The sequence below is a fragment of the Paramormyrops kingsleyae genome, chromosome 7 (assembly GCF_048594095.1).
Source record: "Paramormyrops kingsleyae isolate MSU_618 chromosome 7, PKINGS_0.4, whole genome shotgun sequence".
Lineage (NCBI taxonomy): Eukaryota > Metazoa > Chordata > Actinopteri > Osteoglossiformes > Mormyridae > Paramormyrops > Paramormyrops kingsleyae.
This window is the reverse complement of record NC_132803.1, coordinates 23,707,971-23,767,581: the sequence shown is the minus strand read 5'-3', so window position 1 is coordinate 23,767,581 and position 59,611 is coordinate 23,707,971. Positions and strand designations below refer to the sequence as shown.

The 59,611-nt window shown below is 46.9% G+C and overlaps 1 protein-coding gene and 1 long non-coding RNA gene across 7 annotated transcripts; one reads left to right on the top strand and one right to left on the bottom strand.

Annotated features, from left to right (window-relative positions):
- Window positions 1–411: 411 nt before the first annotated feature.
- sec16a (SEC16 homolog A, endoplasmic reticulum export factor) lies at window positions 412–24,465 on the bottom strand. 5 transcript variants are annotated; one of them, XM_023807898.1, is made up of 32 exons: window positions 24,334–24,465; window positions 20,613–23,052; window positions 19,440–19,949; window positions 19,058–19,206; window positions 16,611–16,693; window positions 16,041–16,182; window positions 15,744–15,942; window positions 14,643–14,817; window positions 13,965–14,107; window positions 13,290–13,351; window positions 12,910–13,048; window positions 12,195–12,437; window positions 10,585–10,682; window positions 10,341–10,422; window positions 10,147–10,264; window positions 9,606–9,717; window positions 9,261–9,366; window positions 8,879–9,019; window positions 8,360–8,473; window positions 7,784–7,988; window positions 7,184–7,539; window positions 7,034–7,081; window positions 6,669–6,836; window positions 5,906–5,986; window positions 5,572–5,628; window positions 5,344–5,464; window positions 5,006–5,146; window positions 4,781–4,872; window positions 4,561–4,632; window positions 3,192–3,251; window positions 2,425–2,502; window positions 412–1,881 (listed from the first exon to the last, which is right to left on the bottom strand). In XM_023807898.1, the coding sequence occupies exons 2-32, from the start codon at window positions 22,980–22,982 to the stop codon at window positions 1,813–1,815; spliced, it is 6,534 nt and encodes a 2,177-aa protein (XP_023663666.1). In that variant the 5' UTR covers window positions 22,983–23,052; window positions 24,334–24,465; the 3' UTR covers window positions 412–1,812. The 5 variants fall into 5 exon arrangements, with proteins under 5 accessions (XP_023663666.1, XP_023663661.1, XP_023663662.1 ...); XM_023807893.1 differs by having other exon boundaries at window positions 19,440–23,052; XM_023807894.1 differs by having other exon boundaries at window positions 5,006–5,110; window positions 19,440–23,052.
- Window positions 24,466–27,123: 2,658 nt separating this feature from the next.
- Window positions 27,124–36,111, top strand: LOC111841864 (uncharacterized). Of its 2 annotated transcripts, XR_002837785.2 has the most exons (4): window positions 27,124–27,332; window positions 34,151–34,258; window positions 34,388–34,558; window positions 35,493–36,111. It is a non-coding gene; the product is annotated as an uncharacterized lncRNA (long non-coding RNA). The 2 variants fall into 2 exon arrangements; XR_002837784.2 differs by lacking the exon at window positions 27,124–27,332 and having other exon boundaries at window positions 33,410–34,258.
- The last annotated feature ends 23,500 nt before the right edge of the window (window positions 36,112–59,611 follow it).

The following is a 59,611-nucleotide window of genomic DNA, read 5'->3' as shown; positions in this document are numbered from 1 at the left end:
AAGTACCCCAACACTTTTAATGTAATTCATCCATCCATCCATCCTATACCGCTTTTCCGGGTCGGGTTGTGAGGACAGCAGTCTCAGCAGGGAAACCCAGACTTCCCTCTCCCCAGCCACTTCATCCAGCTCCTCTGGGGGAATCCCGAGGCGTTCCCAGGCCAGCCAAGAGACATAGTCCCTCCAGCGTGTCCTGGGTCTTCCCTGGGGCCTCCTCCCAGTGGGACATGCTCGGAACACCTCACCAGGGAGGCGTCCAGGAGGCATCTTGACCAGATGCCCAAGCCATCTCATCGTGTGTGAGCGTGAGACTCTGAAATCGGGTCACGCCAGATGCGTAAGCATTTGAGGTCTGGTGTGACAAGGCTGGACCTGACATTCAGAGTCTGACACACAAATCAACCAAAATAATCAAGAGCGCAAAAATATTTTATTCATTTTGTATTCTGCCCAAGAATTTTACAGTGTCAATTTTGAAACACAACAGGGCTCCTTCAAATGAAGGACTTTATGTCAAAAGTATTCAGTGGTCTATGTAGAAAGAGCTTGGGAACTACATTAAAAGGATTCTGCATACATTAAATATGAATTCGGGGAAATAATCACAACAGTTAAAGGAAAAAAAAAAAAAAGGTGGATGACTGTAGTCAGAGCAAGATCTCCATCGCTTATCACTCCAATTGTTTCCATGATTCATACACTGAAGCGCTTACTATAACTGATTAGAATGGCAAATCTACGGCATACAATGGATAAATTAGAAATATTAGTTGCTTTGCACACTTTTGACTAGAGGTCATAAATACAATCTGAACAGATATACAAATTATTTGGATACACGTGACAATTAAAAATGGTGACCAATCCTAAAACTGCTGTAGAAATCATTCACTCAGTTCCTCGAAGACATAAGAGTTGGATTCCAACATGCTATTATTGAGAAATTAAGACCATGGCTACTGATAGCTAGATGTTGGGCTGGCAATCCAATAAATATCTTAAAATAACCTTCCATCACTCCAAGACCACTTAGGTAGACTAGACTAAATTCAGGCTGTTGTCCCATCAAGAAATCTTACTGAAAATAGGTGACAAGAAAAACAAAAGGTTAATATTGCACTTAAAAAAAAAAAAAAGAAAAGAAAAAAGAAAAAAAAAAAATCACACAGTTCAGCTCTGGAAGAGAGTTTGACAGCTCCTTCTCAGCATAGGATCACAAGCTCAACACAAGTACCAGGGGGTTTTGGACAAACTGATTTGGTCTGAGATCTTTTAAATGAGACACAGAAATATGACGCATGAGCTCAGTGACATTAATGTAGGAAACAACAGAAATAGGAGGCGTGAATGACAGAGGTTCCACTCTTCCTGAATTTCTACTCGTCATAGTCAGGGCACTACATTTTGATTATTGTCTTTTTCAACTTCATTAGACAGCCAAGGCCAGATGCATCTGTAGTAGCGATTTGCTACCCTAAAATCAAGGCAGTTTTCGATAATTTGTCTCCAAGATCACTGTGCCACTCCTAGTTCCAGTTGGATATAAGATAATCTTTTGAGCTGGACCTCAAGCTACATACTTCACATAGCAAATGAGTCGAGGTTAAATCCAGCAATAATGATTTAGGGCTGAGGGAGAATAGAGGCGCTGTGGATTTGGTGGTAGCCGTTCTGCATCAGCATTGCTCACTGGTTGTGACAGCAGATGAACTTAATGCATCTTCTTGTCCTAATTCTGGAAAAACTGACCATCTCAGCAGGAGAGATCCTGCCACAGATCTAGACGGGTCCTTCTTCTGAAGTTGTCGACCTCTACTTCATCGCTAGATATTTCCTCTGGCCAAAACGACCCTGTTTGGCTGCGCCTGTGGAGGCGCTTGGCTGTGGGTTGGCGAGGGGAGAATACAAATGAGCCAAAGCTTACAAATCTGACACATACGAATATAACACTGACAAGCATTCTATTCATCTGCATCATGGAGTCTATTCCAATAACGTCAAACTGGAAAAATTGATAGTATGACCACATTTAATTTATGCTTCATGCACTGACACAGTGACAGCAACTTTAGTTTTACTTACATCACAGCTTAATATTATTTTCAGTTAATATTTGTACTTGGCTGAAATTTAGGCAACTACTGCTTTTAGTATGCTCGTTTAACGCAATTATTGCCAGAATATTCTACTTAAGAATAAACAGTTGTTAACTGAGTGTAGCTTATATATAGGTCTGGGGGTATATTTCCAGCCCCCAACCCCTTGCCAACATGTCCACTGATCATATCTGCTATGTTGTGATGACAACAAAATGCATCTTCATTTTAGATGACACCATGAAGACTGAGGCGTTCTAAGTTAAAGAACCACAACCCATCAGATTCCCACAAATTTTACAATACAACATCAGACACCAAAACATACCTGTGCAAACTGAGTGGGGTTGTAGAAAGTCACGCCTCCAGACGACGGCCCACCCTGAACTGGTGTTTGGGTGGGAACCTGTTGGAACCAGAAGTTACCACGGTGACCAAGAACCAGAAATCAAATTTCTTGGGAACTTGATTTTTTCCCCCCATAAAATCCAAACCGCGGGTCAGTTTAGCTTCCACCCAAAGAGCTCCTCGTTTTTACTCAGGTCTATGAAGTAAATGAGGAGGGGGGCCGCGGATTGGATGAACCCCTAAGAGCTCAGCAACGTTCCTCCCATCCCAGCACGGTGTGGTAGATGAAAAGGCGGCTCGATGGATGTCATGCCCACTAATGTTAACGGAAGCATGCGGAGCGTTAAGGGGTTAATGCAGACGGGCACACGGCTGTATGAGTAGGGTGACAAGGACAGCGGCTTCGGGGCCTCTGTCTCCAGCAGTGCAATAATGAGACTTTTCAGCCTGCATCCCTATGAACTCATGCCAAGACCGACAGACAAAAGGTCCAATGCAAGAGCACGAAGGGGTTAAGGTGACCCCAGAACCACAGCCTTCCCTACTTAGCATAAATCCATTGCAAATTCAAGCCTGGAGTGATTTTGCCAAGCTAGAAAGTGGACAGTCTGGCCTATTCAGCATGGACAGACCCTTGCTGGAGACAGAGGATGCAGACATGTAAGGACTGCAGACTTAGCATGACACATGTAGGAATTTGGGGGCGGGAGCAGGGGTGGGCGGCAGAGGACGTCCTGCTGGATGTACCTGGTTCAAATGCTGACTCACTTCACGTGATAAAGAACTCATTGAGCTAGAACGCGAGAGCTAAAACGGCAAGGATAAACAAACGAACAGAAACAGACGACAAGCCAAAATTAATACATGCACGTGTCAGCCCATAGGCTCTTCTTTGGGATGGGTTTTTAGGGTTGGGAAGGTGGGCAAGGGTTGGGGGATGGTGTGTCAGGGCCGGGAAGTGCAAGGGGGGTGGGGGGGGGAGAGAGACACAAACCCGACCTTCAGGTAACCAGCAACAAGCACAGGTCATCACTATGAACAGCACATAGCCAATTAAGTGTTCTGTATTAAAATGTATTCTATAGTATTCTGTCTCAGTGTCTAAATTGACAAGTCAGGCTCTATATGTGACATATTTACAATATTCAATATTTTCATATCCAGAGCAGACTGATTCCAAAGTGCCAATTTGGCTCTAGTTTTCATCCTGTGATGAACACGACAATATGGAGAAACCCAACGGACATCAAGACATGCAATCTAGCAAATCACGCCCACAAGGCAGGGCCTCCAAAGGCAAGGGCGCGCAATTCCTAGGACATCCTGCCAAGCACATGGCCGCTATACATGTCACACTAATCTAACAGCACTGCCTAGAGTTAAGGCTTCTTGGATAGCTACTTTAGTTTGGAGCTTGCAAGAAGCAGGTCTGCAGGTGTTGATTAGACACGGGCTAGTAGTTGTTGTCCAACTGATGAAACTCCACTTCAGAAAGATAACATCTGAAGAACAACAGACCAATTTTCCTCTTGGAATCAATAGATTATATCCCTCCTTTATCTCTCTCTCTACCTGCCTGCTCTTGGGAAAGACAGCCTTTGCCGTCTAAAGCCAGGAAGGTTTCCCTGACCACTACAATTCTCAAATGACATCTTTCTGCTAAAGAACACACCAGTACAATGATCCTTACTGCAGACATACAAGAAGCAGGAAATCAATGCAGAAAGTCAGGATTAGCAGAGAAGCCTAACTGAGGCAAGCCAGCTAGCATGGCACTTTGGAATCAATCCAAAACGTCCAGAATAACATCTGGGTAAACATCAATCAATAAACAGATTTTGAATGTAGATGTTTAACAGGTATCTAAGATTCCATTAAAACATTTGATGAGGTCAAGCTGAAACACACAGAAACATGATTAAGTAATGTATCATTAAGTAACAGTCAACATTTTACATGCAAGTGTTAATGGTCTGTTCCAGCTATGAAAATGATGCAGCCTAGATGAGTGGATGCCCTAACAGTGAATCGGTCTACTGTATATTTCAGTGGTAGATGTGAGCAGGATGGCCAGATGAGTAAAGCGGCTCCAAGAAATGTCTGGGTGGCACGTTACCTCCCCGGATTGAGTCCCTTCAATGACAGGTGCCCCCTCCTGGCCAGGAGGGTAAAGTGTCTGCTTAGTCATCTGGGAACCAAGTCAAATATGTGTTATTTACGGACCAGAGAAGATACACATTTCTAAAATGAGGTAAAAATGGGATCTGTGTCATGCAGCGGTGGTGCTCCGCCTACACAGTGACCCAGATCTGCCTCTATGATGATGGTGACCTCACCTGTGGTGCTGCACTAGAACTGGGAAGGCTTTGACCTGGAGGCTGACTCGCCTCTGGCACACTGCCCTCTAAAGGCTGCTGCTCATCGGGGGCTGCATGGGGGGAGGGGTGGGACACGTCATATAATTTCACTTTCAGTTTCAATTGCAGATATCAGTCTCTCTTCTGGCGCAATTCTTGGTCTATCCTCAAACCATCTCCTACGTCAATTAAGCACCAACTGACCTGCACCAGGTACAAAGACGTTGGCGGGCATGGGCATGGGGGCCAGGGGTGCGAAGAGGTCTGCTGGAACGGGAACAGAACTTGCAGGCTTGCTGCTGGTACCCCCTGGGTTCAGGAAATCCACATACCTACTCTTGGTGCCTGCGACAGTTAATAGGTCAGTGGAAAGAAGCAGCGAAGGGTTCTCAGGTTACAGGACCCCACCCACCCCCCACCCTGACTGAGCAGGCTTAGAGCCCAGAGAAACAGCAGAGGGGAAATTAATGGAAGAATCTAGCACTCCTCTTCCTAGAGAGAGACCCTCCCCTGTCTTCCCACACCAAAATTAAGACACTCACCTGCTTTTCTGGAAAACATGTTGACTTGTGGTCCACCACTTGGCGGCCCAGCTGCACCCCCAGGCGCTGCCAGGGGGGCCATTTTGGGGAAGCTGGATGGGGGGGGCGGCAGTGGTTTGTTCTGCGGAAAGGGGAAAAAAAAAATGTCAACACCAACACGTCAAAATTCTAGAAGGAAGTGAACAGCCTTTAATCACAACATGCATCCAACATCGATATATTAAATACCTCCTCCTCAGGTTCGTCCATGTTCACCCATCGCTTCTTCTGAGGATCCCAGACTATCTGTTAAAAATATTAGATTTCTAAGTTAAACTGAACGTGAAAGGATATCAATTTCTTAATGATACACAGATATGGAAAGGCTGCATTAAGAATGATAATAGAAATTCAATGTCGCTGACTCAAACGCTTGTGTACTGTCTCCTTAAACCTGACTGTGACACAATTCATACGTAGGTTCTGAGCAAACAAATACGCTACTTTCCAAAGCTTTCTCCTTATATTTTACGACTACAGCACTTGTGAAGCATCCACAGCGGCTGTAAGACCGACTTCTCACCGATTTGTTTTTGTCATCCGGCAGATGGGCCTCATTCCTTCTATTCCGATAGAACCAGCCCAGCCACCCACTGCCGCTTCCCTGGAAAGACCCAGGAACCCCGATCAATACTGGCCCGTACATCCCGGCATCCCCACCGGCCTGGACGTCCCCACCGGCCCGGACGCCCGACGTCCCCACCGGCCCGGACGCCCGACGCCCCCACCGGCCCGGACGCCCCCACCGGCCCGGACGCCCCCACCGGCCCGGACGCCCGACGTCCACTCTTCATAGGTTCGTTTACTCCCACTGTACTGTACAGTAAACTACACTACACAAAAAACTACATACCATCAACCCGGTGCTTGGGGACCCCCAGACAGCCCATATTTTTGCTTCCTCCCAGCTCCCAGCCAATCATGAACACGAAATACTTGGTTTCGGTGTGCTGGGAGATGGGCAAGAGCAAAAATGTGGCCTGTCTGGTGGTCCCCAAGCACTAGGTTGGGAAAAACTAATATATACTATTAAATACACATTTTTCGTATACAGTGTTCAAACTAATGTTCCCGATTAAGAGTTAACATTTGATTCACAAATACTGGTCTTGTGCCAGATATCTAATACATTTTTGAGAACTTACGTCAGACTTCCTAACATTTGTGTAGACAAAGAAAGTCCTGTTATTTTTAGCATATTATGCTAATCAGCTCTGTGAGTAATCATGCGTCAGTGTCTGTCAGACAGAGGGCTTCATCTTCACCGCATGGCCGGCTTCCGGCACCTTTTTAGGAGACTCCTTTTTTTGCTTCTTAGGTGCATCCTGGTGGGGGGGCTGTTCCGGAATGGGCTCAGGGGTGGGCAGGGACGGCTTGGCCATGGAGTTGCTCCTCTCCCGTCCCGTAGAATGGGTGGACGACTCGGAGGTGGTGCGTGAGCGCCGCCCCTGACCCTGTGTGATAACAGAGCACGCATGTTTCAGAGAGGGGGGGTCTGAAAGGTACAGCAAGTGCGGGAAAGACATTTGGCAGGGAGTGTGGATCCGAGGACGGGCTAGAGGCCAGAGAAAGGTTAAAGATCAACGGGAACATCAGATGGACCTTGTAAGAGAGAAAGTATAGGATGGTCCGTAAATAATGCATACCCTACCGTATGCATTGAGGACTGTGAAGTTGTTCTTGACCTTCTTCCAGGACCCTGGTCAGACACAAAGGCAGACGCGTCGCTCTTTAACACACGCAAGCCCTAAAGCCAAGATGGCCGCCAAGCACCCCGGGATAACAGAAACCTACTGCTCACCATGACTTCCATCTTGTCATAGAAGTCCATCTGGGGGGTGAAGCTGCTCCTGGAGGGGGAGGCTGGCTGTGATGAGGTCTGGGGGGGGACATGCTGCCCCAGGGGCGAAGGGGGTGACTCTACGTGGGAAATCTGCGAGGGTGCTGGAAGAACAGGGTACGTCTGCTCCATTGAGTAGGGCGGGGCATAGACAGGGGTGGGGGGCACAGCTCCAGACATCTGGGTTTGTGGGGGAGGTACAGGGCCAGGAACTGGACAAAGATGGCTGGGCGGAACGGGGTAGAACTGGACCCCATCGCCAACTTGTAGAGCCGGGGGTACGGAAGCCACGCTATCAGCCAGGATGGTGGGGGGCGCTGGGAGAAAGGCCAGGGGTACATGTAGGTTAGGGGCTGGCAAGCCAGACAACATATTACCATACAAGAGAAACACACTGCATCTCCACAGTGGAGACAGACACAGGCAGGCAGACACAGAGAAAGACAGACACAGGCAGGCAGACACAGAGAAAGACAGACACAGGCAGGCAGACACAGAGAAAGACAGACACAGGCAGGCAGACACAGAGAAAGACAGACAAGCTGACAGACACAGACACACCTGGCGGCATGAGCTGCACCCCAGACAGGGGCGGCCCTGGGTTCGGCAGCAGTGACGTCATGAGCGCATTGTCCGGATTGGCCGAGCTGTCCATGGGCATGCCCATAGGGTCGGGGGGGGACGGATGGTCGAACTCCGAGCTGGGTGTGCTGCAGGCATACTGCTGGGGGGTCTCCCTGCCCGAGCTGTAAGAAATCATCCCGTCCTGCAGGGAGCAGAGTGGGCAAACACATTCACTGGACAGAATGACGAGCACATACATGTGTGCGGTATTACGGGTCTGAACTCGTGATTAAGACGCCAGTGGAGCAACACTCAGGAGGAGAGAGAGAGGCTGGCTGTTTTTAAATCTTATCTGGCTTATCTACTAAACAACCTCAGAACCCAGATACAAGGCTAACCTCGTTTAATTAGCGTGATAATTAAAAACACGAGGCGGAATGAAAACATGTGCGCACGGCAGCCAGAAAGGATCAGGGCTGATAACACAAGGAGGCCAGAGTCTCTCCCACAGTGGTTATGTATGCAGATGACGGCTAAAGTCCGCAGAGTGCGGATTCTGGCACCGACACCCACCCTGATCTGGCCATCTAGATGCCGCAGCCGGACCAGCCAGCCAGACTCCACGAAGAGCTCCTGCTCCGGCTTCTCCTTCAGCTGCGGGTCGAAGAAGCGCAGCTTGATGGACATCTGTGAGAGCAGGGAGACAGCGGTCAGTGGCAGAACCTCAGCGTTAAACCATTTAACCATCCATCCAAGTCCGAATTGCTTATACTGCTTAGGGTCATAGGAGGCCTACAGGCTATCCCAAGTAGGACAGGACCGTCAGTCCAATGTGTGCGAGTCCAACAGGTACTTCAGCGACACCAACAAGAAAGAAAGAATCATTCCCATTGGACAATCATGACTTCTAGCTCAAGTTAGCCAAGTTAACTGAGAAATCCAGCTTCATGGAACACCGCCCCCAAATCAAGTATTTGTCAAAAAACAAGGGAATGCCAATACCAGTACAAAGTTTACACCTGAAGGTCTTCAGGGTTTGACTGCGACGTCGCAGGCCGGTGTGAGCAGAGCGTCTGTCCGAGGTGTGCCTACCTGAATTAGCTGGCCGATGAACACCGGGGAGTAGTAAGAGGGCATGCTGAGCACGGCCTTGGAGATGACCTCACAGTAATGCAAGGCCTGCGCACAGAGCCCAGCCTCAGCGAGCCTGCAGGCATACAGGAACTTGTAGACCTGCAGGGTGAACAGGAAGAGCAGAGGTCAAAGGTCAGGGGTCATGTCAGACATAAACGGGCAGCAATTTCACTATGAGTAACCCTCAAATCTTTTATGAGGTTTAGTCTTTAAAGTTTAAGTTTGCTGAAGACTGCATTCGTCAAGGAGCAACAGATTTTTGTGCAGGCAGCTGAGTCTGCATTGTAGGAGCCATCCATAGATCCATATGTTGGACGATCGTGAGAAAGGCACCGGGCACCTGGAAGTTGGGCAGCGAGCAAGGCTGAGAGCCAAGGGACTGGGAGTACTCGTAGGCCTCTGTCCGCTGGATTGCTTCATTGGAGGCAAACCTGAAGAACGGCAAGCTGGGGGGGCAAAGAGAAACCAGTGAAGAAGCATGTATGATGAGAGCTGAGGAGAATGAAACTCAGAATTCTGAGACCATGTGCAGCGTCAAAGCTGCTGAGGCGTCAAAGGGTCCGATAGGGACTGATGCTGAGCGACCAAGAGGCATCCAGCTGTATAAATGGACACCATGCACCTCTACAAATCTTTAAGAAACAAAAGTGCTGCCCGTTTAGCAAGGATGCCATGAGGGGCTTACCTGTGGTTGGAGCCAATCAGCACCATCTTCGTGCTCTTCTTGGTGTAAACGCCCAGGCCGACTTGGGCCATCATGTAGCAGAAATGAGCTGCGTCAATCAGCCCTTTGGAAGCTGAAGGTAAAACAGGCCCAGATTTAGCCTGAGACAAAGCAGCCATTTTCCTGTCACACATCACAGTCTAACCCTAACCAGACCCAAAGGGGGAGTCCGTCCTGTAGGGGGCAGCAGAGGAAGCCCTAACCCTAACCAGACCCAAAGGGGGAGCCCGTCCTCCAGGGGGCAGCAGAGGAAGCCCTAACCCTAACCAGACCCAAAGGGGGAGCCCGTCCTACAGGGGGCAGCAGAGGAAGCCCTAACCCTAACCAGACCCAAAGGGGGAGCCCGTCCTCCAGGGGGCAGCAGAGGAAGGCCTAACCCTAACCAGACCCAAAGGGGGAGCCCGTCCTCCAGGGGGCAGCAGAGGAAGCCCTAACCCTAACCAGACCCAAAGGGGGAGTCTGTCCTCCAGGGTCAAATGAACAAGATGGGGAAGGGCCTTACCCAGGGTGTCCCCCATGGTGGCGACGGTGCGCATGTCGAGGTCCAGGGCGTGCGTGAGATTCGAAAGCACCATAGCCAGGTGGGGCCGCCAATCTCCCCATTTCTCATCTCCACAGCACTATGGAGGGGTGGCAGGGGTTAACAGAACAGAGAGTACCCAGCAGACACAGAATTACCGGCGGGACCTAACTCACCGTGGCTGCAGCCGGCATCCTCCCAGACATCAGCTGGTACACCGTCTGCAGCGGGTCGTTGATGGGAAGACTGTTGGCAAACCTGGGAGGCAGGAAGAGACAGGAGAAACGATAACGATCACAGGCAGCGTGAAAGGCAGCAACCGGCCCGTCAGTCCAAGGTGCGATGCATCTGCATTAAAGATGGCCACAAAAAAGCATCTGAAATGCAGGATAAAAACAAAAAACGACCAGGGTGCCCTACCTGGTCATGACACGCGCGTGCGTCCTGTTGTCCATTTTGCTGGCGAGCAGGAGGGCATGTCCCCAGAGGCCGTTCTTCATGGCCGACTCCAGCGCATCCTAAAAGCAAAGCAGTGCGCCTTATTAGCGTGCCGCTAACTGGCACAGGCTCTCTCACAGCAAGACGAGGGCAGCAGGGCCAACAGGGAGCATCCTGCAAGTCACTGGCCGGTTATGTGAAGCAACTGCAACAGAACATCTCTCAGAGGAGCACTAAGAATATTTAACCAAGGACGGTTCTGTCATAAAAGACATCTAGACCCATCCTCAGATTAAGACCAGTGCTGTATTAGAACAGAGAAGCCGTACAGGACAGCGTGGCGAGACACAGTCCCTAAAAGGCTGCATGACGCGCAAATACTTCAAAACTACCAGCAGTTTATACTGGAATTAAACATAAGAACATAAGAAATTTACATATGAGAGGAGGCCATTCGGCCCATCAAGCTCGTTTGGGGAGAACTTAACTAATAGCTCAGAGTTGTTAAAATGTTATCTAGCTCTGATTTAAAGGAACCCAGGGTTTTCGCTTGCACTACACTAGCAGGAAGACTATTCCATACTCTACACAGCGTATAGTTAAAGACGTGCTTTCTCAAATTCATTTTCAAATGTTCTCCTGTCAATTTCCACCAATGGCCACGAGTTCTAGTATTTAAATTAATATTGAAGTATCCATTTGGCTGAACAGCATCCAGACCCTTATATACCTGGATCATGTCCCCCCTTAGTCTCCTTTGCTCAAGGCAGAACAAATTCAGCTCAGCTCAGCTAACCTCTCCTCTTCAGACATTCCTCTAAGACCAGGAATCATTCTTGTAGCCCTACGTTGAACCCTAAAGACTCATGTTGGACTCTAATGGTGCTTTTCCACTACCACCGAGAATTGAGCCGTACCCGAGCTGTACCGCAATCTGGTGGTTTTCCATTGTAAAGAACCCAAGCCATACCCGAGCTGTACCCGCGCTGACAGGACCCTGCTTACTATCAGGGCTGAAAGTGTGACCAAACCGAGCTGGTTGTGTCACCATCTGATGGGTCAAAATGCACAGAGATACCGGTGTTCTGCACATGGATTGTCTGAAGGAAAAAAGGGCATATTCTATATGCTATTCTTATTAGTTGTATCAGTCATCTTGATGTATTGATGCATTCCAAATAACTTGGAACCTGAATATTTCCAGCCTCCTGTTTAAAAAAAGTTTTATGGAACAGCTGAATACAATGGATTTGTAATGCAAATTCACACAAGTGAATACTAATTCCACTAGTGTTTGATGCCGACATAACATAGCGATTCTCACAGATGTGCTAGACAATTAGGAAATTAGCACACAGTAAATCATGATGTGAAAACTGATAAGCAACTCCTCAGTCTTACGGCACTGCTGCCTGTACTGAGCTGACTGCTCTGCAGTGGAAAACCATGCCGGAACTGCGCTGTAACTAGGTTTCTCTTCTGTGCAAGGCTCCATTCCTGTATGTCACTGGAAACGCACCATAAGCCGACCTCCCCCGACACAGAGATAGAGGCAGGTACAGAAAGGGACATGGGAAGGGGGGCGGTCTCACCTTCTTCCTGCCGAAGAGCAGAAGCTCCCGGAAGCGCTCGGTCTCCTTGCCTGGGTTCTCGGGCACTGTCATAAATGTGTCGGAAAGCAGCGAGAGCGGCCCCGAGCCCGGCTCGTCTTCCGCACGCTCCAGCGGCTCGTTGGTGAAGTCGATCAGATTGGCCTCGTTGGGCGACTTCCCCGGCAGCCACACGGACCTGTGCTCCCGCAGCAAGAGGTCTGCGATGTCCGTGCCCACCACCGTCTGCAGGAGAAAACCAGTCACAGAACAAGACATTCACTGAGCGTCACAGAAACACAGTCTCTGCCTATTGCAAACGTCTAACATTCTTCATGTCAAAACTGCAGTGGACTTTAAAAAAAATAAAAAAACAAGCTACTCAAATCATCAGATGACAGGAGATGCCGCTATACAACGACTGAGTGACTCTACCTCTCCATCTAAATTTATTGACTGCAAATTAGCACTGTAACGTCTGCCCTGTCATGAATGCATGGGTAGATGAGGAACATCATTTCCTTCTGCTGTGTACATGTACATGGCTGAGGTGACAGTTTGACCTGACCTAAGCGAAGCTTTGAATAAACAATAATGGGGCAATGAAATCACTAGCGCACTCTACTTGGCTTAGGCTAACGGACACGACGCGTCGCGGGAGCGAGTACAGGTTGAAGCCCCGGCTTCTGTAAACCCCGGAGAGACGCCGGACACAGACCCCGTTCTGCCTGCACAGCAGCATGATGAAATCCCAGATGAGTCTGGCCGAGTCCTTGTCCATGAGGCCGTCGTCCCGCTGGCACTCTAAAGACTTGTTGTGGGCAAACTTGATCACGTCCACCTTGTGCGTCTCATCCCTGGAGGGAGAGACGGAGATGACGCTCTGCCGGGATTGGCCAGGCAGCACTAGGTGTATGCATGCCACCATGACACACACCAGCATCCAGTCAGGATGCCCACAGGCCTCAAGATTAACAGAACTAGCCAGGATCTTCTGGCATATGCTATAGGGCTCAAAGGCTGTGAAACATACTAGGTAGCCTCCCCATGTTAAACCAGGCGGATTGTTCCTGCTGAGAATAGGAAGGCAGGGCTTACTTCACCAGAGGTCCAGGGAAGGAGCGCAGTTCCTCCTGCTCTGGTAAGTCCTGCAGCATGATCTGGGACCAGAAAAGAAGAGGGGGGGGGGGGGGGGGAATTGTGAGGCTGGTACCTAAACAGCCATTAAAGATCTATAGAAACCTACAGCATTATCACTAGGGGACAACTTACACACATTCTTTAGTGAAAACTGGAACTTTATTTACAGGCTGTTTGCTAAAAACACTCCATTAACAAGCAAGATTTAAAAAAAAAAAAAAAAAAAAAAAAAGACAAAAATTGCTTTTAATCAAACATGTCAAGCCACTTCACCACAAAAAAAAATATCACTAAATAAAAAACCCACATCTAACCTGTCACACCAATGTCTCTTTAAAGCCAATTTTTGGCATCTCAACTCCTTTGTTCTTATATATTTTCATTTCACATTTAATTATTCAGCAGACACTTTTATCCCTAGTGATATCTAAAGGAGAAAGCAGTCAGTCAGTTCCTGGAACAACTGGGGCCCAATGGTGACATCACTGAGCCAACCCTGGGATTTGAGCCGGCGACCTTCCGGTGAGCCACAGCACCATAACCTGAGCCACACGCTTCCTGCTTGTATCGCTCCTGCTAATCAGGGGCCCCTGAGTGTCAGAGATCCGGGAAGCCTGAGGCGTACTCCCTCACCTCCATGCTGTGAATCTCCACCAGCGCTGGCTGTCCCGCTGATGGTAGGTTGGGCAGAACCTGCACCATCTGGCCGCTGGGCCCGAACCTGGCACACCGGTGCGGCATCATGAACTTCTCAGGGGTCGCGGGGCGGGGCGGTGCTGAGGGCGGCGGGGGTGGGGGGGCGAGTCAGAAAACACCTGTGCTTCACCAGAGCCTAGTAATCAAATCCTGCACATGCAAACTGTCTGATCCGCACTGCAGCAAAACCACACAAAATTTTGGCTTAACCCTGACTACCACTGAGAGAGCTGGGGAGGCGGCAGGCCGCTATCCGACAGCCCTGAGAGAGCCGGGGAGGAGGCAGGCCGCTAACCGACAGCCCTGAGAGAGCCGGGGAGGAGGCAGGCCGCTAACCGACAGCCCTGAGAGAGCCGGGAGGCGGCAGGCTGCTAACAGACAGCCCTGAGAGAGCCGAGGAGGCGGCAGGCCGCTAACAGACAGCCCTGAGAGAGCCGGGGAGGCGGCAGGCCGCTAACAGACAGCCCTGAGAGAGCCGGGGAGGCGGCAGGCCGCTAACCGACAGCCCTGAGAGAGCCGGGGAGGCGGCAGGCCGCTAACCGACTGCCCTGAGAGAGCCGGGGAGGCGGCAGGCCGCTAACCGACAGCCCTGACAGAGCTGGGAAGCATACTTACGTTGCTCGACAGCCGGCCACCCACCCTCGGCAGTATAGCCTGCAGGGTACTGGTAGCCTGCATCCGTGCTGTCAGGGTACTGGCCGTAGGAGAAGTCCACGGAGAGGTTGGTTGCCTGGCCAGGGGGCTCGTAAGCCGCAGACACAAGGTCCTGTTGGCTCCTGTATAACTGACTCTGCCAGGGGAAGACAGATGATAATAATAATATTAATAATAATCGTATTATTAATAATAATTATATTAATAATAATAATAATAATAATAATTACTATTATTATTATTATTATTATTATTATTGCCACATTCATTGGGGGGGACTGCAGAAAAAACAAGCCTGGACAGCGTTGGCTCTCATTTGGAGTAAAATCGCTTAGAGGCATAATGTGCCAAGAAACGCTGGCTATTTTTAAAACTGGAATCGTCTAGGAAAAACAGTTATTTAATCCTAATGTATCTTGGTATTCAAATATTTGTGTTTCTAGTGGAAAAAAAAAGAAAACACCTGACTGCAGGCCTTAAGACGACATTTAAGACGACACACTGCTGCATTGGAAACACCACGCATGGCTCTACAGCCACGGCCACTGAAGGCAGGGCCTCTGGGCTGCATACTTATCAGGAGGCAGACAGACAACTGGCAGAAGCACAACAAATGTGTGAAATCTGAAAAAACCACCCCTGCAGGTGCAAGCACACACACACACACACACACACACACCACAGTTAATTTCCGTAATACTGTGAAGGCTTCTAATTGAGCCAAATAAAACAAACAAATGGCAGAAATTCAGCATTTTCTGAGAACAATGCCTTTTTGTTCTGATCAACCTTGACACATGACGTGAAAAATCCTGAAATATGCAGACATGTACTGTGACATACACAAGGCTGTTTTCCTGTTCTCATTCATCCTGTTCTCAGTGCGCTCTAATGGAGGCACACATGCACAGACGCACAAAGACACACACATATACACGGTTTATGTATTCCTATCAGTGGAGATTCTCCCTTTATTTCTATGACCAAAACCCAAAACCTAACTAGGATCACCCTAACCCTAACCCTAACCCTAACCCTTAGCACGAACGCAGATGCACGTACCGGCTGTGAGCGCGAGCTGAAGCTGCTCCTGCGGCTGTGCTGGCTGCGCGAGCTGCGCAGGCTGTGGGTGGAGTGCTCACTGTGCACGCTGCGCCGGTCGCACTCGTCACCGTAAGCATCCCGCTGGTGGCCGTAGGCTTCGTCGAAGCTGGAGTCGTAACGTGGGTCGTAGCGCCACTGGTCATCGTAGGTCTCACGCCTGCAGCACAGCGGACAGGGCGTTCTCCCACTGCCAGTGGCTGGCACGATCCCCCCCATACCCCGTGGCCCAGCGCGAATCTGCCACCGGCACACTACCTGTTGGTATAGGGCTGGCTGTAGTACCCTTCCCTGCCCCTGTAGGCCTCAGGGTCGTAGTTATACCAATAGGACTGGTCGTAGTAGCCCCTGTATCGAGGATCAAAGGCCGGCATGGGCTCATAATGCTCCCACCTGCGATCTGAGAAGGGGACAAAATCAGGCCATCTTTAAGTAACCGGGAAGTGGGGAGGCAGAGAGAGGATTACAGTGATGTGCCAAAGTCTTAGACAGCCTAAGGAGACGCTTGAAGCTATTTATCTGGGTGGTAGGTGCATATCTGCTCAGAAAAACACAATTTAACGTGCAAATGAACGGTAACACACAAAAAATAAGCAAGCAATAAGCAATTTTGTTTATTCTGCATAAAGTCACTGATATCATGATATCATGTTGAACAGCGAGAAAAACGTATTTGATATCTTGCTGGATGGCTTGGAATGTTTCGGCTGACACACTTTGACAACCATCATGGTTTTACACCAACATGATTGCATTGTTTTCTTTGGCCGCTCGAGACTTTTGCATAGGACCTTGGGACAAACTCAATCACAAAACATGACTTGATACCTCCATAGTTTTTGTAATAGTCTCCATAATATCCGTCGTAGGCACTGCGGTTCGCCCTCTGGTAATCTTCAGAATAGCCTTGCCTGCCGTGAGGACATGAACACAGAAGAACAGGTCACTGGTTAATGTCAGATGTAAAAAGCATGAAAGCGGATAAGGGAATTGCTTAAAAGAAAAAAAATTATAATATTTGTAATGGTGACATGCCACTGAGACATAGGAGCCCTACACTGAGAAACAGATGCGTTTTGCAGAAGAAGGATTTTAATAACAATAACAAATGTGCACTGTGACAAAGAGCGGTACCACTAGAGTTTTATGCCAATACATTCAAAAAGGACACGGAAATTATCGGCGATCTTCACACTAGAGTTTCACTGACTATGTAAGATCAGTTCGAAATATAGCTAATCCAGTTATACTGAGTTCTGTTTCCAGCCAACCATGATTTCAGCTGAAGGGTGAACAGCCGACGGTGTGAGAGCCAAGCAAACGCACGGCGTGGGAAGTATGGAAGGACGACAAAGGGTTCAGAGGGAGCCTCTATCGTCACTCAGACTAAGTGACAGACTGGTCACTTTAACATCCCCTGGAAGTGGATCCTTATACTAGACCAGCGGTTGTCATACAGTGGCACTGCCAAATAATTGGGGGGTTCTCGAGGCAAAAAGTCAGAGAACCACAGTACTAGACAACATGCAACACCCTGTGCAGTGACGTCACTCTGTTTACCCACCAATATGTATGCCAGCCCTTCCAGACTCCTGATATGCTACATATACCACAACCGTGAATGGAGAGACTATACGATAACCGTGAATGGTGAGACGACACCTGACATGCTACATATACGATAACCGTGAATGGTGGGACGACACCTGACATGCTACATATATAAGATAACCGTGAATGGTGAGACGACGACACCTGACATGCTACATATACGATAACCGTGAATGGTGAGACGACGACACCTGACATGCTACATATACGATAACCGTGAATGGTGAGACGACGACACCTGACATGCTACATATACGATAACCGTGAATGGTGAGACGACACCTGACATGCTACATATACGATAACCGTGAATGGTGAGACGACACCTGACATGCTACATATACGATAACCGTGAATGGTGAGATGACACCTGACATGCTACATATACGATAACCGTGAATGGTGAGACGACACCTGACATGCTACATATACGATAACCGTGAATGGTGAGACGACGACACCTGACATGCTACATATACGATAACCGTTAATGGTGAGACGACGACACCTGACATGCTACATATATACGATAACCATGAATGGTGAGACGACGACACCTGACATGCTACATATATAAGATAACCGTGAATGGTGAGACGACACCTGACATGCTACATATACGATAACCGTGAATGGTGAGACGACGACACCTGACATGCTACATATATACGATAACCATGAATGGTGAGACGACGACACCTGACATGCTACATATATAAGATAACCGTGAATGGTGAGACGACGACACCTGACATGCTACATATATAAGATAACCGTGAATGGTGAGACGACACCTGACATGCTACATATACGATAACCGTGAATGGTGAGACGACGACACCTGACATGCTACATATATACGATAACCGTGAATGGTGAGACGACACCTGACATGCTACATATATACGATAACCGTGAATGGTGAGACGACACCTGACATGCTACATATACGATAACCGTGAATGGTGAGACGACACCTGACATGCTACATATATACGATAACCGTGAATGGTGAGACGACACCTGACATGCTACATATACGATAACCGTGAATGGTGAGACGACGACACCTGACATGCTACATATATACGATAACCGTGAATGGTGAGACGACACCTGACATGCTACATATATACGATAACCGTGAATGGTGAGACGACACCTGACATGCTACATATATACGATAACCGTGAATGGTGAGACGACACCTGACATGCTACATATACGATAACCGTGAATGGTGAGACGACACCTGACATGCTACATATATACGATAACTGTGAATGGTGAGACGACACCTGACATGCTACATATATACGATAACTGTGAATGGTGAGACGACACCTGACATGCTACATATACGATAACCGTGAATGGTGAGACGACACCTGACATGCTACACATACGATAACTATGAATGACGAGACAACACTGAAAATGGCTCATTGTAATTAGTGTTTTATTTAGGTTCACACTAACCTTCCCTAAACAAATTAACAGGCCAGTACAAGTGCTGAGGCAATGAATGGCTTTTTCTGTGATAACTGTAAATGCAAGCATGAGCATTCAGAAAATGTGGCTTTTTGAAAGCAGGTTAGCCAGCAAAGCAGCAAGCGGCTGCGTACACCACTGCCCAGAATAAGAAGTGGTTAAAATGCACTGACCTGGACGAGGGTCTGTCAGAGTACTGGCTGGCTCGAGAGCTGGGCCGCTCCGGCTGCTCCCTGTGCTGGTATCGCTCCGTGTCCCGGTAACCCAAGTTGGGTCCTTCATATCGGCCATAACGCGGATCATACCTTCGGTAGGGATCATCCTGCGTGCGATAGCTCTGCGTCAGAGGTAACTGGCACCCATTAACAAACAAGCAGCCTTTATCTCGCTGTAAACCTTGAACCCAAACTACATCGACGCTGTCGGTTTCCCTTTGCCAACTTGCAAGCTTTAGAGACAAACCAAGTCTGCCTCAGATGCTGTTTGTAAATGCATTCAATGGGAAGTACTTTATTTTACTTCCAAGACTAACAAGTAATACAAGAAGAAAACTACCTGGTAGTATGGTTGTGCTCTGGGGTCAGAGGGAGGGTACTGAGGGGGGTAAGGTGGTCTGCCATCCATGCACTCAGGATAGGCGCCCCCATAGTATCCTCCATACATGGGTCCAGGCATTGGCGGCATGCCCCCATATCCCGGAGGTCCACCCAGCACTGAAGGCGGCCTGGAGGAGTTGCCTGGCTGGGGAGGGTAAGGGGGTTGATGTGGTTCACCAGACCCTGGAGGGACAGTCCCAGGTGGCACAGAAACACCTGGTCCAGGTGGGGCCTGTCCCGGCATTGGGGGATGAGGATACTGGTTGACTGGTGCAGGAGGCTGAGAGGTTGGATTTGGAGGGGCACCACCTGCATTAAGGTTAGGCTGAGACTCGGGCCTGTGGGATGAGTCCAAGGCAGACAGCTGGGTACTAGTGGTGCCCCCCCCTGGCAGGACAGCAGAGTCAGTCAACTGCTGGGGCTGAGGCTCACTCTCCCCACTGCCTCCTTGCTGCGGGTCTTTGGTCACCTGTCGATAAAAACCTGCCGAGTTACTGACTGGCGTGACCGTCTTCAGTCCCGGTGCCGTGGATGGAGCTTGCTGGGAAACACCAGAAGGCACAGTACCTGCAGCGGGAGCCTTGTTTTGGTTGCTCTGAGGGAAAGACATCGCAAAATCGAGCAGCTCATAATTAGTAGGCTGTTTATGATTATCAGCAAGAGGCAGAGCTTGAGAATTAACAGGGGGAGCAGAGTGACTGGGACCCCCGAGAGGATCAGCTTGAGGAAGAGAGGAGTTACTTGGCCTGCCTGTGGATACCGCAGGGGGGTTATCTGGTTTTATGACCTGCCTGCTCTCTGGGGTTAAATTGAGAGGAGATGGATTTGGAGCAGGCCTGCAGTTGAAATTCCCAGAAGAGGTGACTGGTAAAGCAAAGTGCTCCAGATGGTTAGGAACCATCGGAGGACCTGTCGGCATTGTGTTCACACACATGTCTGAAGGCTGCTGTAAAGGCAGGTTTCTGACATCAACCCCGGGATTCGGTGACACTTCATTAGAGATGATTGAATGAGGATTATTTGGTGGAATTAGAGAGTAATTTGTTGAAGGGGGTGCAATCAAAACAGGCTGATTGGGGAATGATTCCGCGGGTGGGGTAGTAACGAGTAGAGAAGCATAGCCAACACTTGCCTGAGGATGCTTTGGATCAGCCTCAGCCAATTTTGGAGGGTTCTCAAGGTTCTCTGACGGGTGGTCGGGTCTTTCAGGGGGACAATGAACATGCTGTGGAACCTGCAGGTCTAGTGGGCCATCCTCAGGGGGCTGAATTACCTCAGCACTGGGCTGCTTTACTAACCCATGCACTGGCGGGGCAGCAGGGGCCAGCACAACGTTGGCATTTGCGATGGCCATCTCATTCTGTGCCCAAAGCGTGGTGGCGGGGCTCTCGCACTTAAGACGAGCTCCGTGTGAACGGGAAGAAGGCCTTTTCTCTGGAACCCCTGCACCCGGGTGCTGTGTGGAAGTCATGAAGATGTTCTCCAGGTTGTCCGGTGGCTGCTCCAGGTTGCCCAGAGAAGCATCTGGGACACCTATCCTTGGATGAGCACCACCTCCCTTCTCGGCTACCACTCGAGCTTGGTCGACCCCAAAGGGCCTGACGCCCACACTATGGGCATGGACAGGCTCAAAGGAACTGTTGGGGCTGGCCTGAAAGATTCCAGTGGGCTTCGGAGGACTTGGGGTCACAGGCTGAGAGAGCTGGCCATGGTTCATTTTAGCTGACGCACGTTGTTGTGCGCCCTCTCCAGCAGGCGAAGTGTCAATCTGCTCAAAGTAGCCAGCTGAAGAGTCCTCCAGGGGTTTGGCTACCTCTTGCTGGATGAAGGTGCCCACTACGCCCTGGGGGCGGCGAGCACCAGACATGCTCCCCTGGCTTACATTGCTGTAGCTGGATGACACACTCTCAGGCCTGACTGGGCCTGGTGCCAAATCCGGGGTCTCCAAATTTGGTCCACCCTCATAGTGCACACCACCATGGACAGCGGTATTTGCCTGCCCAGGAACAGTGTTTCCGCTAACATTCTGGGGCATTTTTTGTGGCTCGCTAGGAAGAACCTCTTGGTTAGGCACACATTCCAGGTTTTCCACGTGATCAAACTGTCTTTCATGTTTCGGAGTGCCGCTCACAAATCCACTGTCATTTGCACACGGAGCGGCAGGCTCAGCTGTAAATGGGCCACTGCGGTCTGCGGGCGTGCTCATACCCCCTCGCTGGGAGACCTCAGATCCAGCCGGGGACTGAACAAGAGGCATTTGAGGACTGGGGGGCAACATGTTCATCCCATAACCTACCCCAAAGGTATCCCCAACTGAAACACCATTGACTGCCTTCCCTTCTCCTGCAAGTGTTTCCTCATTTTCAACATCATTTTCTTTGAAAAAAAGTGAAACAGTGCCAGGATCTGCAACGTACGGCACCGGGCCTGAGGGGCCAGGCGGCGGCCCTGGCTGATCTTTTGTAGAGTTCGGTCGATTATCGCTCGAGCCCCCGCCCATCTGGTGATAAAAATGCTCTCGTGAGGGTTGGGTGAACCAAGGGTCAGGTGCTGTGCAGTTCCGACCAAAATAGTTGTGGGCCTGGAATTGAGAATTCTGGTTCTGGGTGACACCAGCGTTTCCCTCAGGTCTGTGGTACTCAGGCAGACCGGGTCCAGTGGGGATGCCTTGAGGACCACCAAAACCTGGCTGAGCTGAATATGCCTGTTTCTGGGCCAGAGAATAAGGAGAAGGAACAGCCTGAGTTGTATGAGGAGAAGAGGCTTGAGGGGGAGGAGCTATGGAAGGGCCATGGGGTGAAGGGACTGGGGGAGGGGCTTGCTGAGAAGGATCAGGAGGACAAACTGAGAGGGACGAACTGGAAGGCTGAGGTGCATTATCACTGGTGGGCTGGAAGTAGTTCTGGACTGAAGGGGGACGACTCCCGTGGTCAGACATCCACGGTGACGCTGCTGGCGGCATAACCAGGGGCTGGTACAACGCAGGTTCCGAAACCCCGGTGGGATATGGGTTTACACCCTGAGGTGGAGCTCCTGCTGCGACATAGGATCCATGTTCCTTGGTGTTCAAATAGCCTTCCTCTGCACTGGGGGCATTCGAAGTCGCGAGGCCAGGGAACTGCCCGGGCGGTGGGGCCGAGGATGCAACATTTCCTGGGACGAAGCTGTTGATTCCAGCCACCGTGGGCTGATGACCCTGGGCAACTTCCGGCAGATGATGTGCTTGTTGACCTGGGCCACCCGAATAGAATGGAGCAGGCGGTGGGGTTTGCACAGGTAGGTTACTGTTGGAGGTCGGATGGTGATTTCCCACAGGAGGGGGGGCGCCGGATGGGGCCTGTCTGCCAAATGCAAAGGGGTCAGTCATAGGCGGCACGGGCTGAGCCGGCCCCAGCATCCCACTGGGATTTCCTGGCTGCTTATGAGGTCGAGTCCTTCGAAAAGCATTGGGAATGCCCCCAATGGGAGGCGGTGCCCCGGCCCGAGGCGGAGGTTGCATCATAACACTTCACCGAAGTTGCAGTACCCTCACTCCAGAATTTAGCCTTTGGAGGGCTTGATTTTGAACTCAGCTGTGGGAACAGAAGAATGGCTAGTCAGTAATAATTAAGTATCACAGCAAGAGGCATACCAACTGAAAATATGGTTAACATCCTATGATGGGCCTTGCTGTAAAATACCACAGCTGTAGAAATGAGTGAAAATTGCAAGTTAATCAGATAAAAGCTCCCACTAAGCAACCAAATATAATGCTGGGTGACCATAAATGTGCAAACAAGGAGAGGTAATCCATGCCCTTCCTTTAAATAAAGAAGCAACAATACAGCACTTAAACAAGAAATAAGGAGGGACAGGTAAGTAGATTAGGGATTTCTATGCAAAGCACCTGTCAACAACAGGGTGTGAGTCCAACTTGGTTAGAGATTTTGCAAATAAACAAGCACTGACTTTGCAATACTAGACATCACAGTAATACCTAAATGACTGAATGCTCTTTTGCACCATAAGAGACTATCACCATGGGGAAATCACACGCTAAATCCAACAGAAACACCACCAAACAAGTCTACAAGATACGGCAGAACAATCTAAACATCTTATACCGCTAACTGCCTCATCACAGTCCCAAAGAGCTTAACGTCTCAAATAGCTATCCATCCATCCATTTTCTAAACTCGCTTCTTAATTGTAACACACATATCCGTAGTTAATCCTAAAATAAAATGCCACGAAAATCTAAAATTGACAACTTTAAGAAAAGAAGCCCGTTTACAGCGGCTACACGACATTACTGGCGCATACCTAAAATACGTACTTTAATAATAGATAACCAATCTGTGTCGATGCCCGGACAGCGGGCTCGGGTGCGGGGCGGCTGGGGCTTGCCTGCGCCGCGCTGTCAGACACAGAGCCAGCGAAACGACGGCTGCGATTAAGCAGCAAAGCTAAGTGTGTCAGGAGCGCGTCGCCGGAGGAAGCTAACCCGACATTACACCGAACGCCTCAGGGACAGCACACGAAAAAGTAATCGGCGAAGTCCGGACCCAACCGGCGACGCAGCGAGCCGAACCGAGCCGAGCCGAGCCGAGAGGCCGCAGGCACCCGGCTGTCTTTACCGATAAGACGGGAAAGTCCGAAGCGGTCAGAAATCGATGATGTGTCACAGATCCGGTTTCCCAACAGGACGTTAGCGGCTGCATTTCGCTGAACCTCGCAGTCTAGTCTAGCCTAGCCTAGCCTCACCAGCCGCATATGCATATCCGAATAAACAAGCCAAAGAGCCAGCGCCATGCCCTGGCAGGAGCTTCCTGCCGCTAAAGCGTTAACATATTCCCGTGAACGTGAAAGCTTACCTTCAACTGACAAAACCCAACTCGCTACCAAGCGGGATTAAATGTAAGTTCTTACAAAAGAGCAGGACCGTGGAGCGGACACACGGCCGCCATATTCGGAAAGCACATCCTACTGGGCGACGTGTACCTGAGACGTCACCGCCCCAAACACAGGGCTTTTACTGTCATCTGCGTGTTTTTTACAATTTAACCTTTTTTCATTTAATCTCACACACTGGCTATTAAACTACAAAAATATCCGGTTTATATTGATTAAAATTAAATAAATGAATATTCTACAAAGTTCACTTTAAAGTGACCGGAAGTTGACCCACAAAAACGGAACACTGCCCTCTACAGGTTCAGACTGGCAGTGCAGGGTGAAAGAGCGAGTTTGCTCAGCTGCTTCTCTTGTTTCATGTGCGTGGTATTCATTTCAGTTTCCTCCTTGATTCATAACAAATTTTAACAAAGTTGTAGCTACACGTTTAGTTGCATGTCTGTATACTTAGAGTAATACTGCATTATGCAGGCTATTTGGTGAATCTTGACGTTGATGAGCGCAAGCAATGGGTGAATTCTAGGTAAATTATTAATTTAATTCCAGGCACTAGTGGAAATGGTGATGCCCGATCCACGTCCTGACCTCAGGCCCTGTCACAGAAAACGAAGTGCCTTTAAAGGAGTATGCATGTAATAAACAGAAGTTGATATAACTGGCAGTCAAATACTCATTTGCCGTATAAAGCGATACGCCTGGTAATTTCTTGTTGTACCTATTTTATGTGATTTGCACTGTTCTGACAAAAAAACAGCGCATGTTCACCTTTATACGGCGAATGTGCGCATAATGCGCAGCATAAATGTTTCTTGTAACTGCGCATAAAATAAGTACGATGTAGTTTTGTCAGTCCCTGTACATGAAGAGCCACACACAAATTAATTATTCATGAGCCAGAGCGGAATGCTGAAATAATAAAATAAATACACGATCCTGGTTAAGTTGGAAATCTGAAGCCTGAGCTCCTGGTAGGTGCTCTTTTGTCATACAGATCTGCCAGGGGGAGGCCCAGCAAACAGCAGCCCAACAAAGACCCCCCACTGACACTCCAAGGAGAACAATAATAGGAGGGAGGAGGGAGTCAGGCTTGGGGATGGTGTTCAGCAGCAAGCACCTCCTGGCTGGGCTCCCCACGAAACCCAGCTACGTGGAGCCATTTTGTGAACTCAGCACCCGCACGGTGAAAGGGGGCGCTCCAGTACAGTGCCATTTAGATGAGTGGGAAAGATCCAGACTGGTTTGATCTTGGCAGGGGACACTGGTTTTGGGACATGTTACCTCTCTGTCAGGGAACGAAGCCCGTGTCTGTGCTGTAGGTGGCACCCAGAGAGAGTCGCTCGACCTCCATCAGTGTGGACTTTGGTACCAGACTTCGCGATCAGAGTTCTCTCCTACTTGGCAGTCCCCCATAGTGTGAGAGCTCAAGAGCATGTGGTGATGTTCACAGTCCCTGGCTGGGGGCTCTGCAATCACAACTTTCATGCATCCTTGGCACAACAATGAACTTGTGCTGGGGGGGTGTTGCCCCACCAGGATCTCCAGCACGCACTGCACTGATTCAACGCTGTGTCGGGCAGCCAGGTTCAGAACCAGCACCTTGAAATAGAACTCCATGTTTTAGTCTTTATCCATGTCAGCACTCTGTATTTCAGCAAACAACATTTGTGAAGAAACAGTTAAGCTTTTAAACTGTTATTTACATGGTCGGCTCTCAAGGGACCTGGTCCAGGGATGTTGGACTGTGTGGAGGCCCTGGGGCAGCCCCAGGACATGCTGGAGGGATTATATCTGCCTGGGAATGTCCAGAAATCCCCCAAAGGAGCTTGACTCTGTGGCAGTGGAGAAGGATGTCTGGTGTGATCTGCTAGTCTTGCTGCCACAGTGAGCCCCACAGGGAGAAGGTGTATGAATGGTTGTTTGGGTGATACTTTGTTTACATCGTTGCTACTATGAATAATATATAATATTAATATATAATATATGGTGGTTGTTGATATGATAAATGAAAGGCATGATTGGTTTAATTTCTGATTTTGATATATTTGTGTTATTTTTGGAATGTGGCAATTTGGTGCAGTGGTCAGTACTGTTGTCTCACACCTCTAGGACCTGGATTTGAATCTCCACCATGGCTCCATGTGTATGGAGTTTGCATGTTCTCCCCATCGTGGGGTCTTCACTCCACAGTTCCACAAGAGAGAAGTTGGATGGATGCTGTGTTTGAGCACTGCATGGTGCCTCTGTGGATGACTGTTGTTTCACAATTGGGGGTTTGAGTCCCAACTGTATTAGGTGTGTGGCATGTTTGTACCCTATGGGCTTCCTCTGGATGCATAAGTTTCCACCCACAGTCCATAGACATGCACACTGTTAAGCTGTCTGGTATCTAAACTGCCAATAGAGTATGATTGTACATGTTTGTGCCCTGCGATGAACTGGAATCCCATCCAGTGTGTATTCCAGCATTGTGCCCTATGCTGGGATAGGTAGGGGTGTAGGAACTGAGGGGTGTGAACCCCCCTCCCCCATATTTAATTTGGCTTCATTATCCCCCCTAATAAATAGACCTTAAGTTCTGTCCAAATAAGTTATGTGCAGTTAGAACAGAAAGCATCGGATCGTACTGCGACGAGAACTCAACTGTCACGCCAGTTTTTTTTTTTTTTGCCAGCAGAGGGCACTATAGGGTTGAAACGTCCATCTATCCGTCTTCTATACCTGTTTATGCAGTCAGTGGTTGGGGCAGAAGGCAAGTACAGTGGACCCTCGAGTTACTGATATACGAACAACTTGAGTTATGACCAAAATTTTAGTTTTGACTTACGACCAAAGTCTTGAGTTACGACCCGAATGCCAGTCGAGGACAAAACGTGTATCCGCTTGTGCGGCTGTAAACGAAGAGCCGAGATGTCTGAGTGGCTTCTGTAAGCTAGTGTCACTGAAGGTGTTACTCGAACTAGTAAGTCACGATCAACAGAGTTAGACGAGGTAGAAAGGATATTATTAGTGTGGTTAAACGAAATGTATATGGCAGGTGATAGCCTATCTGAGTCTATAATTTGTGAAAAAAGCTAGGCTATAAATGCAGGTCGCATGAAGTATAAGCCATCAACGAGTGATAATGGTGAAATTTCGTGCCAGTAAGGGGTGGTTTTACAATTTTAAATCGACAACTGGAGTTCATAGTGTTGCTAGGCATGGTCAAGCAGCCATGGCTGATAAAAGGGCTGCGAAAATGACACAGAGAAATGGTGAGTACAGTAAGAAATAGTTGTTTCTGGTAGGCTAGGCACATATCTTATAACTTTTTGGTGAGTACACTAGTGGTTTACATCCATGTTTCGGTGCACGTAACCACGGTTATGATTTGTAATTTTAGTCACTGTGGTCTCTGCTTTTAGACCAGCCTTGTGAAAAATAGTGTACTAAAGTATATACTTAAAAATACACTTAGCACAAAAAATATACTTTCAGCAAAGTGTATTAAGTGTATTATATCACTAAAAAAATGTACCTTTTTAAAGTACATGGGGGCAGCCCATGGCTCAGTGGGCTGTGCCTGTGATCAGAAGGTCGCCGGTTCAAACCCGGCCTCAGCACGTCTGCGGGTCCTTGAGCAAAGCCCTTAACCTCCAGCTCCCTGGGCGCCGCTACAGGTGGCTGTCCTTTGCAGCCAGCTTACTCTTCCCTACAAAAGAGCAAATTGGGGCAGGCATAAAGAGAATTTCCTCCCAGGCATCAATAAAAGTATCGATTATTAATACAGATATACGTTTATTCGAGTATGCTTTAGTGTACTGTACTTAATTATGTTTAAATGCAGAGTATATTTTCTAAAAGTACACAAAAGTATAATGTCAGTGTATTTTTTTAAAATATGTGTAAAGCGAATGCATTTTTATTACACTTCTAGTGATCAAAGCACACTGTTAATGCACTAATTTTTCACAAGGGCAAAAATGGACATAAATGCATTATCTGTGTGAGCCTCACAGACATTACAGTTGCAGCCAGTCAATAGCTAGTTCATGCTTTGCAGGTTGTTCCCAAGTTTGATAAGGGAAAACCAGACATGGCTAACGCCCCGCCGTCATATGGGACAGGCATGCGGGAGCATTTTGGTTTCTCGATAATTTATGACAGAGACGGTAAGGGAGTCATCTGCAGACATGGCCTCGTGTGTTTCCTGTGCTGACGGCAGCATAGCGGGTAGGAGCGCCCATCGCAGTGCTGTGGCTGAAAGAGGCGGGTAGATATAACGCTGTAACGAAAGCAGCGGGAAGTTTTATAGCGAAGGGTTTGCAACTGAACCCCCACTGACTATGTCGCTATACATTTGACCTATGGGTCCATCAGCTTACCGCTTGCTTGATTTTTTTCTTGTCAGCATTAATATCTCACTACGGCTGCAGGAGTTTACATTATTTGCAGCTCTATTCATATATTATTAATATTATAGGGTGGCTCTTTTTGTTAAAATTTACATTTTCAACTAGTTCAACCTATTACTTAGAGAAAATGCATTTAGAAAATGTACTTGAAACTGAGTAAATTGAATTTTTTATACATTGAATACAAACCGCACCGAATCAAAACTCTTTATCTGTGATAGAATGCGAACCCAGAGCTGTTTGCACCAATGCATCTCTGGTGTACATATGTTTATATCATCATTTAGGTAAAATACAATGTCATTCTGATACAAACTTTACATTATTGCACTTGTGCCTTAGTGGGAACTACTTTGTGTTGAGTTACCTCTACTGTCCCTACATTATTTTGTGACTGGTATTTTTTAATTCTGTGGTGTCTTTTTAATGTATGAGGATATTTTAAAACAAAGATTCTCCCTCAATTTCTCAACTCCAACCAGTCAAGTTATTGTCATGTAGGCCTGTAATTCCCCTTAAATTTAATTTCTTTGTCAAGAATCGTGCTGCTTTTCTAAATAGAAAATTATGATCTCAGCTCCATATAGCTGAGGGAGTTTGGGCATGCCGGCTGTTTGTCCAAGGCTTGCTGCGCCAAATGTCCCGTGGGGCTTTTTTCAACAGCAAATTTACACCAGCCCCCCCATTATACAACCCTGGCCAATCAAGTTAAATGACATCTTGTGCAGTTTTATTCAGAGACAACTTCTTAGGTGAAATGCTTTTATCTGAGGCAAAATATGTTATATTAGCAGATATCAAAACAGAAATCAAATCAGAATGCTGTTCAAACGTAGGTATCAGTTATGTGCTTCAAAGCTCACTGTCGGAGCCGGTCACTGATTGGCTGAACCGAATATGCTGATGGGGAGGTTGGTGTTGGCGGAATTGGATCCAAGCTAAAGAATTATTACCTAGGAAAGATAAAAGCCTGAACTTCTGGGCCGTTAGACCTGTCAGAAATTAGGAGAAATTCTTCTGCTTTCTTTGAACGAGGGTGCCAGTCTTTATGTGTTGGCCTGGTCCCAGGGCTGGAGAACCCATTTTGTGGCCTGAGCAGAGGTTATGCTAGAGATTTTGTGCCCTCAGCCCAGACCAATCTAATTATGTTACACATTTTTATGGGCCCCTGTCCATGGAATCATCATAACTTTCTCCTGTATCAGAGCCCCTGGCCATGAGTGACTAGAAATTGATTTTCTTCTCCCATATCCTAGTGCTCCTGCCAGCACCCACTGATATGTGCCAACGCAGGGCTCCCAGTATTTACGGAAAAGTACCAGACCCATTTGTGTCTTCCATCCTTACTAATGGCCTGACATTTTCCGTACTGCGGATAGCGTGTGAGTACCCGGGTCGCACGCTGGGGCGTGTCCAGCGTGGTGGGGATTTGAGGAATTGGAGTGCTAACGTCAGTCAATAAAGGCCAGGAGTATATGGAAACGATGCAAAACAAGCAGGGCAAAGTGACATTTCGGCTGCCCACCAGCCAAAACAAACAAAAACATACATTTGAGCACAGATTTCAGACTCCTTTGCCCCCCCTCCCCCATTCGATAGTAGTCATTTTTATGGCCTGTTTGTCTTCTGACTGACTGACCTGAACGTGGCTGACACACAAGTCCCCGCTTAAGTACCTTCTCCTGATATACGCAGATGAGCGCGTCCATGCAGGCCGTCCACCACAGCCATCGACAAGCTTGTATCTGCCTGTCCTCCCCTGAGAGGTTCACTTTCCCATGACGTGTGGGAGTAAATACCAAGCACTGAGATCCCATCTGCGTAGAGAATATAAAGAACAAGCTCTCTGACTTCCTGTATATTGCTGTGATGTGTCATGGGAGGAAGAGAAACCTTTTGTCAAGATTTAATGACAGGTCTGAAGAAAATTATAATGGTATAGAGCTTTGCTGGCCACACCAAACACCGGTGATTCATTTTGGGCTAATTGTGGAAGCCAGTTGGCGACGAAAGGTTTAATCCAGAGCTGGAATTGATATGCCAACCAGCCAGGTCCTGCTTTTTCTGTGTTGCTCTGGACTTTGGTGTTCTCAAGAGCTTGAGGCTGCCCTTAGAGGGAAAACAGGAGGCCTCTCCAGAAGATCACTGCTGCGGGGGCCGACCAGGAAGGATCACATTAGGCAAGTTATAGAATAGTGATACTGGATTAATCCCCATGGGGAAATTCTCTTTACCCCCTCTTGCTGTCCTTAAGACACACATGCAACTGACGTTAAGCATGAAGATCACAGCAAACGGTCAACCACCTTGCAGCACCCTGGGAGCTGGGGCATTAAGGGCCTTGTTCACAGACGTGTGACTGTTCTGCCGAGGCTGTGGCTCACACCAGCGAGCTTCTGATTACAGGCAGAGAGGCTTAGCCCGCTAAGCCTTACACCATGGTGACTGTTGCCATGTTTCAGAAGAGAAGCCATCAGAAACAGATCTGTATTTGTTAAACGATCTGAAATCGGGAAAGACCTCAGCTGTAGTGTGGATTGGATGGGAAAAGTCCTTTTTGCAGGGAAAAACTTGCTGTACTGCAGATTCAAGATTCTTTATTGACCATGTGCAACAGGTGCGTTAGGATGCTTAGCCATTTAGCCAAACAACACAAGACAAATATGGGCAAAACAATATAGGCAGTGCAGAGCAATACAAGGGCAGATACATAACAATGCAAGTGGTGCATAACAACACAAGATAGAACATGACAATGCAGAACTGGATGACATGTGGGCAGTGGATAAAGGGCAGTAACAGATATATAAATTGCATGTGTCGTGGGTATGACATTCTCACCCTTCGACTGACCACCTAGGCCAGCTGTTTTTTGTCATTTTAGCCGCATTTCATGAGTGGCCGGTGACACCTACAAGAACAGAAATAATAGATCTGTCCTCCACTGCCACCTCTGCTGCCTCTCCGCAGTGCAGTCAGCAGTCGATTCCCATTGTCTCATGTCTTGAAGTTCATCTGTCATGAAGGAATCCACCAGCACAACAGAAAGTCTTTCACAGGCCCGCCTTGCTTCGCGTGGCTTTTGGCCACTGCGGATCCCATGCTCTCAGACACGGCCCCAGCCTGACCTGCAGCCTGACCTGCAGCCTGACCTGCAGCCTGACCTGCAGCCTGACCTGCAGCCTGACCTGCAGCCTGACCTGTTTTGTGTAGAAACTTCTGAAACAATGAGATGGAGATAAGGACTGCCTGCCTGGAACAGAGAGAGCGGGTCCTTTTAGCGCAGTGAAAAGTAAAAAAATGGCTGCGAAAAAAAGGAATGGGTGGAGATTCATGTATGACGAATGCACCCAATAAAAGCTCTTCAGTTTTCGGTGCTTTTTTCCAACCAAGGACCCTAGCAGAGAATAGGTCAAAGCTTCAGATTGAACATTAATAATAAAGCTAATAATTTTATCTAATCTGAAGACAAATATACATATATCTAGCATTTTTTTTGGAATTATAATCAAAGGCTCAACTGCCTTTGTGTGACTATCCAATATCATCCAGAAGTTTAATGAGTAAAGAATCTTTGCTCATTTATACAGCCATACGTTTTACTGTTCTGCCGTGCTTCAAGTAAACTCTCCTGTACTATTGTAACCTGGAAGCAGCGTATGACAACGTCTCTGAGGCCGCTGGCTGTAATGAGGGGAAAAGACGCACATCAGACACGACCTTGCTGACTGAGGGTGACAATAAGCAGCAGTGTAGTAACGTGGCCTACAGCATCCAAAATGTCGGCAGTAGGTTGAGCAGGTGCACGGCTGTGGGCCCCGTGGGCGACATTGTTACATATGCACACTCCAGACGCACAAGCTCTTTGCTGACATATGAGCCTCTGCTGTACAGTTGCTCAATGACATTGTGTTCCTTACTTTGTAGCTGGATGCCAAAGAGGACTGTGCTTTGTTCCCTTTAAGATGATGCTGTTCAGGCTTTGGAGAAGAAGACAAAGCTCTTCCCTCCAGGACCATGCAAGCCGCGGCAGGCCGTCTGGGTGCATGTCTCACCCTCATGGGCACTAAGGAGGATCCTGCCCTGGCTTGCCCCACGGGCCCCGGGGGGTGGGAGGGGGGGGGCGAGAAGCGTGAGGTGTTGAGCTGGAAAAACGTGAGTTTCGGTGAGCGTGTCGGTGCAGGCGTCTGATACGGCTGATTGTGGGAACCTGAAAAGTGCACGTGCTGGTAATGGAGGGGGGGGGGGGGGCAGGGACGCGGGGCACACCGCCTCCCATTGGTCAGGTGAGCAGGTGCTGACCACACCCTGCTTCTGCTGGGTGCAAGGAAACCACCATCAATGCCAAGATGAGTGGCGTACAGATCTCTGATTACAGCTATCAGAACGTCACTTGCAGAGTTTACACAACACGAGGCGAGATTGTATCTTAGCTCTTGGTTAGTGGTTTTTGAGAAGTTTTTTTTTTTTGACAGACAGTTCCCACTCACTATCTGTCTAATTGTTTGCATGAATATCCAAGACCATAGATCCTGGGAAGAAGAATTAGTACCAAGTCCCAGGCTGGAAGAGTGGGTCTGTGGGGGGGGGGGGAGAAATGCACTATGTGCTGTTTGTATCCAAAGGTCAACATTTGTGCCCCGTATTCACATTACAGACAATGGTGTCAACCAAATTCAGAGCTTCAGTATGTTTCTGCATAAAAGCAAAGCAGTGGGTCTTTCTTTAGCTGGGATAGATAGAGTGCAAAATGAAATCGAGATTTGGAGTGTTTTTTTTTTACCCTGTTTGGTTATTTATGCAGGGGTGGTATGTTTGTGGCTGGGGATGAGGTTTTGAAAAGTGTGAACAAAAAGATTATTCAACTATATTTCAGCAATACTGTATGTATTTTCTGCATCTATAGATATAATTTAAGATCAGATGGATGCTTTTGGGGAAATCAGCAAGGAGAAGACAAGCCTCCATTTATCTGTTTATATAATGATCCCTCAGCAGGTCGTTTCCAGTTTGAATGCATTGAAAAACTTTCACATTTTAAATGAATAGAGATTTACATTATGGAATATAAGCTTAAAGCAACTAAAGGCTGATAAAAACAATGAAAACCTTTAAAGAAAAGGTTCATTATACAGTGCAGTATTTTCAACTGCCTTTCATTGTGTAGAATTGAATGTATATAATATCAAAATTCAGATAATAAATTCTGTCCGTGTTCAGTTTAAAATTGAAGTGGACTTCTGGCGTGCATATAGACTGCTTTCATTCAGAATGTCTTCTAACTAAGAAAGTGCCAGTTAAACACTCTAAGAAATCACATCACCTGAATAGGCATCATCTTTTTTGGGACATACCTGTTTGCTGTTATGTTCTTGGTGTGTTTCAGGGATATTTTCTGCAAATAGGTTAGAACTCAGTCCCCATGTAACTCAGTGTTGCTGAAAATCACTTCATAGGACCTGGAGCAGGCTTCACAGAGACACCAAATGTTTGGGTAAGAATATTATTTCCTAGAAATTCATTCATTTCCATATTTGTCAAAGAGATGGTATATATTTGACATCATGGATATTATATGGTATTTGATATCGTCTCGCTAATAGGGGGCCTTTGGTTGTTGCAGCCCAGCTGCCTCTCCTGTGATTCTGGCCCCTTCAGAGGTGCTCAGGAATTTAGGTGCTTCGAGCTCAGGCTGCGCTTTCAGCGGCCATCAGCCCCGAGGCAGCGTCTGTTTCTTCACGTCCTCCAGGGTTCTCTGGTGCAAAAGGCGTTCAGTCTCCGGCAAGGCTGTTGGGTGAGAACCTTCATTATCTAGAACCACCAAGCAGATGATGAATAGATTAAAAACCAGTAGAGGACTGACAGCCCACACACAATTATCTTTGCACCACCGTATAAGAACCAGGCAATGATTATCATTCATGAAAATTCACACTATGGGTGGGGATCGTCAAGCAATGAAATTCGTCATGGTACATTTGTTAGCATTTTCCAGCACAGCTGTTTTCTGCAGTTAGCTTTCTTTATCAGTTTCAATATGGCAGATCTAAAAAAGACAGGAAAGAAAGGAGTGTAAATACATGATTCTCAAATATACCATCCATCCATCCATCCATCCGTCCATCCACCCTGTCAACAGGGCACATGGCTGGGCTCTATGCTGGCTGGGATGTGCTTATATGATTTATAAGTAGAGTGACATATTAAAATAAATACATCAAAATGTATTATATAAACATCCATTTATTTCTGGATATAGTCATGAATAAACAATCCATCCATCTTATTCAGTACAGGGTAATGGGAGGGACTAGAACCGCAGCCAGGCGACCAGGCACAAGGCATGGGGATGCATTGGATGGGATGCCAGCTCACCACAGGGTAAACACATTCAAACACAACAATTTAAAGACAGAATTAGATTAAACTCTTTGGACTGCAGGAGAAGTCCGCACAGAGAATGCACACGTATTGCACACACACAGCAGAGCAGGGATTGAAGCCCTCAATGCAGAAAGTACACGCCGAAGGAAATAGGACTGCCAAAATGATATCTGCACTTCTTACATATTTTCATATTTCTCTTGCACTATGGTAAATTTTAGGAAACCAAATTAATTTTGAAATCAAAGCAATCAAAACAGAGACCTGAAATCAGAAAAGTTACACTTTAAGTTATTTAACGCAATCGTGAAGATGAAAAAAAAAAAAGATCTTTTTTTTTCCAGAGGGAAGATGAAATTTGTCAGGGAATGCTGGAAGATGAAAGGTTTTGAAAGACAGCTGTGTCTGTACAACAGGGAGGAATGGATCTTTAACGCGAAGAGCCTGGATTCCACGTGGCGGCCTGTTGTTTGCTAGCTCCGCCTCCGGGCTTTGGGCTGGAGGCGGTCGGTAGGCCCGGGAGGCATACGTGCCTGGGCTGGAAACCATGCAGGTAACGGAAAAACAGCAAAACACAGCAGCTTCTTTTAAAGCAAAACAGCCAGCCGCGCCGACCAATCAGAACACAGTGATTCCTTTACTGCCTGACTGCTATGGAATTCTTGGAATGAAGGTTCCTATAGAGATCCTTATTCTCCATTTGTTATGAAACATCTAAATATTACTTAATCACTAGAGTGTTTCTTTGACGTCTTCCTGTGACATCCGTCTCTGGCTTAGTTGGATAGGACGCTGTGTCTGTAATCAGATGGTTGTCGATTTCAGTCCGATGATCAGCAGAGTGATGTCACCATTGGGCCCTGAGCGTGGCTATTAACCCTAATGTCTCCGGCGACTGTCTCACCCTGCCTTCTCAATTATATATCTCTTTGGATAAAGGCATCTGTTAAATTAACAACAAAATGTATCTCTCTAATCTCTAATTACTGTAATTCTATGTATCTTGGCAGGATAATTTATTAAAACTGAGGAATGCATATATACCCTGGTTACTTTGATATGTTTGAGATTAATACATTTCACACAATTCACATTTCAGGACAATGGTGGTACTTTGCTGGATGCTGTGAGTATCCCACATTTTATTACTTTTTGATTATATGGTAATTCCAACAAAGCCAGCATTTCATTCATCTATCTGTGGGTGAAAATGATTAGTAACTCTATCTTTGAGCTGGAATCCGGGGAATGGAGGCGACCGAAGATCATCCATGCTTAGAAGTAGCTTGTTCATGTCAAAAAGCATCCAGCGCATTATTATTAATACAGCTATGAGTTGCTTTGTTATTTTTTAAAGAGTCAGCTTTTCAAGATGAACATTTCCTGACACGTTGCTGTATTTTCCGTCAAGAAAAAAAACCACCCTGGAACATTGGCGGAGTTGCCAGATCGTGACCTTCTGGACTGCTACAATCTGAGCAATATTGCTGTGGACAAAGCGGGACTAGAAATCTGCTACCAGTAAATGTGCACAAAGGTTGGCGGCTTAGTGGAATTAAATCACTGCATTAATATATATATATATATATATATATATATTGCTAGCAGGTGGACGAGCCAGTGGTGTAGGACAGGACAAAACAGACGGCAGGCAGAAGCAGGTGACACACTAGAGGTCTTCAGGTTACATGGTACCTGAGCAGAGGTTTAGGTATCTGTGGAGTTCTGCAATGCCGCATGTCAGTAAGATATTTACAGGCTGATAGCATCAGCATGTCTGTGTGGAAAGTGATTATCCGTGCCTTGTAGTTCTGGGAAGATGCAGTTGATTTTTATGGCCTTCAATGAATGTTTATTAATATGAAACTCCGTTTGAAGAGATGGGGGAAATGGCCTTTGGGTTTTTCTGACCAGTAACAACAGATGGATTTTTTTGCATCTGCATGGCCCTCCCTTACAGCTTCTGCCAGTCATTCAGATCGAGTGGCTTGTTGTGATCATGTGGGGCATGAGATTCAGAGATAAGTCCCTCCTATCGCTTGTAACTCATCATGTAAACTTGTCAGATGCAACCTATTGTTTTAAAAACCACAGATATAAGACTTTATAATTTTATAAACTATATACAAATTATATTATATATGTCGTAATTTTTAATACGTTTTTGGAACTGATCAAAGATTAACCTTACTCGACTTGCCAGGAGGTTACGGTAATAGATACTTTGGCCAGCTGTGTTTCTATATAAGAAATCTCTGTAGAAATGCTTAAAATTACCCATATTCCTGTAGTGAACAAGCAAAGTAAAGGGATGTAACTTGGCCAGTAAAAGTGCAATGACTGGAATATGTATAGGAGAGCATCTAGAAATAGCTCAACTCACTGTATAAACTAGAGCGCTCACCATTGGTCTGCGTGCCGACATCATGTGCAGCGGCAGCCAGCCATTGGCCTGCGCGCCGACATCGTGTGCAGCGGCAGCCCGCCATTGGCCTGCGCGCCGACATCGTGTGCAGCGGCAACCCGCCAACCAGTGTGCGAAATACCCGTCAATATTCGGGGGGGTCCCCATCTCCCTATTGTTGCGCAATACCGATCTTGAGACCCCCTTAAAATTTTGCTTTTGAGGCTTTCAGGGGGTCTCATGGGTTATTCGGGGGTGTCGGACCCCCCCCGGACCCCTCTGTATTTCGCACACTGCCGCCAACACCTGCTCAGTTCTCTGTCTGTGCAACTCCACTGCCTCTGGTACTGTAAGGGGGAATCTGGCCAGTTAGTATGGTCATGGAATGTCAGGTCGGGGCCTGTCCGCTCTTCCTGGAAGCGCCATTGTTACAGCGGTTTGATAAATGTGATGAGTTTGCTCTATGCAGGTGCGGGGGGCGGAGGCAGGTGGGGGGGGGGGCATGCCCCCACCGGAATGTGGGGTCCTCTCCTTTGTCCAGAGACCTTGAGAAAGAAGCATTTAACTTCATTCCGTGCGCTTGGCGCCAAAATTCCTGGGAAGCAACATGGGGTGTGGAGGATGATGGGGCCGCGTGAAAACACCCTGACCCGAGAGGTTTGTCTCGTGCCAAAGCACCCCTATCGGCCTCACATTCACCAGTGTGGCCCGCGAAAGCCGGGTCTCAGAGTGTGGGAACACTAAGGGACCTCCCTGTACACTGGAGGAAGTCAGCTACAGGAGATGGCAACGCTACACACAATAATGCCAACTGTGTGCGTGTTCAGTGCCATGCAGAATGCGTGAAAACGTGTTTGGAGGATGCAGCTGTTAAGTTTCTGATTAGCAGTGAAGCCTGTTTGGTGCTTTGAGCGGACGGTGAAATGAGTGTTTAATATAAGCTGAAGTGGGTCTCCCCGCCCTGCCTGCCCCCAGGTCAGGAGCATCGTAGCCATTAAACTCTCACTGCTGCAGTACCCAGACACCAATGATGCACGTATAACGTGTCCCGTCTTGTTAACAGTCTGAAGTGGTTTATTATATTCATTTTGAAATGTGTTCATGCTGGTAGCATACATTACCAGTCAAGGTCATTTTAGTTCAATTTTTAAATAAGTTTTGATTTTACTGCATTTTCATCCTGTTTCAGCCAAATTTTGTTTTACACCATTTTTCTTTCAGTTTGTATCTTTACTGAGCTTCAGAATTTAGTTTTGATTTCACTCCCTAAAAAGAATCCCTCAGGAGAATACTCTGACCAGAGGGGTGGTCTGGATGCCAGTTCAGTATAACCATAAAATGTATATATATAACACTTTTCTCATTCACGTTGTTGAAGAGCAGAATGTCCGCCCTAACAGCACCCTGCAGAAGAAAGGCCAGCGTTTTACAGTGCCTGCCTGTCACAGATTCCGTGTTTTACCCTTTACAGGAGCATATTAACTCCTACGGTTGCTGGCAGTGAAACATTCCAAGCAGATTAGCGGAATGACGTTACATCGTTTTTTGTTTTTTTTCCATGGAAAATGGAAGATCGATCTGCAGGCCAGATTTCATAATGAATTTGCAACACGTTGTCGGCTGCCACTTTGTGACCTCTTCTAAGTGGCGAATGAGCCAACAGAATCCCTCATCCTCCACTATGGAAAAAGTCTGATCATCCAATGCCGTCTTCTCTATTGTTGTAGTAGTTGTGTCTTTAGCTCTGGTGCTGCTGACTTTGAATAATGATAAAGTTTAAATATCAGCCAAGATGAACAAATTGGTCTAATGTCAATATCTTCAATTGTAATTAATATGGACCAATACCGATATTTTAAACTCATCTTGAGCATCTCTAAGTTTTTGTCATTTTCACTGGTATTTCCCCATCCCTAACGTAATTTCTTTGCCTGAAACACAGTTTAATCTTGTGAGGGTATACGTAATTTTCCCCATTTGAGATGCTTATCGTGGGCTACGTTCACTGTCGATTACTTAGAGGAGGGATGTTTGGCAGCCAGTGTAGGCTGCTAGCCTAGAGGCAGAAACTCGGAAATCGAAACCAGACATGTTCTACTCATTATTTTATTTCAGTTAATTTTTGGAGTTTGTCATTTTAATTTCAATTTAGTTTTTGTGTCCCACGCTGATAGTTTTGTTTTAAGTTTGATTATGGAAATGCTTTTGTTATCGCTCTCGTTTGAGTATTCATTAATGATAAGAAAACATGGAGACACACGGCGTGGGCTGGTTGTCTTCATGATTGGCTTTCTGTGGTTCGAAGCCGGCACTAACTGAAAGGCATTTTCTAAATCTTGCAGGACGCAGCTCTCGGAGCTGCTGTGTAGAGTTTAAACCATGTTAAGAGAAACATAGGGAAGCAGCCCATTGGCTGGGCCCTACACAATAGGCGTGGCTATTGGATTACTGCTGTGAGGGTTAAACCAGAGCAGATATTTTACCCACACGCCCACACGATGTTTACTCTGGACTGCTCTCCCCACAAGCCAAAGACATCATCATAGCTAACATTTCTTAGGTAATCGGTAAACTGAGAACCACCAGTACGTCAGTAGAGAGGTACTTCAGACTGTCCTCATGAGCCAGAGCTGGTGCTGTTTATATAAGTGTGCGGAGGCGGTCGCTCCAGAGCAGCAGATCAGACATCCAAGTAGAGGACAGTGAGACACGGAAAGCTGGCCGTCTCCAGGTGGGGACACGCTCCCGGTTGTCCTGATGAGCCTCTCAGCAAATCCTTAGGTTAGGTCTCTGGGATGGGTCTTTTTCCATTGTGGCCTTTCTGGGCTCCTGTCCACCCATCTTTGTTTTCACAGCTGAGGACAGTGCTTGGGCCTGGACACTGCGTACACCGGTCACCTTCCAGTGGGAAAAAGTTGCTGGGAAAGATTCACCGTAAAGAAAAAAGGGGAACGCAGAAGCAGAGACATAACACGGGAAATATCTGCTCACGCCGTTAGATTTCTGTGGCAGGCGTCCAGCATGGACAATGACTGTGGAAATGTCAATGCTCCTTTCTGTGTGTGCGTGGCAAAAGATGAAGGGCAGCCCGGCTATTGTCATTCAGTTTCTGCCGTTGCGTTAAATTGAACCACAAGTGCATTTAGGGGAAGTTTCAAGAGGTCAAAAGAAACGCAAAAGAGCTTCGTCAAAGAACGAGGAATGTTTGCCTTCAGCTGGCACGCAGGATGCACGGGGAATTGAAGGTGTTCTGCCCAGAATTCAACAGGGACTTAAATTCTCGCTTTACAGAGAACAGCCACTGGATTTCACACACAATAATGTGTGTAGGGTTGCAGGTGTATGTTCAGAACGGATATAATATACTTATTACACTTAAATATTCTTGCTGTACATCCCAAGGGATGTGTTTGTGTTTGGAGGCCCGACAGACTGTGCCAGTAGGGGACAGCGTTGTCATGATTTAGCAGCGAGTTCTTGAGATTGGATGAAGATGGTTTGGCTCCTGTTTTCTGCCTTGCTGACAAAAATCAGCAAACAGGATGTTCTCCGTACAGTTAGTTATCGCATATATCAGTCATCAAGCCACTGAAAAGAAGTCACGCAGCTTTGTTCTGCAGGTGCACATTTTTATTTCAAATTTTGGTCCCCATTCCTATGATCTGTAACCAAATATCGTTTTGCGAATTATGTCCATAAGCTGTATATATCCTGGCGATTTCTTACCTTCCAGGACAGGGAGACGCTGGTCTTGCTGCTGTATTGATTGTAGGTTTCTCCCAGGGCCCCTGAATGAGGATGACTGCAGGAAGGTGCGGTACGCCCTGCATCCCCATCCTTTTGATGGGTGATCCTTCTCAGATCCCTCTCATCCCTGCCCAGAGAGACTGGATCTTATGTGTGTTTCGTGATGGAGGCCTTTCTTCATAGATATTTCACGCTGACTTGCTGGAAGCCCTCAGTGAATATAAAGCACCACCGTGCCCGTGGATTTCCTCCCATCTCGCATGCCTTAGCTTCAGCCGGCTTCTGGTCAGCATCACATCGTTTTCATGTATCAAACAGGACTTTTTGTTATCTTATTTAATCATTCTTCCATTGGCTCTGAAGGATGACAGTTAGCTGCTTACTTTTTGCCATTGTCCGAAAGCCTCTACCTCATTTAAACTGCTCCTCATTGTACATGCATCTGGGCAAATCAGGGGAGCAGTTTAGCTTATTCTGAGACGTATTTCCGAATGTCCTTAAACTGAAAACTATGGCAAGATTACAAACTGTGCATGTCACTATGTGTGAGACGCATAAAGACGGCAGCTAAAATAAGGATACGATGCAGTTAGCGTGGCTGTTGATGATGCCGGCACTTCATAATGGTGACGCTGCAGGCTTGGTAACTGCTGGCTGGGCTTTATTCCCAGAACGAATTGCATGACTCGGGGATGAGGGTCATGTGTGGGTGGTGCTGGGAACTGGGGGCTTGGGCTTGCTGAAGGTGATAGATTGGAACCCCAACCCCCCCACTCTGACTGCCCGTCCGGGGAGCCCAGACGTCACATCTGGCACTGACGCTCCCCTGAGGCCTGAGGGGGCATGGGAACGTGCCTCCCCCCTCAGACCTGAGTCCCGCCCTTCTCCCTCACCCCCCCCCATCTCTCCCCTTTTCTCCCTCCCACTTTCTCTCTGTATATCCCGGATCTGTCACTCACCCCAAGGAAGGTTTGCTGTGCCGGTGATGCGTCACGGACCCCGAGAAACCCGGCCGCAGCTTGGGTGACCATATGGCTGGTATCTGTCGATAGTCCCACAGTGAATGCGGCTGATGATTGCTGGGCTTGTGGGCGCTGCTCCCTGACCTTGGCCTGATCGCCTTTGCACTCTTCCTCCTTCCCTAATTGCCTGGGAAGAGAAGACACTGACCTTAATGATGTAAACACAAGACTGCCTGCCAGACAACAAATAAAACACATGCAGCTCGCATGGAGAACATCCTGGTTTTTGTTGCCTGCTTAATGAAATTGTCTAATGCCTGGGGAAATCTGTCGATTCCACCTCAGTTACATGTAAACTTGTACGTGTTTCCTCATGCCAAAGCTGAGATAAATGTAAGCTGCTTCGCCTGTCAGCAAACGGATTAATCCTTTGCAGATCTACTTGGCTCATACTACATACAAGTAACCCCCCTAAAGCATTATACACTATTGCAATTTCATATCTGTTCTCTTCTATGATATTTATCTGATGACCCTTTGTTTCCGTGGGTGCGTAATGGGAAATTACAGTCAAAAATTGTAGATACAGTTAAACAAAGGATGTCATATTTAAATCCATCACATGACTTCATGGATAACATTATAGTGTTCCACCTGTGTCTTGTTGCCTGACAGATTTAGGGTTCTGCGTGTTCCACCAATGTCATGTTGCCTGACAGTTTTAGGGTTGTGTGTGTTCCACCTGTGTCATGTCACCTGGTAGTGTTAGGGTTCCGTGTGTTCCACCTGTGTCATGTTGCCTGACAGTTTTATGGTTCCACGTGTCCAGAGTGTCCCCTTTGGGACCTTTTAATCATTCATATTTAAAGTTTCCATATTTAAATGAGAACTGGTAACTGTATTTTTAACAAAAGTTTGTTCGGGATCCATCACGACCCCCAGGGCCTTGAAGTACCAAAAAAAACGCCCTATAATATTCCCAGGGATCCAGTTTGCGCACTGTTTGTGTCAAACAGTATCGGGTTGCTTCTGACTGGCTTGTCCCTTTAGCTGTAGATTTCAAACACACGCTCACAGGTCATTTTGTCGGGTGTCAGTTTGCCTGCCTCCACCCGTCAGCTGGTTGACCCGCTTAACTCCTGCCAGCTGCCGGCATGCGCGGACCGTGGCCGCAGGGTTAAAGTTTCACTCGTGGCAGCTGTCTCCAGCATCGGAGCCTGCCGACTCCCGGCCGCACACACGCCCACAGACGCTCCCTAAACCCCAGCAGACACCAGCCTATTTCACACTTTCGCTGCCAAGAGCTGCTGCAGCCGTCTCTGTCCCAGCATCCTCTGCTCAGGTGAACATCAGCTGCTCTCCTGCCTCTACCAATACTAAGTGAGAATGACTTCGCTGTACTCCATGGGTAAATCTAGGTTGGATAAACTGAACTGGGATCTTCACATCAATGGACGATTCCCCATCATTAAGGTCTGGTCTATGCCCCCCCCCCCCCCACTTTGGAATTGCAGCCGGGCATATAGTCTGTTTCTGAACAGTTGTTCTTAGACTCCAGAGCCACCAGTGATACTGGAAGCAGCTGTAATTAGCTGAAGATAAGTATGTCTTGCAACTTGGGTTTCCAAAAAAGCAGCAGGCAGAGGAGTGCTCCTTGCTGCCCCCCCGGCTGCCCCCCCAGCTGGGGGCTTAGGAGTTTCTCGGACAGGCCAGCTTCGGATTTCATCGCCATTCTGTGACCTTGAGCCATAATGGGTTATAGACTTTGAGGGACCTGCAGTTTCAGTCCAGAAGGGCAACAACAAAGGTGATTGTTCCTAAATTAAGACATTTTTGTCATGATACTTTCCCGTCCTTTGACATACAGTATATACATTTTATATGGATTTATTTATTCTTGTACTTCAGTGGTGGATGATGATTTTTAAAAAGAGGGAAGAACACTGGACAGTTGACAGTATGACCAAAATATGTTTTTTTTTTCTTATTTGAGTAGGTCGGCTACTTAAACTCTACTCTCCTTCATCAAAGGACGTCTTTAGAATGGAGTCAGCATCAGCTGCACTGTCTGCCGTGTTTCTTCAAAGCCTCTAGCTCAGCTTGAACAGACGTAGCTCAGTTAGCAAACTAGTCTACTGAAAGTCACAGAACTTGAAAATCAAATAAATGATCAAACTCAAAACTAACTACTAACCATAACGACTTTATGTACAATATGTACAGAATCCAATGGATAAAGGCAATGCTTCTATGTTCTTTCAAAGAATTGTGAGAAAAAAACAGACTGGATGTTTTCTCCGTGACTTCCGCCTTTGTGGCCCTGACTTGTTTTCTGAGCTGTTTACAATGACATCAGCTTGGACTTCCTGCATTTCGGCCCTCAATAGATGGAAAACATTAATCTTTCCGTTGATTCTGGTGTCAGTAGCAGATACTCACGCCAGTTACTGCTTATCATTGGTAGAACAATGTGTCCATTCAGAAATAACTCCAGGCAAAGTGTGTGTTACCATTGCTTCAATTTGTTGTTGTCAAGAGTATCACTATATACACAATTGGACTGATAGTCGAAGGCCATCGGCCTGTAAATGCTCACAAATGTTACTGGATGAATATTAAGACTCTCTTTTAAAACAAGCTCGCTGACTGACCCGAGTTCTTGGCTTTTACACTCAAAAGCAGACTTTCTGTGACATTTGGGGATTAACAAAGAGTATTAATCTCTTGAGTTGCGCAGTTTCATCCATCTGTCAGTTCATCCACCCTTTCCCCCTCCAGCAGCTGTCCCAGTACAGGGTGACAGCTTTATGAAATTAACTCAAAGTGCCTTTATTTAATAATTACTCATTACATCAGAAGTACATCAGAAGTAGCGGCCGTATGTGAGCATTACAGGAGCCCAACATGGATCCATGGCGTCACCTTTGTCTCACTTCCTGTCCTTCAGAAGCCGCCTTTGGGGATGAGAATAGGCATGACCTCCCCCCCCCCCACACACACACAAAACAGTGCCCATTCTGTGACATATTCCAGGTTTCCTCCGACTGTAAGCTATCAAGTTGGCCTTTGCACACACTTCCTCCGCCTGCAGTCCTTCTGACCCGCACGTCCCCACCAACATTTGTACAAATCCCAGTGAAGATACCGCAGAGATTGCATCCCTCATGGATTATACTGTGGAAATTTCACAGTACATAGTCCAAATACAACAAAATCGTACCTATTTATATGAGCATCAAAGGCAGGACATTTATTTCATTTTACTGTGAAATTGGATTTTGAAAAATAATTTTTCAAGTGGGCTGAGACTAAAAGTAGGATACATTCAAACACACACACACACACACACACACACACACAAAAGTGAATTTATTTTTGGTCTGATACAGGAGACCTAAAATGAGTAATTGGCTCTGACCAAAGCTTTTGTCAGACATTATGTTTCATTGCATCATTGTGATCACCTTGCCATTCTGACAATCACAGACTACCTGAAAGATCATTATTTCATACTATACTTTTTTTAGAGCTGAAAAACCTGAGTGTTACGCCAGATGCGTGAGAGTTTACAACCCTGTCAGCACTCAATATAAATAAACTTACCTGGTTAGATTACGGGCTATAATTCACTTAAATTAGTCTTACACCACCATAAATACCACACAACAACTTTTGGTTCCCAAATCAGAGTTTGCTACCAGTAGTTCAGTTACAGCTGCTCTTAGCTTGATTAACCAAGTGGGCCACTACTGCGGGCAGGTCAGGCAGTGATGTTACACCTTCCCTGTGGGCTGTTACTGCGGGCGGTTCAGACAGTAATGTTACACCTTCCCTGTGGGCCACTACTGCGGGCAGGTCAGGCAGTGATGTTACACCTTCCCTGTGGGCTGTTACTGCGGGCGGTTCAGGCAGTGATGTTACACCTTCCCTGTGGGCCACTACTGCGGGCAGGTCAGGCAGTGATGTTACACCTTCCCTGTGGGCTGTTACTGCGGGCGGTTCAGACAGTGATGTTACACCTTCCCTGTGGGCTGTTACTGCAGGCAGGTCAGGCAGTGATGTTACACCTTCCCTGTGGGCTGTTACTGCGGGCGGTTCAGACAGTGATGTTACACCTTCCCTGTGGGCTGTTACTGCAGGCAGGTCAGGCAGTGATGTTACACCTTCCCTGTGGGCTGTTACTGCGGGCGGTTCAGACAGTGATGTTACACCTTCCCTGTGGGCCACTACTGCGGGCAGGTCAGGCAGTGATGTTATACCTTCCCTGTGGGCTGCTGCTGCGGGCAGGTCAGGCAGTGATGTTACACCTTCCCTGTGGGCTGTTGCTGCGGGCAGTTCAGGCAGTGATGTTACACCTTCCCTGTGGGCTGTTACTGCGGGCAGGTCAGGCAGTGATGTTACACCTTCCCTGTGGGCTGTTACTGCGGGCAGGTCAGGCAGTGATGTTACACCTTCCCTGTGGGCTGTTACTGCGGGCAGGTCAGGCAGTGATGTTACACCTTCCCTGTGGGCTGTTACTGCGGGCAGGTCAGGCAGTGATGTTACACCTTCCCTGTGGGCTGTTACTGCGGGCAGGTCAGGCAGTGATGTTACACCTTCCCTGTGGGCTGCTGCTGCGGGCAGGTCAGGCAGTGATGTTACACCTTCCCTGTGGGCTGTTGCTGCGGGCAGTTCAGGCAGTGATGTTACACCTTCCCTGTGGGCTGTTGCTGCGGGCAGTTCAGGCAGTGATGTTACACCTTCCCTGTGGGCTGTTACTGCGGGCAGGTCAGGCAGTGATGTTACACCTTCCCTGTGGGCTGTTACTACGGGCAGGTCAGGCAGTGATGTTACACCTTCCCTGTGGGCTGTTCCTGCGGGCAGGTCAGGCAGTGATGTTACACCTTCCCTGTGGGCTGTTACTGCGGGCGGTTCAGACAGTGATGTTACACCTTCCCTGTGGGCTGTTACTGCGGGCAGGTCAGGCAGTGATGTTACACCTTCCCTGTGGGCTGTTACTGCGGGCAGGTCAGGCAGTGATGTTACACCTTCCCTGTGGGCTGTTACTGCGGGCAGGTCAGGCAGTGATGTTACACCTTCCCTGTGGGCTGTTACTGCGGGCAGGTCAGGCAGTGATGTTACACCTTCCCTGTGGGCTGTTACTGCGGGCAGGTCAGGCAGTGATGTTACACCTTCCCTGTGGGCTGTTACTGCGGGCAGGTCAGGCAGTGATGTTACACCTTCCCTGTCCACTTCGCACCAACACAGTGCAGGTCGCTTCCACCTTTGTTTGCAAAGTCAGCTTGTTTATTGTTTGGTAATTATCCTTCCACTATATTACTGTTCCTGTTATACTGTATGTTCTGCTCTTATGTTATTATATACCAGTTCAAGAGTTTGACTTCCAAATTAGCCTCTAATATGCCTGTAGATAAGCTTATGTTAAGCGGAGTGCCAGTCTGTCACAGGGCACAAGGCAGGGGACACCCTAAGAGGGGTGCCAGTCCGTCACAGGGCACGAGGCAGGGGACACCCTAAGCGGAGTGCCAGTCTGTCACAGGGCGCAAGGCAGGGGACACCCTAAGCAGAGTGCCAGTCTGTCACAGGGCACAAGGCAGGGGACACCCTAAGAGGGGTGCCAGTCCATCACAGGGCACAAGGCAGGGGACACCCTAAGCGGAGTGCCAGTCTGTCACAGGGCGCAAGGCAGGGGACACCCTAAGAAGAGTGCCAGTCTGTCACAGGGCACAAGGCAGGGGACACCCTAAGAGGGGTGCCAGTCTGTCACAGGGCACAAGGCAGATGATCAGTTTTTGGACTGTGGAAGTAAATCTGTGTACACAGAGGAAACCCTTCTCAAGATGAAAATTCAGAAGCTGAGAGTGAATAAAATAAACAAATGTCTTTGCATCACGAAAGGGTAGATTTTGGCGTTTCTTCCAGCACTGTCAGTACCCATGTGAGAACCAGCCCTGGTAGCGCATACAGCATCATAACATAATAACATGCCAGCAGACTTATGCTGACACCAAACGCAGGTGACTCATCAGATTTGTATACTGACAAACAAAGATAACAGCACTTGGTAATGTTTATGCTGTTGTATATACAGGGATAATTACTGTGCAGTGCATGCACAACACTCTCCCACGGGCTTGGTGTTATGGTAAAGCCGGAATCCCCCATATAATCACATTAAAACAGGGAGGTATACAGGACTAAAAGCCATGACAGAAAAAAAACTTTGTTTAGTAGCTGCTGATGGTGACGGCAGAATCAGAATTGTCTCCCGTGATCTCTTGGTGATGCACGGATCGGCGTCCCAGACCCGGGCCACTTAATGTCCCATTCACGAGAGACTCTGCGGGACTCACTGTGCTGCTGTTTGCCTGTTTAAGTGCGGCGGCCTTGGAGCGATCCACACCTGACCGGGAAGCTGGGAAGCCGTTCCTGCCTATTATGTAATTATAACCGGATAATGCAGTCATTCCCACCAACAGCAGCCCATCTTCGCATAAAGTTATACATTTACAGTGAAGGGCTCATAGGTAGTATTTATAATTTACAAATATGATTCCTCTGTGTGTGTGTGTGTGTGTGTGTGGATTAGGTTTATATTACATTGTAGGGAACATATGTCCCCTACAGTACATATATAATAAAAACCTGTTTTTTCTGTGGAGATCTGTGAATGCATTCAAAAAATTTGTTTGATTACTTATGGTTAAGGTTAAGGCTGGGTAGAGGTTATGGTCGTCATGTTGGGATTAGAGTTTTCCCCATATAAATGAATGGAGAGTCCCCACAAAGATATAATTACAAACCTGTGTGTGTGTATGTGTGTGTGTGTGTGTGTGTGTGTGTGTGTGTGGGCCCTGTGATGGCTCGGCATCTCCTCCTGGGTTACTCCCCTGAGACCCCTGTGACAAGCTGTATAGATGATGAATGGATGAATATGTTCCCATCCATCCATCCATTCAGGGGCGCTATAATGGGGAGGGGGGTAAGTTGATTACAGGGACCCTTGAGTGACAGAGGCCCTACAAAAATTAGAACATAATTTGGATGGGCTGGGGGCCCAATATGATATGCTTTTTTGGAGCCCAAACTCTCTAACAGTACCTTTAGACCCACCCACCCATCCATCCATCCATCCATCATCCACAGAAAACAGTGACTTATCCAATAGAATTAGAATTAGAATACAGGATAAAATACAGGGTCCCGCTTCCTGTTTGTGCAATAAACTGAAAGGCATATGGCTGTAGATGTCTGCCGTTGCAGTGTGACATCAGCACTTCTGCTCTGAGAAGGAGCAGACCAGCTGGATGAGCAGAAAGACGCAGGGGACTGAGCAGCGTGCCGCTCTCTAAGTAAGACAGACGCCATAACGCTTTCGCCAGTGCTTCCTTCTCACGCTTCGCCTGCGTATTTTTAACGCCGTGAAGGCCTCAGTTCTGGTGGCTAACCTTTCTGCTATAAATGATCTTGATGCTCCTGATGACAGGTCCCAGAGCGCAATAGTCCTGTTTATTTATCTTTGGGACTATACGATGCAAACAGTATATTACTGTCGACATACCCAGATGATGGTTTTTCATTGTTTTTGATTGCCCTCAGAAGTGAGGTCTTTTTAAATAACGTGGGAATATGTTTCCATTTGGGAATTAAAACTTTGATCTGGTGTCAGGCTGTCTATGGATATTTATATTTTTCTCTGTGTACTCGGTTGTATTCAAATAATAGTCAGAGTGCTGGTGCAAGTAGTGAAAATGCATCAGTGTGTCTTGTACAGTACTGTGCAAAGGTCTCAGGCCAACAAAACAATGTTTAAAGCCATTTATCTGGGTAGCAAGTCTATATCTTCTCAGACAGACATAATGTAACATTAGAATTTAAGCTAGTCAACAGTAATAGAAAAATAAAAATCTCTTTGTTCCCCAGTAAAGTTACTGATATTTTGTTGGATGGCTGGATGAACATCGCTTCAGTTCCCAAACCTCTCCTCAGGGGCACCCTGGCCATTCCATGTATTAAATTTCACCGCTAGCCCACTTGACTGATTAACTTAATTTGATAGATTGATGAGGTATTGATTAGCCGAACATGCTATGTTAGTGGTTGAGTGAATTATTCCATGGGTACATTGAATGATTCATGCAAATACTGGAGGTTTCGAAACAGCTAAACTTGCACACTTTGGCAGACATAAAACCATTGTTCTCTACAAACTTACATATAGTTAATACACTGTTTCCTTTGGCAGGCTAAGAGATTTGCACAGGACTGTATATGAAGGGGTTGTGTTACGGGGCTTTGCCCTAGCTCTGCCTGAAACGTAGCCATGTGTACGCAGGTGGGTAACATTTGCCCTGAAGGTGCATTTGCATCTCAGGGCCTGGAGGCCGATTCTGGGATTCAGGCTGCTGACACAGACATACTTCAGCAGCTTAACCCATGTAGTCCAGGGTGCAGGATGAAACCTTAGTTTTTGAGAAGCCAATAATGTCTCTGCAGTACCTGTGACTGTTTGAAAAAATGTCTGCAAATGAGCAGCAGGGTCAAATCCCTATTAGTGTCAGATGCTAAGATGTTCATTGATGGCCTAGAGGGGAAGAATGTAGCCAATGGGATGACATGGGGGAGTGGATGAGATAGGGAGGGGATAAGATGGGGAAGGGGATGAGATGGGGGAGGGGATGAGGGGATGACATGGGGGAGTGGATGAGATGGGAAGGGGATTTGAAGGGGAGTGGATGAGATGGGGAGGGGATGAGATGGGGGAGGGGATATGGGGAAGGGGATATGGGGATGAGGTGAGGAAGGGGATGAAATGGGGGAGGGGATGAGGTGAGGAAGGGGATGAGATGGGGAAGGGGACTAACAAATGCAATCTGGTGCAGGACACTTGCTCATTGGTCAGATTACCTTGACTGAAAGCTTAACGATGTGCTGTTCACAGTCAATGTAGGCATATTATTGGTTGACTGAAGAATTATTTTATATGTTGCATTTTTACAAAAAAATGGGTAGGCAGGTGCCTACCTAAATTGATTGGCACAACACCACAGAAACAGTGCAGGGACTCTTACAGAAATACATTTATTCGCCAGCTGATGATAACAGCAATACAGTAAGGATAGCTGTAGCTGGACTTTGGGCCAGTATGAATGCAGGGAGAATTCCAGTCCGTACACATGTCTCTTAATCCCTGTGGCCCGGGGAAGTTTGCACTGCCAACAGGTGTCTCCACGGCAACGCAGACTTTGCATGCTAACTTTGCTGCCTCGGTGCTTTACGGACGAGACCTGAGAGCACTTGAAGATCGGGCGGCAGCTGACCATTGACTTCACTGGTTTTTATGGAGAGTATCATATGATGCGCTGTCGACATCCCCAGTTCCTTTAAACAAACGGAGGGATTTTGTGGATTGCTGCTCAAGTGAATCGCTTGAAGTTCTGTTTGGTGGTCAGTAGAGAACAGTATAGTGATTACCCTGTATTATTCACTGCTGTGAAAGGTTTCACTTTCTTTGCCTGCTGCACCAATTGTTGGTTGAAATGGGTGGGTAACAGTGCTGAGCGCAATTCAGCCCAACGCACACACTTAACCCCCCCCCCCCCGCCCTCTGGCGTGACTTGTCCTCTGCCCAGTGTGTCTTTGATAACTCAGTGATGGGAAGAGAATGACCTCGCATAAAGCCTCGATTCAGCCCTACAGGAAGCTCCGGGACGTGCCGTTTCATTGGCCGCTCTCCAGCCCCTAATGAGAGCTGGTGGATCCCGGAGCGGCTCGTTTAATTAAAGGACACAAATCTACCAGCGCTGGCTCCCAACAATGAGCAAGGAGCCGGATTTAATGGCCTTGATCGGGCAGGAACTGGTTGCACTATAGACTGTGCAGGGGTTCCGGGGGGTGGCGGGGGGGGGGGTGCGGTCTGGGGAAACAAAAAGGGCTTTGTGCCATTGTGGGGCCTCATCTGCCCAATCGGTCGGGGCTGAAAGGGCGTCCCTCCGCTGGCGTTGGGCGCGCGGGAGAGCGGCGTGCCGCCGGTGCAATGCGACGGCCGGCCAGGCCGGGCTTCGGCGTGCTGTGGGTCACGAGCAGGCGGGAAGGCGGGGCCTGCACTGGGATGCTGTGGATCAGGAAACACAGACACCCCGGCCTCCCCCCGGGCGTGTGGCCCCCCCGGCCGGCCTCTACCAGCAGGGCATTATGAGCTGCCTGGATGATTCTCAATGGCCAGGCCTGAGGTCCCAGCTGCCCGTCCGCGCCTCCCGTCACCGAGCCAATGAATTCCTGCCGGAGACTAGCCAAGGCCGTGCTCTTAAACACGCCAACTGAGACCTTGGAATTCTCCATAGCCAGCCATGGACTATGTCATGACTCTAGACAACTTCTTCTCTCGTTACACTCAAGATTGAAAAAAGTGTATACTCAATAGATGGATGTTTATTTGCTTTGTATAACTGTTTAAATTCTTTTTGACATGCATTTGAAAGTCCAGAATCCAGATTGCAAGAGTCATTTTTAATCTGGCTAGATATGTGGCAGACATTGACTGTAAGGCTGTAATACCAATATTAATCACTGTAGGACACAGTAGAAGTGACTGTTACAGTTACAGTAACCCCTTGACATTCACGGTTTCAGTTATTTGTGAGTTGGCCATGGACAATAAAACGAGAATACTTTTGGAGCTTGCTGAAAGATGGCAGAAACTCACAGACGACACGACAAAAACAATACCATACATGATTTGGATCGCACAAAAATCATATATAAATATTACTAATAGGCCTACATAATATTTGTTAGTGTAAATGCATACTATATGTTCACAGGGTTCTCAAGTCTCTCACATTGATCATTAGAGACACGCATTTCAACCAGTTCACACGCTCACACGCCACACCTTGTGTTTCTCACACTGAGAAGTAAGGGATAACGCCCACCAAGGTGTCCCGTTATATAGAGTTAATGGGCGAGGCGCAGGCAAACGGATGGGAGTTTGCCGCCCAGTTCTGAGTTGTCCTGAGTTATACCCAGTTAATAGCCACCAACCAGCTAATCAGCATTTGTTGTTTCCAGGCAAATTCCAAAATAAATTACATGTGATCATGCTTTAAGCATGTTATTACATGTGCACACAGATGGAATGCAGAAAAGGTGTAAGAGCATTATCCGATGAATGTGGCAGGTATGGAACTCAAGTGTCACACATTGATCATGAAACACACCTTTTGCCTCTAATGGAATCTCAACTTTTCATGAAACTTGAGAGGCTTGAAACTATATCTTTCATATTAAAGTCTAGGCTTGGGTACGCCATGCATCTTTAGTCTCTGTTACCAGCCTCACTTACATGTTAAGGCTGATTCATACCTCAGCATCAATTCGACACCGTAAGTACAGGCGTAGCTACCTCTGTAACCATAGAATATTGAGTTTCGCAGTAACCTTTAAACTTTGCGGTGCCGTTAATTTTGCATTTTTAATAATGAGTCCAAAATATTGTTCCCCCAGTGCAAAAAGTAGTAACGTTATACATACAGGGGTCATAACTTAGATAGTTTGTGTTACGGGCGCGGGGCATGGTGTAGGCAGGAAAGAGGGTGACTATCAATGGGCGGCTCCAAGACAAATGGAGTTTATTAACAAAGCAGAATCCCACTAACAAATAAAACCCAAAAATGACTGAGACCAGGCAAGGGAACAGAATTTCCAACACACAGTAACATAGCACAATGACTGACTCAAGAACAGAACAGGGCAGGCACTTAAATACGTATAGAAGACTGGGGTAATCAAGGTACAGGTGTAATCAATAATCAATTAACCAATCAGCACAGTACAGGTAAACAGGCATCAGGTGGAGAAAATTAACTAACAATTAACAAGCACAGAAACTAGGAAAGTTTAACAAATACCAAAACTAGGAAAGATTATCTACATACCAGGAAATAAACACTAGGAATATTGACACACAACTGAGGACTAACACTAGTAGAGACTAGGATCACAAACACAGGCAGAGCAGAATTAAACCCGACACAAATAGGATATACAACTAAAATGCTAAAAAAAAACAATAAACAATAAACAATACACAATAAACAATAAACAAGTGAGACTGGCTGTAAACCCATGGCTGCAGGGTTACTGCCTGGGTGCAACACATTCAACCCACTGAGTTATGCAGCAACCCAGGGAACAAGAGAAACACACTAGGGGCTAGTACAAAGACAGAGGGAACAGGATGGCCAGCGACACCTGCTGGCCAAAGGGAGACCAAACACATAAGACAGGAATGGATGGGCACAGACCCTGAAGGGTCTGTATATTATATAAAAAAGGTCTAGATAAGAAATAACAAAGCAATTTAACAAGCAAAGTGTACAGTACCTTACTGTTTGTTTAATAACTGGTAATGAATAGACTTTATTATGTTCATTTAGACTAACAGACTGTTATGGGTTGAGGTTAGGGGTACTCAAGTATTATTCGCAAATTGAAGGATATAGCCTCTTGCCAGGGGAAACAATGGGATGAAAATGCAAGACATGAATAACTACACCTTCCCCAGCCCATGCATGCACCAGCAGCGCAGAGAGCAGAGTAGCAATAACTACACCTTCCCCAGCCCATGCATGCACCAGCAGCGCAGAGAGCAGAGTAGCAATAACTACACCTTCCCCAGCCCATGCATGCACCAGCAACGCAGAGAGCAGAGTAACAATCACAGAGCTGCTGGTTTCTCTGCCAGAGGCTGATGTTTGTTGACTGTAACTCAGATTGCACCTGCAAACGGCTGCTAACTGATGAATTTTACCACAGAAAATAAGGGACCACTAACATCTGGGGTAAATTAATAATTTTGAAAGACATTTGGCATGGGGTACATCTTCAACAATACTTCAAACAACTGCTGCCTTCCAGCTTATTTCACCATATATATTTTAGCTTTCCAAAAGTAACCAGAAATTCTATAGCAATTACCAAGTGTATGATTAAACTTTTTTTTTTTTTTTTTTTTAATTTTTAGTTTTAGCTTTTAATTTAAATAACAGGGATGTTTGATTATTAGAAGAGTGGTGTGTGTGTTGTGTATGAAGATGTGTTGTTTTAGATTGAAACAATAAATGTAGCCCTCATTTACATTCTAAGGATTTTTTCTGACCAGTAAAGCTATTCAAATCTTTGTTGACACTTCAAACAGCTGCTTTGTCCAATGTAGAGCAACGCATCTGTGACGCGCCAAACTAATGCGAGTCGTTAAAACGGGTGCGTTGGGGAAAGACCCGGTGTTTGGAGGTCACACACATTTGCGTTTTCCGGAAATGTGACTAGAGTGACAGCAACCGTCTGGACTTCCCGGCCACATGCGTCTGTGTGGCTGGTGCGTTACCAAGGCGACCGCGTGCCTGGCCTCAGCGTGGCATCCATGGGAAAAGACCGCATTCACATAACGCCTCTCTGGAAGAAGCTTGCTGGTGTTCCACTGCCTTAAAAACGTCCAACCTCGGAGGACAAAACAGCTAAGCTATGATGTCGCTCCGAAGAATGGAGGGTCAGCATGTGTCAACGCAAGAATAACTTGAGGAGCGTGACTCTGAGGTCTGCGATGGGAACTGAAACTACCAGCTGGAGCTGCGTATCTAACTCAAGGAAGCCTTAATTCAGGCTTTGCAGGAAGAAGAAAACAAAAGGTAGCTGAAGTGCGGCGGGCCCAAGCTATCAGAGCAGCTGATCAGGCCTGCTAACTGCCCCCCGGCCTGTTTTCGCGGTAGCGGCAGGAGAAGGGAAGCCGTTACACTGAAGCAGGCCGACAGGTGCTAGGTGGGTGAAATCTGACACGCATCTCAGGAAAGGTGAAATCAGCGGCTTTTTCTGCAGGGAGAACCTTATTCCCAGGATCAAAGGACGCTTGCTGACCCAGAGGTACTGGGAGGAGATGCAGGGCCACGACAACAACACCCTGTTTGTTCCTGAAAGTCCAGTCAGGCGGCTGGTGCCCTTGTTTCTGTCGCACGATTCAATTTCTGTGGTTTGTTTTGTTTATTTGTATCGTGCTTGTATGTGAAAGAAGCTGGTACGGTGTTCTCAGGCATTACATTAAAAGAGGAAGTGTATAAAAACTATGCAGTTTACTTGAAAGAGCAGAGCGACAAAAGCCCAGACAAAGAGTATGAAATGCTGTATTTTATTGCTATTGTGCCAGCAGGGAATAAACCATTTGTGGATTTATTTGTATTCCAATTATCCCTTTTATGATCTATTAGGATCTTTACTATAAGGTAATAAGAAATATAAAACTGATGGTCACTTATTAGAATTATTTTCAACAATGTGTCACCATCCAAACCTGTCATAGACAAAAACAACAAACTTAAATAAATTTTACAAGATTAATGAATAGATGTATAACAGAAAATATAGGGATTCTAGAGATTCTGGAGGGATTCTAAAGATGAGAAGTATTGCTATAATTACAATTTTTCTGCACAAACGTAATTTTATTTTTAAGGTTTCCCATCTACCTGACATCTGGCAATCAAATATATTTCTTAACTTGTACTCCTTTTTGTACTTAATATTTTGTTTTTACTTCTCTTGAATGTGTTTTAATTTTCAGAAAACTGTTGTTTAAATAAAGAAAAATCAATACTGTTGCACAAAACATTCTTTAAAAGACTGTTTAGTTCATCACTGCTTGTGGAACAAAGAGTTCCCAGTCGATGGTTTCTGGCACAGATGCTGCTGGTCTGGACACTAATCATTACACTATGTAACAAACTTTTAACTTTTTTGACTATCTAACAACATTTTTACTTTTTCTTCTTCCTGGGCAGAAATGTTACTTCCCAATTGCCTATGCCTAAAGTAAATGGAAAAGACCTATTTGTCTCTTCAAACTTTGCTTTTGTGACCTGGGTAATGACCAATTTATTCCTTTTTAAGAACATTCCAGGTAGATTCTATGCTACGGAGCCCCTAAAGGGACATGGGCAAACAAAAAAAACCCTTCACAGCATTGCGTGAGCACCAGAGACTTTCGAATCTTTCAAATTTTTTTGTTGCCCAACAAGGATGCCCAGTGAGTCTGCACTACACGCTACCCTAAAATGCACTTGAAAGAAGCTTTTGTACAAAGTGAAATACAAGTCAAGGTCAACAAGAATTTTCAAGAACTTTCTAGAATGTTGTAGAACTTACAAGAATTTTCAAGAACCTTTTAGGATTTTCTTCAACTTTCCGCTTACCACTTCAGTTTAGTTCTAGCTGCCTAAGTGAACACGTAGAGCTATTTGAATTTATCAGAGATGGCATCAAGAAGCTGTAAGCATTCTCCAGATGCATTCTGCTATGTATGTGGCTGATTTATCAAGACAGGAGTAAAAGAAAATACTTTGACAGCATCTGCTAAAATGTGTGAAACCTACGGGTGATATTTCGGCACGCCTGTCGGGGATGAAGACAAACCCTCGGCACCTTATTTTACCTACGAGCACTGTACAAAAATTCTAGAAGGTAAGAAGGACAATTTTTTGCTTGCTTAAATAGTAAGATTTTTTATTAACAAATTATGTTGAACTGCTTGAGGCTGTGGTGAAGAACTATAGCAAGATGGGCTGCAGGATTGTCCCTGGAAGTCCATTTCCGTGACGCTTATATTGATAAATTCCTGGAGAACGTATTCAGAGGAGCAAGGCGAGCGCTTCCACCAAGAAATACTGGACTGAACACCGCTACCAAGCAGTGTTATAATAAAAGCATGTATTTGGGGGCTGATATGTGAGAGTAATTTACATTACAGTCGCACATCTCGAAAAACGACTCACTTCTAAACATTCTTGTTCGTTTTTGTAGAACTTTAGTATAAATACATGTAAATCTTGATTCCTATGTTGTTTTATTCAGACTTTATGAAAATTAAAATGTGCAAATATGCCTATTTTTGTTTGAAGGGAATAATGGCCATTTTCTATACTGTTACAACATTAGCAATAAAGAAACAACACATACTTCCTAAGAACAAAATTTATGTTGCATAGTCTCATTATCATTACTGGCATTAAAGTGCCGGTACTGAATACTAATCTAGAGCCTGATGGTAACAAATATCCCTTTAACCAATGTTACTTTTTCAAGAATGAAGTATGTCATTGGGCTGCCGTAGACGAATATGCAAACACAAACGCAGAACACATTCAGGATTCAAGCCCCCAGTCGTGGAGCCGGAGGACAGCATCGCTACTCACTAAACCACCCTGCCTGTAGGTGCTGTGCTGACTAAAAGGAAATTGTCTTGAACGAACATTTCTTCCTGACCGCAGTGCTATTCCGTGGATCCATCTGCTCTGTGCTGCTGTGAATGACAGACCGCAGCAGTTATATAGGAAGGTGGAAGTGTAAACCGGAGGGTGGAGGGTTTATCAGTTTGTTGTTGTGTATGTGTCGGCATCGCTGTGTGAACTCCACACGCGGCCTGGTACCCGTATCCCATGATTCTCCTTCTTTGTACCCCAGTGTGAGGAGCACAATAAGTTTCAAGCGGAAGTTATGAGTTTCCTGCATTCCTGGGACAGAGTAATCATGGGTGCAAGAACATGCAACCACAATCACAGCCACACACACGCATTTTGGGAATTATTCTGGGGCCAAGGCAGATGCTCAGGATCTCAAGAACGTTAGCTCTTGCTGAAGAACATAGTCACCATGCTCAAGGTCCTTTCTCAAGGCTAAGAGAAAGGAAGCAAAAGGTCATGGACCTTCCCAGAAGAGCTGCGCTGAGCCCTCCCACCACCTACTACTGCAAGGGTCCAATAATATTCTCAACCTCTGGATTGATATCTCTTCTCGCTAGACCAGCCCTTGGGGACCCACAGATGGTCTGCATTTTTTGCTCCCTCTGAGACAGTCTACATTTTTACCAGGACTGTCTGTGGGTCCCCTAAGACTGGACTGGGACACAATGCTCAAGAGAACAGCCAAGAATACGTAAAAATGGAGTGAACCTCACATTAATAAGGTACTGAGAGCGTAATTAATGTTTTTGGATTCATATTTTATAGCTGTCGGGTATCGATGTGAATATCTTTAGAATGTTAAGAACAGCCCCCCCCCAAAAAAGACTAAATGAGATATATGAGAAACATCCGAATTTGTCTCATGAGGTCATATGTCATGTTGTGGCTGAATCCAGGCCCTTGGAGCGGCAGAATGGAAACACTGAATACTGTACATTACTAGTGAGGTCTGTGAGCCAGAACAGACAGCACAGCTGGGAACAAGGATCATTACTGAGAACAAAGGAGCTGAGCTATTATGTACTATTATATTACTAACTAAGAATGAACTATTATGAATG

Bases quoted from the DNA above. Each gene is read 5' to 3' on its own strand.
- sec16a (XM_023807893.1), bottom strand. From the start codon at position 22,982: ATGATGCAACCTCCGCCTCGGGCCGGGGCACCGCCTCCCATTGGGGGC. The intron at 14,818-15,743 runs GTACGTGCATCT...TTCCCCTGGCAG, and splicing joins TCAGCTCGCGCTCACAGCCG to AGTCAGTTATACAGGAGCCA. The intron at 1,882-2,424 runs GTATGTTTTGGT...GCCAACCCACAG, and splicing joins ACCCCACTCAGTTTGCACAG to CCAAGCGCCTCCACAGGCGC.